Here is a 70,586-nt window from a genome sequence, read left to right on the forward strand (position 1 = left end):
ATTGAAATCTCCACATAGCATCCAGGGGCCCTGGCAATCCGCTCTGATGTCATGCAGTTCTTGCAAGAAGCTGATCTTTGTCTTCGTTATCTTGCGGCCCGTAGACTACCGTTAGCCACCATGGCGTGTTTGGTCCCATAGCTACTTTGGCGGTGATCGCATTTGTGGTGAACATTGGGTCGGTGATGGATACGACCCTGCTCTTCCAAGCGAGGAGGATGCCTCCCCGAGTACCTATGGCAGGGAGGTAGGTGTAGTCGTCAAAGTCTGGGCCGAGGGTCTCGAGGACAACGGACGAGTAGATCAAAGCTTCTTTGTTTCTTGCAGGAAAACAATGGATCCTCCAGCAGTATCAATCAACGACTTGACAGCGAGACGTCGAGCGCGGGCATTAAGACCTCTAACGTTCGAGATTACAACTCTTAGGCCGTGATCCATAAAGGAGGAGATCGACGGTCGGGCGAGCGGGTGCACTGGCTCATGTCTTGCAGGCAACATCGACGCTAGCCATAGTCGCCGGGGCGACAGCAGCAGGTATCTGCCTATCAACCAGCGCAGCGATGGCGGTGAGGACGGCGAGGGAGATCGGCGCGGCGAAGACGCGGTCGTAAGCGGCCATCTCGGCGGCAGTGATGACTTGGTCGACCTCGATGATCCCCAATGTACGAAGGACCTGGACCTGGGCTCTGCGTTGCACCGTCGGAGGCGCGCCGGCAGGGGTTTTCGTGGCTGATCGCCCACGCCGTGGAGTGAAGTTCAGCGGATGTGGACGTGTTCTTCTTCCCGGAGGTGGCAGCGCCGCGTCCAGGTCCTTGGTGGCTGCTTTGAGGAAGTCACCAAGGGTGCAAGGCTGAGGGATGGTCTGACGGCTCCTCCGGCGTAGCGTGATCGGCGGCGATGCGAATCGTCCTAGTGCAAAGCGTAGGGTATCGTCAGCAGTAGCAGATTGAGGCGTTGGCGTGTTAGCCTGTTGAGTGCTGGGATCAGGCAAAGTGGACTGGGCCGTGGGCCGCTGCAAGATGCGGACTGGATGCTATGGATGGGCCTCTTGGGGTGGGTTGGGCTGGACGGGCCCAAGGTCGACCGTCAAACTCACGTGGCTAGGAGCAGGAGACTGGGTGGCCAACGGCTCATCCTCGCCCTCGTCCTGGTCGGCAGAAGGATCCAAATCGTGCGCAGGCGCAGCAGCGGTGGAAGCTTTGCTTTGCCCCGACAGGGGATCTGCATCGACGGTCGGGCCTGCCAGTTGGCTGTCTGGTACCTCGCTGCCAGGGGAGTGAGGATCCCTAGGCGAACAGCTGCTGGGCACGTCAGGCTGGAGCTCTGCAGAGTTGTCTTGTAGCGCAGAAGACGACGCCGAAAAAGGAGAAGTGGGCGACTCGGTCTCATGCAGGACCTGATGGTCTCCACTGCATGGCGTGTCAGGCAGCGTAGAACCGGTGGTGGCGGGGTCCATCGTTGGCGTGGTTGGGGGAGGAGCGAATGGGAGCCCGCCAGCTGGCTCATTGGGACCGTCCAAGTGCCTGGGATCCGGAGCCACGTCGCTGGCTGTTGCTGCGACAGTGGTGGGCTCCAGCTGCTGGCCCTTTTTGCGCCAAAAGTGCTTCCTTCATTGGGCATGGGCGCGGTGGTGATGACGTTGCCGGCGAGGACCACGGTGGACTGGCCATGGCTCCATGGAGCGATCACCGGTGGCGGCGCGGTGGTGGCGCGGCGGCGCGGTAGGCCTCAGCGGGTCCGGCCATTGGCGATCAACAGCAACTCCGTCGGCGCGTCGCCGCGCGCCATCGATGGCCCAGGTTGGCGTGTCCAGGGCCATACCGTCGGCACGTCCGGCAGGTGGGTCATCGTTGCAGTCCTGGCAGCGGCGCTTGCGACATCGCCGGCGAGGGCCTCGCCGCCCAGCATGGTCGGCGCCGCCGGCATCGTTGCCGTTGCCGGTGCCATCGTTGTCCCCTGGCGCAGCGGCGGCGGTGGTTGGAGCATGGTCGATGGGCTCAGTGTGCATGATGTCGATCGACACAGGGTATGTGAGCGTCCTTATGGTTGGCGGGTCGGAGGCGGTGCGCGCCGGGATGATCTCGACGATCTCAAGGACAGCGCGTGGGCGAATGGCGGCGGCGTCGTTGGTGCGAGCTGTGAGCCGAAAGGTGGCCATGTCTGCCCTGGAACGTGTGTCGGGGTGAATGCGCTCGACCCAGGATCCATGCCCGAGAAGGGACTCCACCGTGGACACCTGCCAGGCTTGCGCAGGGATGCCGCGGAGCTCAAGCTCGACACGCTTCTCCAACCTGGCGCTGCCAGCGTGGGCAAGTTTGCACCATGGACGAACACTGAGGGAGAAGCTCGCGTCGCCGATGAAGTGGTCACCCGAAAGCCTGTCCTTGAGCTCTTGCGTGGCAAAGATGATGAGGAGGTCCTCAGGCCGGTGTAGATGGACGGTGAAGTCGCCGGGCCGGAGGTTGAAGCTGGCGTGGAGGACGCGTTCGACTTGCGCTGCGGAGACGGCCGGCCTCGTTCCGGTGACGGAGGCGACCATGGCGCGCCGCAAGACCTGCTCAGCCTCGTCCATGTCCGTGCTGCGGGAGACGATGACGCGCACCGGACTCGAAGAATCAACGGTGCGTGTCGTCCGCGGCGCAGCGGGAGCGTGCACTGGACCCAGGGGATCGACGGTGCGCGCCGCCGCTGCAGCAGGGGCACGGTGCGGGGGAGGGGGTGGCGGCGGTGGCGGCGGCGCAGCCGCGTCGGGGGCGCGCGGGGGAGGCGGTGGCGGGGGGTTGCGGCCGCGGCGCGGCGGCGTTGGGGAGGCGCATCGTCCTGGAGTCGTTGGCGGGCGCGAGCGTGGTCGTAGGCGCGCTGCTCCGGCGTGCAGTCCCTGCTGCCGTGGCCAGAGAGGAGGCAACGACGGCACCGGACCTCATTGGTGCGGTCGCGGACGGCATGTCCGGGCTCGAGGCACCTGAAACAGAGGCCTCCCTCCATCTCAGGGGACGGGCTGCGGCGGCGCTGCGGGTGTGCTCTGGCTCCTTGGGGACGGCGGCGTTGGTGGTGCCGGCGCCGTGGGTGCTGCCAGCCATCGGCGTCAGACCGGCGCGTCTCCTCTACACGGGTGCGGTGGATCTCGGAGCGCGGGCCTATGCGGGTGGCTGCCGGCGCGCGACGGGCTGCGGGAGGGGCATCCGCCGGCGGGGGAGGGGGCGGGGGCGACGCAGGCGCGGCGCGAGGCAGAGAGCGAGCTACCTCGCTGTAGCTGCGCGAGCTGCTGCCGGAGAAGCCATCGTCGGACATCCAGCGGTCGTGGCGGCGGGGGTCGCGGCTGTCGCAGCTGCCGCCGGACGACATGACGCCGGGGAGGGGCTTGGGCTTGGGCTAGGGGTTGGGGAGGGGAGGGTGGAGGGCTACCGGACGGGGCTCGTCGGCGGCGGAGGGGCTACAGGTGGGGAGGCGGAGCTACCGGAGGAGCGGGTGCGGGAGCCATCTCTTTTCGGTGTCACAATTTTGGATGCACAATACCGTGGCATCTCTTCTTCAGTTCGTTACTGACAGTACTAGGATCCATATTGATCCGTTGGTTGGTTGATTGATTTTACAGGTCCACAGTACTAGGATCAAATTAATAGCCTCACTATTATTTTTTACAGGTATTCTTTTTCACATAATGAAGTGCTCTAGGTTCCCTGAGATTTTATTCCGAGGTGCATTTGCCACCTGCTCAATGTACTTAACTATGCATCAAGCTGGATTTCAAAATTTTGACTCCAGAATTGAATTTCAAAGTCAACGGAAAAATGAGTGTGGTATGCTTCTTTGGTTTCATTGGAATGTGGAGGCGTGGATGGTCCATATCCACTTTACTCATGCAGTTGGTTGTATTACTGAAGTTACTTTGTGGACCAAGTAGAATATGAAGTATTCAATTTGTACATGATGTAAGTCTAATCCTTGCCAAGGTATCTTCTATCTCTAAATAGGAATCCCCCACTACCTTATTTCTCTTAACATGCAGGCTACCCATATCAGCATATCTCTAATTGGTCCACGTCTTATAGCTGATGCCATGTCATCTTCTGACGCCATTAAAAAAAATTGGGCGCGCCGTTCAGTCCGTGTCTGTTCGTTTCATATTCCCCACATGGAGGAGTTATCACCAAACGCAGCCACGCTCTACTCTCTCAAATTACTTTCCCAATTATTAATTTCCATCCCCCTATTCATCTTCTACACCACCAGATCCCGTTTCTCTGGTGCGGAAGAAACTGATGATGTTCCCATCTCCTTCATCTTCCACGTCTAAGAGCTGCAGCACTAATTAATGGAGGTGGCTCTCCAATATAAATTCTGCAGTTGCTCCGTTTCCATCCTCCCCACACCTCCTGCTCGCCTCTTGCTCAAGAGCTGCTCAGTATCCGTCCTCCGCTATTCGAGATTTTACAGATTCAGCAGATTTCTCTCTTTGGGAAACCACCGCTTTGAATAGACGAAATTGAAGTTCTGTCATCTCTCCCCACGGCAGATGGGTGTTTGGTCCTCTGTTTGGTTCAGCTAAGTATCAAGGGAAATGGGATAGCACCCTGCAAGGCTCCAAAACGGTACCAGCTTACAGATGTGTTTCGCACTTTTCTTTCTTCTGTATGTTGTGCGATCCAATATTTAGTTTCTCCTTTCTTTCTGTGTTGTGACTCATTCATGTCATATGATTACTGATCGTCCTTCTGCACTGTAGGTATTTGACAAATGCCGCTTACAAATCTAATCGAAGTTGTTTTTTTATATCAGGCAATTTTATCTTTCACATGTCATAATTTTTCTTGAATTGAAGATTTATCAGTGTTCCCTGACATTAGCTCCTTTGTTGTCCCCTTACAGGAATCCTCAGTTCTGTCATAGTTTGGCTGCTTAACCCTTTCCAAGTTCTTATTGACTATCTTACGTGTAACGATGTCAAGTTTCTTATTAAGAACCATACATGATGTGTCCCGGCCTGCATTTCAGAAACTATTTGCAGAAACTACTTTAGTGGTCTGAATCTGTGTAATTCTGCTTTATTCCGGGACAGGAGAAATTTACTGTTACATGCAAACTGGTTGCATTTAATTCATCTACTATTGTATCAAATAAAATTTCAAGTATTTTTCAGTCTCTCAGGGTGATGTGTATTGTATTAATGGAAGGTAAACTACATTGTGTTGTTCTTGCCTTTGTAGAAGAGATTTTTTTTTTTTAGATGTGTAGAAGAGATTGTTGAATATACCAATTGCATGGAGCTTGATACCTTATAAGAACAAAATCATACTAGCAGTTTATGTGTATTACTTTAAAATAGCACTGATGCTTTATTCTCACTGGCTGACTACTGTAAACGCTTATTTGTAAGTTAAACAGTATACCCAACACACTTTCTATTTAGCATAGTAGTCTATTACAAATAGATTGTGTTTGACACATTTCCTGCCGACTTTTCAATTGACTATGCTTTAACCAAATAGTTTATTCAAAATAATTTATATTATTTGGATTAATTTCCGCAGCAATCGCGCGGGGTGTTATCTAGTTTCTAATAACTACAGGCTGCCCAAGATATGTAACGTATTTTGTACTAGAAGAATAGTAAAGTTAAGTTTCAAATGTTAAGTTACTGCTATTGTCGATGGTACTCCCCGGTAATGCCCTCCGTTTGGGGTTTAGGGTAGATGGAATCACGTAGACTGACACGAGACATCGGTTATCAAACAAGCGGAGAAAGCGATTTACCCAGGTTCGGGGCCCTCGATGAGGTAAAACCCTTACGTCCTGCCTGTCTGATCTTGATTATGAAAATATCGGGTTACAATGGGGTGTTGAAGGTTTCAACTATGATCTCGTCGAGAGACTAAGTTCTACGATGATCTAGCTCTAGATTTGCGGTGGCTATGATTACTATGATTGTGTGTCCCTCGGCAGATCCTCTCCTGGCCCTTATATAGTGAGCCGGGTCTCGAGAGATCTGTCCGGGTATGACTAGGTTACAAAGAGTCCTATGTCTAAACTTTCCTTATTTCTTCGTCTTCTTGCCTTGCTTGTCAAGACTCCTCCCTTGGAACTGACATAGCGGCCCACCTTGGTCGATGGATATTCTTCATGGGCCCCTGGTTGGGCTGCAAGAGGTAGCGCAATACTAGTTACCCGAAGAGTAATGCCCACATCAGTAGCCCCCGAGTGACTGGCCCAAGAAGTTTCGGGCAGGGACTAAAACTGTCTTCTGTCGAATGTTTACCATTCCCAAAAAATCTTGACTCCTTTGCAGTAGCAACACCTTCTATATCGGGTGCGCGTTCAGGCTCCCGATGGGAGTAGCCCCTGAGTCTAGGCACGGATGATTGCAACCGTGTGTAGACTCAAGTTGTACTACTCGAATCTTTTTTCTTCTGCCGATGTTTTCTGCAAGCTGTCATGATCATCCAACATATCATCCTATATCGGGTCTTGAATACTTCCAAGTAAGGTTTGTACTTGTTGGTGGTACGTAAAGGATATTGAGTAACGTGCCCAGTTTTACTCGATATATCGATGCTGGTAAACTACCGATGGCAAAACAACATTACCCTACTCAGAATCAAGTCCCCGGGCATGATCCTGGGCCGTGCAAAAAAAGTCTTCGAATCCATAAATTTTATCGGGTGCGCATTCAGCGCTCCCGATGGGAGTAGCCCCCGAGTCTAGGCGCGGATATGCTTGCAACCGTGTGTAGACTCAGACCAAACCACTCGAATGTTTCAGTTTTCTTCGGATGCTTTAGGTGGAGTCAATATCACTTATGACATCATTGATGACGTAACCACTAATGCGGCCCGATTAACAGGACGACGCCCCCCCTACTTCTGCGTGGTCAGTTTAGGAAATGACCAACGTTTGTGCAGTAACCAAGACGCCTCCTCGATTTCCACGCATAGTGGTGGAAAATATTCCTTGGTAAAACAGAGATAACGATACGTGCTAACCTAATTCCAAGTCTCCTTTAGTTTATAATCGCATAGGACAAATTTTATCCTTTCCATTCTCTCTTTTCACAGCCCTTCTTTCTTGCTCATCCTTCTTCCTCAAAACCGTTGCGCCACCACCGCCGCTGTTCTTAGCTCTTCCTCCGATTCTCTTGACGATGGTGAAGAAGAGGAACCTCACCCTCGCCGCCAGCGCCGCAACCAGTGGCGCCGCCGCTAAAGCCACATCCAGCGCGCCGAAAAAGAATGCATTGGAAGCTTCCGCTCGAGCTCCTGCGCCGCCAGTGCCGGAGGTTTCTGTGGCTGGACCTGCGCCTGGTGATTGGCCAACTTCCACGGTGACCAAGCGCGACGAGAAGAAAGCTCAGAGCCTTGGCATAATTTTAGCCGACGAGGGGAACATCATTCTCCCAGTTGCGACTTCACGCCCCAATCCCCCTGCCGGTTTTACTGTGATGTTCATGTCTTTTCTATATCGCGGACTTTCTCTCCCTGCTCATGAGTTCCTCCGGCGTCTCCTTCATGTGTATGAGATCCAGTTGTGGCAATTAACTACCAACTCGATTCTTCATCTTGCTATTTTCATCACCCTATGTGAGGCTTTTCTGGGCATCGAGCCTCACATTGGTTTATGGAAAAAGATTTTCTTCTTGAAGCGCTACAACTGTAGTAGTGGGTCTTTTGTCACCGGCGGAGTTGGATTTCTTGTCCGCAAAGGAAGTTAACTACTTCAATTTCCCAATGAGAGAGTCTGTTCAAGGGTGGAGGTTGAAGTGGTTCTATATCAAAGAATCATCAGCAGCTAACATGCAACTGCCACGATTTGCCGATGTCCTCGAGGCCGTGCCCAAAAGATCTTGGAAAAACATTCTGTCACCCGAAGAAAAACCAGCAGTCGATAGGTTATTTGATAGAGTTCTTCGAATCAAGGAATCAGATGTCCAAACTATGATGGGTACTGATATAGCTGTCGTTTTCCTGAAACGTCGAATCCAACCAGTTATGTCCAGAGCCCACCCGATGTGGTTATATTCAGGCTCCATGGATGAGACCAGAGTGAACATCGCCGAACTGTCCGAAAAAGAATTGCTTGATGAAGTCGGGCACTTGACTCATTTTAGTCAAGAAGATTCGATTCCACTTCTGTCTCCTCAATCACCCTTTGATGCTGACCATCCGCCGAACGAGGTAATTTCTCCTTTACATCTACACTAGATGTCGCACCCGAACTATAATTGCATTTCCCCTTTTAATTTTTTTAATTATTCCTTTCAAATCCTTCGACAGGTCTTATTATCTCCCGAGCATTTCCAAGATATGTCGCGTGACAATCTTGAAGAAAGAAGTTCTTCTATTCCCGTAAAGTCCCGTATCAAAGAAAATGTAGACCCGGAAGACGAAGATAATGACCCTGCGAATCCTGAAGCTTTTTCTATAGATCCTAGATCTTTTGCTGATGATACAAGTGATACGGCGGAGTCAAATCACGACGATGATGCTGATCGTGTTGTCTTTGTTGATGCAGCTGCGGAGAAGGTCAACGTGTTGCTCTCAAAGAGATCGTCTGGCGGGTTCGCCGACGAAGATGATCTATTTGATTTGTAAGTCTTTTCTACTGCTCCAAGATTCTTTCTTGTATCTGGTTCTTACTTTGTCTGGTTTACATGCTTATAGTGATGAGGGCTTCATAGAACCTCCTCCAAAGAAGGCCAAGACAAGTTCTAGCAAGCTAGCTCCGGCAGCTTCCGAAGCTTCGGCCCCAGCATCAACCCCAGCAGCTCAAGTTTCGACAGCTTCTTCCCTTTCTAAAGGGAAGGAGATTCCTTCCACTGTTGCTACTACAGCTTCTCCTCCTCCTGGAAAACCTGTAAGCTTTTCTTGTTTTGATAATACATCTGCTTCTAACAGCCCCCGAGTCTTTCTTGGCGAGAGTTCTACAGCTGTTAATAGTTACTTCTTTTTGCTTCTTTAGGATTTTCGAACGGTCATTTCTACTTTGGAGGCCTTTGTCTCTCAATTCACTTCGCTCGAGGCTGAGAAGGTTCGGCTTCAAAAAGGAGTTGAATCTACTTCCTCGAAGCTTGATAATGCAGTAAAGATGGCTGCCGAAGCTTGCCAGAATGCCGATTCTCTGAGGAAGAGCTCGAGCGGCTGAAGAACAAGCTGAAGGATGAAGAATCTTTGAAGACCGCTGCCGAGGCTCAGAGGAATGAAAAGGACAATCTTCTTCGCCAATCCATTTTGGCGCTGCTCAGTAATTCTCATCGATTTAACTTTTAGTTTCCTCTTCCTTGGTTTAACTGGCAACTAATTCTTCTTTTCGTTCTTCGCAGAATCCGCCGATATTCCTGCTGATGCCTTAGACAAGCTTCCAGATAATTCTCTTGTCGATGCTTTGTCTTTGACTCTTGAATCTAGCAAGCTCATCCAAAGCTCTTCTCCAGAAGAATAAAGGAGTTATGTCAAAGATGCACTCGATGATTTTCCCCAAGGCTGACCAAGACAAGACTCTGGAACAACTAACAAATGTTTTTGTTGTCGACACAAAGGAAACTATCGAGGTATTCAAACGCACCTCGCGCACCTACGACGCTCTTCTAGCTTTCCAACTTATGATGGTTCATGGTTTCAAAGCCGATATGGAGCAAATGTCTAGAGAACTGCCGAAGGAGCAAGATGGGCAATGTTGTGGGTATACTTCATGGGTGTACCATCGACAGTGCCTAGATCCGGCAAGCCCGGGTGGCCCACAGACGGTGATGAGGCATGTGGCCCATCGGGCGGCCCAGTTGTTGTTGATCATGAAGGAAGAAGTCCAGCCCAGGATCAGCAGGCCGGATCCGTACCGACCTTAGGAGTAACCCGGATCCAGGGAGGCCCATACGGAACCCGGATCCAGGACCAAGTGTATGGAAGGCGGATCCGTGACGTGCACGGCAAGATACTGTACCGTAGCTAGGTTATCTGTAATCCGGCTAGGACTCTCCATGTAAACCCTAGATCCGTGCGCCTTTATAAGCCGGATCCCGGGAGCCCTAGAGGCACAACCACAACTCATTGTAACAACGCGAAAGCGCCGGATAATTCCGGCATAAGCAGCGGTAGAGGCCCCGGCCATCGTGCAGGTGTTCCGAAGCTGGGTAACTCGCGTACCACCGTCCCGTGTGCACTCCGCCCTATGGCCCCTACTTCTTCTCCCCCTCGTGAGGATCCCTCCTCCAAGGTACCGTCGATTAGGCAACGACAGTTGGCGCCCACCGTGGGGCCTGTGGCGTCTGGAGGCCGGAACCGGGAGGGTTCCGCCATGGGAAGCTACGACGACACCATCGCTGTGGGGCGCGTCCTTTACGCCGGAAATCTGCCGATCGTCCCTCCGGATGAGTGCTGGATTCCGGCTAGGACAAACCCCGTCAAGCTCTCCATCGTCCCAATTGGCGGCATTCACATCTTCATCGGGGAAACCGTCGATTCCGACGGAAACCCACTGGTAAGTAACGCAGACGCGACCGCCGCAGAGCTGGACGCTGTCGCGAAGATCCGATCTGAGATGCAGGAGCTTCCCAAGGAAGATTCCGCCTTGGATCTGGAAATTTCAAAGCCCACCCAATCCGCCCCTGAGCAGGAAACAAAGGTGGAAGACCAATGCAGATCCGCCTGGGTCTCCCATGTGTTAGAAAAGCAGAGGTGCCACTTCGTACACTTCTTGGCCCACACCGCCGGAACCGCCCCTCAAGAAGTCGGAGCTGGTCCTGAGCAGGTAGAGGCACCGGAGCACAACGCGGATCCGGATCAGGCTGAGCTTGTCGGAGAAAGCGAAACTCCGGTTGAAGAATCGATTTTAGGCAATCTAAGCCCAATTTCGGGAGATGCCCCCTCCACGGAATCTGATGACTTTGTTCGCAAGATAAGAGAATACGGATACAGTGATCAGCCTGAAGTCGACTCCGCCCAGCCTAAGCAGGTTCTCGCAACGATAGCAGCGCAGGGACAAACTGGATCCGGAGACCAAGTCAGCCAATCTGACCCCCAACCATCCCATCAAGGATCTCCAATGTCTCGTGTGCGACCCCAAAGGGATTCTTCCTCGGAGGAAATCTTGTCAGCAGAGGAGGTGGCCGCGCGAGCAGTTCTTAACACACCTATAACCCCGGGCGACGCCGCAGATCTGGAGGCCCTAGAGACCGCCAGAAAGGAAATGCTGGCCACAGCCAAGAGGCTCGCCGATACCGAAGCTGCGTTAAGGATAGGAAGGGCAGATCATGCAGCCTGGACGGAAAACTTCGAGAGACAGGACCGCGAGATTGCTGCCACACTCGAGCAGGTCAAGAACATGAGGGCTGAGTGGGAGGTAAAGATGACCTATGCGCAGGCGGAGGCCGATCGAATTGTTAGAGAAGCAATTCCGCCTCGCAGAATACCCTTCAACACGCCCGCAGATCACCAGCCGCTGGAAACTCCAAAGGACAACATGCAGAAAGCAGCGGAATTGCTGAAGAAGAAGGACGAAGAAGTTGACATCAACTATCTCCGCACACTTGTCGCTTCAGCAATGCAGCAGCAGAGCAAGGCAGATATTTCGCGCAGGTTGGAATCCAATCCGGATAACTGTGTATCTACCGCGCAGAAGGACGATGAATCGCACACCGGATCCTCGGAGCGCAGAAGAAGGGCCAGGGAGCACCCAAATCCGATCCCCGTTCCGTCACAGACGCCTCCGTCGGATCCAAGGAAGGGAAAGGACGCGATGTACTCCGGAAGAGACAAATACCGCAACCCTTCACCTCCACCCAACGGTTACCCGCGACCCCCTCGCCGCCGTAGTCCAGCCGGAAACACCAGGCCCATAGGGCATGGTGTGCTTGTTATCCGCGACAACGTGCTGCCAAGAAACAGAAATAGGGAGCGCTCGCCGGAACCTCGCCGGAATCAGAACAATGTTCATGAGCCCGAGCCCAGGAGGAGTCGGAATGAAGACCGCGGTCCAGAGTCTCGCCGGAACCGCGATCCAGAACCTCGTCGGAGCCGGGACCCGGAGCCTCGTCGAAGCCGTGACCCGGAGCCCCGCCGAAACGACCAGGGTAGCCAGCGCCAAGGCGAAGGCAGCCACAGGAGCCGGAATCAGCACCAGGAAGGCAGAGGAGATTCAGATGGCGGAAGCAAGAAGTCAGACCGCCCACCTCGCAGGTCTCCCTCACCACCACCTAGCGGTGGCGGCGGAGGTGGAGGCGGAGGCAATGGCCGGAGATCTCGCTCTCGCTCAAAGTCTCCTCGCCACGGCTCGCGCGACGCGCGGGACCGCCTTAACGAGTACAGAACCGACTACATTGGCCCGAAGTGCTTTGGAAGGATGATTCGAGAGGAACCAAAGCCAAGGATGAACCTCAAGCTACCCGGAAATCTGAAGCATTATGATGGCACCGAAAGGCCGGATACCTGGATTGAGGATTACTACAATGCTGTAACCTTCGCCGGAGGAACCCCTAACATCGCCTGCCGCATGCTCCAGTTGTACCTTGTAGGTCCAGCCCGGATCTGGCTCAGCGACCTCGAGAAGAACTCCATCTTTTGCTGGTTCGACCTGAAGAACGCTTTTGAGAAACACTTCAGGGGCACCTACAAGAGACCTGCCACAACAAGCGACCTACAGGCTTGCATCCAGAAGAAGGGCGAAACATCGAGGAATTTCCTCACCCGATGGTTGGCATGCAGAAACGAGTGCGAGAACGTTGACAACCGCACAGCAATGCACGCCTTCATTGGGGGCTTGCAGCGAGGAGGATTGCTGCGACACAAGCTAACCTGCATGGTCAATGCAAATCAACTGACGTTGGATGACATGATCACCATCGCTAGCGATCACACTGCCGCCGATGACGACGCAGGCGGTGATCTCGCAGCTACAGCAATCCCCCTGCACCAACAAAAGAAGAACCGTGACAACGGCAGCAGCAGCCATAAGCGCAAGAACCCTGATGACCAGAAGAGTGGTGGATCCGAAATGGTCGCCATGGCGTTTCAACGCGGAGGTCCAGGAGGCGGAAGAGGACGCGGACGCGGAGGCGGAGCCGGCAGGGGTCAGCAGCATACCTCCGAGGTCACTGCTGCCGGATCCCGCGCACCGCAAACCTATGAGGAGTACAGAGACATGCCCTGCCTGGCCCATCTGGATCCGGTTACAGGGAAGTCCACTCATACCAACCGCAACTGCAAGTGGGTCAATGACCTAAAGAATGACCCGGAGGCCGGATACAAGCGCGCCCGGAAGCACCGCCCACGCGGAAAAGGTGGCAAGGGCAAGAACAAAGACAAGGAGGATGATAGTTCCGAGGCGATGGATGAGGATGATAACTCGCCGGATCCCAAGGCAGGAGCCGCAGGTAAATCCAATCCATTCGACAAAAAGAGCGTGGGGGCTTACCACACTTTCCTCGGAACCCCAACAGTACGCGCCTCCAAGTCAGCTACCCGGATCCTGAACGCCATAGTTCCGGCTGTGCCGCAGTACGTCAGGTGGTCGGAAATACCGTGCACATTTGATCGAAAGGACCATCCCGCAATTGTGCCAAAGGAATGCTACGCCTTGGTTGTAAGTCCCCGCATAGACGGGTATGACTTCTCCAAGTGCCTCATGGATGGCGGAGCCAGCTTGAACATCATGTACCTGGAGACTCTAGAGCGGATGAACCTCACCAAGGAACAGCTCAAACACAGCAACACTGAGTTTCATGGCGTGGTTCCGGGTAAGAAGGCAAACTCCCTCGGCAGCATCACACTTCCCGTGGCTTTTGGCGATGTTCATAATTTCCGCGAAGAGAAGATCACGTTTGAAGTTGTGCCCTTCAAGAGCTCCTACCACGTCATCTTCGGCAGGCCCACCTACCACAAGTTCCACGCAAGAGCGTGCTACATCTACAACAAGCTCAAGATTCCGGGTCCTAAAGGTATGATTACCGTATCCGGAGACTACAAAAAGGCTCATGAGTGCGAGTTAGGCGAAGCCGCCTTCGCAGTGTGCGTGATATCCGGAGAAGAGCTGAAAGGCTACAGAGCCGCGGTGGATCCGACTGAGATGCAGACCACCAAGAAGCAAATCTCCGAGCAGAAAACCTCCTTCAAGCCCGCGATAGAAACCAAGAAGCATGACCTCATCCCAGGTGACTCTTCCAAGCAGGTTTCAGTCGGAGCCAACATGGACCCCAAATAGGAAAGCGCGCTCGTCGAGTTCCTCCGCGCTAACATGGATATCTTCGCATGGCAACCTTCTGACATGTCCGGAGTACCTAGGGAACTCGCCGAGCACTACCTCAACATAAATCCGGGGGCCAAACCAGTAAAGCAAGCTATGCGACGCTTTGGAGATAAGAAGCGCCGCGCCATAGGGATGGAACTAGCAAAGTTATTAGAAGCAGGTTTTGTAATAGAAGTTATCCACACCGATTGGGTCGCGAATCCCGTCCTTGTACCCAAAAAGAACACTGAAATACTAAGAATGTGCATCGATTACTCTGGCTTGAACAAACATTGCCCGAAGGATCCGTTCCCCTTGCCGCGCATTGACCAAGTCATTGATTCGACGGCGGGGGCGGAACTTCTGTGTTTTCTTGATGCGTATTCCGGGTATCATCAGATCCGGATGAAGGAATCCGACCAAAAGGCGACTTCATTCATTACTCCGTTCGGTACTTACTGCTATGTTACTATGCCCTTTGGTTTGAAAAATGCAGGTGCTACCTACCAACGTACGATGCAGCGGTGCCTGAAGGATCAAATTGGCCGGAACGTGCACGCTTACGTCGACGACATCGCGGTCATGACCCGGAAAGGATCCGACTTGATCAGCGACCTCACAGAAACCTTCGACAACCTCCGCAGGTACAAGATGATGTTGAATCCGCTGAAGTGCGTCTTTGGCGTGCCAGCCGGAAAACTCCTTGGCTTCATAGTCTCTCACAGAGGCATTGAGGTTAACCCGGAAAAGATCAAGGCAATCCTGTGTATCAAAAGGCCAACTTGTCTCAAAGATGTGCAACGACTAACTGGTTGTGTTGCAGCAATCAGTAGGTTTGTTAGCCGTCTTGGCGAGAAGGCACTACCTCTGTACAAGCTGCTGAAGAAAACAGACAAATTTGTCTGGGATGACGCAGCCGATGCAGCTCTTCGAGGGTTGAAGGAAATACTTACCTCCCCTCCTATCTTGGCAGCTCCAGTAGAGTCAGAGCCAATGCTCCTTTATCTGGCAGCTACCAACAAAGTCATCAGCCTCGTCATCGTGGTGGAGCGAAAGGAAGAAGGTCATGAATATGACGTCCAAAGACCTGTCTACTACATTAGCGAGGTGCTGACGGAGTCAAAACAGAGATATCCTCACTTTCAGAAGCTAGCTTATGGCGTGTTCCTAGGTAGCCGGAAGCTGAGGCATTATTTCCAAGAGCATCCACTAACAGTTGTGAGCAAGGCTCCGCTGTCAACAATTCTCAACAACGCTGACGCAACAGGACGTACGGCTAAATGGGGCATCGAATTATCCGCCTTCGACATCGCTTACAAGCCAAGGACTGCGGTAAAATCCCAGGTTCTGGCAGATTTCGTTGCAGATTGGACAGAAGCTCCGGATGCAAGTCTGGAGCCGGAACCAGAAACATGGGTCATGCACTTCGACGGATCCAAGCAGCATCAAGGCTCAGGAGCCGGAGTCACCCTGAAATCCCCTACCGGAGAAGAGCTGCAGTATGTTCTGCAGATCCACTTCGAAGCTACCAACAACATGGCGGAATATGAGGCTCTACTACACGGTCTGCGCATCGCTAAGGAAATTGGGATCAAGCACATCATATGCTGTGGAGATTCCGACCTGGTGGCACAACAAGTAGCCGGAACCTGGAACGCAGAAATTCCGTCATGGCGGCCTACAGAGACGAAGTTGACGAGATCGCCAAGAGCTTCCTCGGATACGAAGTCAAGTACGTCAGGAGAGACGACAACACAGCGGCAGACATGCTATCCAAGCTCGGATCCGGCAGGAAACCAATTCCGCCTGGCATTTTCCTGGAGCATCTCCGGATACCCTCAGTTAAGGGCGCTAACCCGGAAAACCCAGAGGTGGCAGTATCTCCGGCTAAGGAAGTGATGGCCGTCACTCCGGCTTGGACACAGCCTTTCCTGGACTACCTCGTCGATCAGAAGTTGCCAGAGGACGAGGTCCTCGCACGACAGATCGTCAGACGAGCAAGAACCTACACAATAGTTGATGGACAGCTCTACAAACGAAGTGCAGCAGGGGTATTTCTTAAATGCGTCTCCAATCAAGATGGCATTGAAATCCTCAGAGAGATCCACGCAGGGGACTGCGGGCATCACGCCGCTCCCAGATCACTCGTTGCAAAAGCTTTTCGGTTAGGTTTCTATTGGCTTACAGCTAAAGAAGACGCTGACAAGATAGTCAAGACCTGCCGAGGTTGTCAGTACTACGCTACTCAACCAAACGCTCCAGCCCAAGAGCTGAAGACCATACCTATCACCTGGCCATTTGCGGTCTGGGGGCTCGATATGGTTGGTAAGTTAAAAGATCATCTCCTGGCGGTTTTGAGTACCTCCTGGTCGCTGTTGACAAGTTCAGCAAATGGATCGAGGCTAAGCCAGTGAGAAAAGCCGACGGTGCTACGGCACTAAAATTCGTCTGCAACCTCGTGATGAGATTCGGCATCCCACACAGCATAATCACAGATAATGGCACGAACTTCGCTCAAGGAGAATTGAGGGATTATTGTGAAACAATGGGGATACGACTGGACCTCGCATCTGTGGCTCATCCACAGTCCAATGGTCAGGTTGAAAGGGCTAACGGCCTAATATTATCAGGAATTAAACCACGCCTTGAAGGACCGCTGCGACGAGCAGCTGGAGCTTGGGCTGATGAGTTGGAGGCTGTTCTGTGGAGTTTACGAACTACCCCTAACAGATCAACAGGGTTTACCCCTTTTTTCCTGGTATACGGATCCGAAGCCGTGCTTCCCTCCGACATCATCCACGATTCACCGCGAGTTTCCACCTACAATGAAGAAACAGCTGACGAGGCCAGACAGCTATCTGTGGACCTGATCGAGGAAGCTCGGAACTTAGTAGACCAGAGATCCGCCATCTACCAGCAAAAGCTCCGACGTTATCACAGTCGTCGAGTTCGAAAACGCTCCTTCATGGCAGGAGACCTGGTCCTCCGCCTTCGACAGGTGAAAGACCATAAGCTGCAATCTCCATGGGAAGGACCCTTCGTCGTTAGCAAAGTGCTTCATAACGGGTCGTACTACCTTGTTGATTTCCGCGAGCTAAGGGATAGACCTGCTAACTGGCACCGGAAACGCAAGCGTGAGGATCCGGATGACATCTACGATGAAACAGATCGCCCCTGGAATATCGCACAGCTACGTCCTTTCTACACTTAGCATATATTTTCCGAGTTATAAACTCTGTAATAGTTATACATGATCAATGAAATAAAGCTTCTGGTTCACTCTTTGAGTCTTTTACCTCCTTTACTTGTTCATTTTAGATAGTGTATGTTTTTTCCGACTAAAACCGCAGAGCTGGATATTTCCGCCTAGGCGTGTATGAAAGTTGTGATTTTCAAAATCGTCCTTTAGGACGTAAGCTTAAGTTTTCTGATTAAGTTGTTATCTGTTGCGAACTCGTGGATTCCTAGTAGCGATTTCCGGCACCTATGCCTGGGGGCTTGTTTCCGCGGTTATGGACGGACTGCCATTGGGCTTCGTCGCCGGCGCGAGCGTTTCCGGCTAAGGTTTTCCGGCTCGTGGAAGGTCAAGCGGGCAAGCCAGAAAATAACGAAGTCAGCACTTGCTTTCCGACATAAAACGAAACATGCACATAATATTTAACGGATAGCAGGATAAGTGTTTCCGCCCCATGCATAATCGTTTCGTTCCTAGCTACTTAAGAATTTAAAGTCTTATTACAAACCCTCGCTGGGGCCAAAATGATGCATCGTTTTTCCCGCAGGAATAAAAGTTTTCACTCCCCCTTAGCCGGAGAAGTCTTGCCCTCTGGATCCTGTTCCTTGGCGCCTTCGGCCGGAGAAGACACGTCTTCCTCACTTTCTTTTTCTTCAGAGGCAGCAGTGCTGGTCTTGGGTTCCTCTTGGGGAGCATCCTTGGAGCTGGTCCAGGTAAACTGGGCTCCGGATTCCGCAGGTCGCGCCTTGGCGTCGAGTTCCTTCTGAAGTTCCGCTTCTAAGGGCTCGTCAGCAGCGAGGACGACCTTGTCGTAGAATTCCTCGTGCCGGATCCTGCGCGCGATACGGGTGTCGTAGCCGCTCACTGCATCCAGCAGCGCGCCGACATCCACATCCGGAGGAACGCCCGTGGTCACTTCATCAAGATCAAGACCCGGAGTATGTGCTAGGCACATGGTCAAGGCCATTGCAGCTGCGCCTCGGGCTGAAGATGCTTGCAGATCCGTCACCAGCTCCGGCAAAACATCCATCTTACCAATAAGCTTGCGCACGTCGCAAGTGCGGCTCCTCTTGATGTTCAAGTTATAGCATATTTTGCGGGAGGCGGAGATGAGATCCTTGCAGTCATCGCCCGCGAGTTGCAGAAGGTCGTCCCGTGGGAACAAATTCCGGCGCTGTTCCGGGTACCCAAGCGGCTCTGCATACAAAGATAATCAGGATGTAAGCACGCAATTTGAGCGCAAAGTAAAAAACAATCGGAGCAAATATCTTGACAAGGTTCCGATATCATACCCAAGATATTCTCGTTGAGCAAGTCCCAGTGCTGCTCCGCCGTCTCCATAAATTTCCGGAGTCCATTGAGCTCTTTTTGCTGCCTCCTGATGGTCTCGCTGTCAGCATTCTTTTTCAGTTCCAGCTCGCCCTTCTCCCTGATATGCTCGGAGTTTTTCTCCGCCAGTTGCTTTTCAACCTGCTCCCTCTTAAGTTCCGCTTCCTTTAGCTTCGTCTCCAACTCTTGGTACGAGGAGCGCAGGTTCTCAAGTTCAGTCGAAGCTGTTGCAAGGGAGGAGGATGCGCCTATAATAACATAAGTTAACAGCAAATTTGAAGTCGGAATTTGGTTAATGACGAAGAAGGCGGAAACCAACCTTGGGCGTCCGCCAGTTGTTTAGCCAGTTCCGCATTCTCATCCTTCAGGGTCCGGATATTTTCCGCCTGGCTCAGAGTAACGCGGCGCTGCAGGGCAATGTTCTTGTGCAGCTCGTAGTGCAGCGCCTGCTGTTCCTGTAAAAGTTTAAACAGTGCAGGAGTAAAAATTCCGCCTGTAGCAGTGGTTTCTTTAAAAGCATCATTGCCGGAACTTTTCCGCCATAATGCTTGGGGGCTACTGGTCCATTCTAAAAAACTTTCCCGGAAGTAATTTTTCTCTAAGCATTTAAGCGCTAACTACTTTTTGAGTTTCCGCCTACATGCTTGGGGGCTACTGGGGAGTACCTTTTGCTTGCAGATAAGTTGATCGCAGAACTGGCCAATGTTTTTCTTGAAGTCCTGGATTTCCAATGTCCTGGAATCCGGCTTCCCCCAGGCGTTGTTCAGCATGGCGTTGAGCAGGTCTTGTTCAAGCTCCCACTTCTCCGCCTCAGTCAGCTTGTTAAAAAACTTTGTGGCATACGCCTTGGGGGTGGAAGTGGTGTCAGCTGGATCTCCGAAGTTCTTCGGAAAAACGACCATGTCGCCAGCGCCCTCTCCAGCCTTCTCGGAAGTGACTTCCGCCTCTCCCTGGCCTTGTGTTTCCGCCTCTTCTTGGGCAGGACCTTTGGCCTTAGGATCTTCTTCTTGCGCATGCCCGCTGCTAACCGGAATTATTTCCGGTGGAGTGTTTGCGGCAGGTGGGGGAGATGGATCAGCCGGAGGGGGCGACGGTTGAGGAGTTGGGTGGGAAGCGCTTGGTGGAACTGGAGTAGAGGGACCAACAGCCGGAGATTTCTTCATGTACTTCGTGATGGGCTCCTGGCTGGTGGTCCGCGTGGCAACGGTTTTCGGATTCCTGCAAACAAGTGAAAGGGTTTAGACAAGAAATAATTTCGCTAAGTTAAAGTCGCATCGTGTTCGGAAACTTACGGGGCGCCGGGGATGATGGGGCGTGTGCCTTGGCCAGCCGTCGAGAGCATCCTTAGACGCGCACGCTCCGCTTTCCTTGAGTCAAGCGGAGGTGGTTTCGTCGTCTTCGGCTTCTTGGCGGAGGCCTCGCCGCTGGCTCCGGCTTCAGAGCCGGAAGCTTTGGCGCGGGGACGCTTTGTAGGTCGAGGGGCCGCCTTGCGGGGTGCCTGGTCCTCTTCCTCCTCGTCGTCTTCCGGAGCCTCCTCCGCCGTGTCGCCGGTGACGGGGACGCGAATGATGGTGCGGAAGTTTTCCTCCGCCAAAGTGTTGAGCTGGAAGGAAAATGAACAAAAGTTAGAGTTAAACGTCAAAAAACTTGTGAAGTTTGAAGTAACGAAAAGAACGAAGCTTACCGGAGGACACTGATCGTTCGTGTAAATATCCTTAAACAGTTCCGGGACCTGTTGGCCCCTCGGAATCTTCACCAGCGTCTTGATCCTTCTCTTCAGAGAATCGGCCGGAAGATCATGGCGGGTAACCCGGAGAAGATCATCCGCCCCGGTATAAGCGCACATCAGCCGCGCATTGTAGCGAAGAGGCTGGATTCTCCGGGAGAACCAGCTAAGCGTGAGCTGGGCTCCGGTCAGTCCGTCGTGGACTAACCAGGAGATTCTCCGCGCAGCCTTCTCCAAGGTTGGGGTCAAGGCGAGTGGAGGCACGAAGCTCCAGCTTGCAAGTTCTTCTGGAGGTTCGTTGACGAATTGGGGGAGGCCTTCGTGGACATCCGGAACGGAAACATTCTTCTCGTAGAACCATCCGGCATTCCAGTACCGGACGGATTCGTGTGAATCATGGGGAGGATACATGCGGTTAGGGCGGAGCATAAACGTCATGCTTCCGCAGTTCACCATTGCTTTGTCCTTGGTTTCTTTCTTCACCCGGAAAAAGAATTGCCACAACTTGACATCTGGCCGGATCCCAAGATGTCCTTCGCAGAGAGTCACGAAGTTGGACAAGAGAAGGTATGAATTTGGGCAAATGTTGTGGGGCTGGAGCCCGTAGGTGTTGAGGATGGAGAGAAAAAATTCCGAACAAGGGAGTGAAAGTCCGCGTTCCACCCAAGCCTTGGTCATGACAACTTCTCCGGGTTCTGGCTTGGGGACGTCGGAGTCACGAGTGAAACTCCAGTGTGTGGAGATCATGCCCTCGTTCTGGAGCTCTCTAAGCTCCACGTCGGTGGTTGCGCAAGGCCACCATTGACCCCGTTCTCCTTCGCGGATCCGGGCCTTGGACGCCTTCTTGTTTTCCGCCTCCTGCACCTTCGCTGCCATCCGAGCTTGCCCCTCGAGTTCTTCTTGGAGCTCTTGGAGGGTAGGGATCCGGCCTGGAGCGGTGCTGGAAGATGCGGAAAAAGGTTGAGCTAGTCTGATGTCGGAAACATACGGTGGCAGGAATGATATGGGATCCGGGCATATGGGTTCTATTTGGTTGGGATCCGGGCTACTCGAAGAGCTACCAGTGCAAAGTGACGATTCGAGTGGCATGCTTCCGGCTGCACCCATACGAAGTGTTTGAGTACCCGGATCGCTAAGCCTATCTTCTACACTAGGTTGTCTTCTACAAGGCCGGCGTACTTACCGCTAATGGCGCGGTGGCTCGACGGAGCTCCGGCGAAGATGAGGTCGCCGAACTTGAAGGAAATCGACCCGCGTGACCACGAATCGGCGGCGGAGCGAGTTTCGCGTTCAAACGTGAGAATCTTGGTGCGAGGGGAGCCTTGGTTCGGCGGCGCGCGAAGTTCACCGGGGCGAAGCTCGCCGGAATCAAGATCTGGCGGGCGGCGCGGCGCGAGGAGGAAGACGATGTGGTGAGAGGGGTGAAAGAATGAATTTTTACCGGGCCGCGGGGTATTTATAGGCCGCGCTCGGAGATTCGGGATCCGGATCCAACGGTGGAAACTGAACGGTCGCGCCGTTGGATGGATGACACGTGTTTAGGTCAACTGCGGTAAAACGACGTGGAGGTAACTTAACTGTGCACTCCCGAAAATTCCGGCTGAAGATTTGCATCTGCGAAAATTTAGCGCGGGAAATGAGGAAGTTGTGCGCGGGGAATGTGGAACTTCCGTTGTTAAGTATGATCTAAAGGTGAAGGATTTCCGAAACCGTTTGAGTCTTTTAAGATTCCGGGTAACTTTGTGAAGATAAGTTTGGCTCTCGTTAGAGCAGGGAGTAACCCGGAGATGTTCTTTAGAACGTCGATGGATGAAGTCCCGCGGGATGGGAGCATTTTTCCGGCTATAAGTTGGAAAGAGAAGAAAATGCAAAGTTGGAGCTCTTCAAGTTTCTCCGCGTTACCAACGTTTGCCGGAGATCATGATGGACCAGCAAGGCGGAAACTGCAGGGGAAACTCGGAGAACTCTGGGGCTACTGTTGTGGGTATACTTCATGGGTGTACCATCGACAGTGCCTAGATCCGGCAAGCCCGGGTGGCCCACAGACGGTGATGAGGCATGTGGCCCATCGGGCGGCCCAGTTGTTGTTGATCATGAAGGAAGAAGTCCAGCCCAGGATCAGCAGGCCGGATCCGTACCGACCTTAGGAGTAACCCGGATCCAGGGAGGCCCATACGGAACCCGGATCCAGGACCAAGTGTATGGAAGGCGGATCCGTGACGTGCACGGCAAGATACTGTACCGTAGCTAGGTTATCTGTAATCCGGCTAGGACTCTCCATGTAAACCCTAGATCCGTGCGCCTTTATAAGCCGGATCCCGGGAGTCCTAGAGGCACAACCACAACTCATTGTAACAACGCGAAAGCGCCCAGATAATTCCAGACAAGCAGCAGTAGGCCCTGTCATCGTGCAGGTGTTCCGAAGCTGGGTAACTCGCGTACCACCGTCCCGTGTGCACTCCGCCCTATGGCCCCTACTTCTTCTCCCCCTCGTGAGGATCCCTCCTCCGAGGTACCGTCGATTAGGCAACGACAGGCAACTTATTGACTTGAGCGTCTATAAATCTTCTTCACGCAAGTGTGCGCTTCAGCTTCTCGAGTTAGTTTTAGCAAACAAGTCGGCTGCTGGCCCAAGCTTATCGACTCAGACCCAGGCTCCTTGATCTCTTTTCGTTGGATTGTAATCTTGTCCATTTAAAACAATTCCTTGTCGTAAAACCTTTTTATTGTAACGAATCATGTGCCAATACCCTCTTGCTGTAATATTTTCAACGTTTTTGATTGCACGCTCCCGATGGGAGTGATTCCAACTGATAGGTTCACATATTCCATCACATTCTTAATGGTATATCTTTGCAGGTGGTTCCCGTGCCCTCCTTTACCGAAGGTCCTTCGGATGGCTGTTCCGAGAATGATCGCATCCAACGCATGAAGTCTTGAATAGCTCAGATGGAAAAAGATATGCGTGGTATTCATGCTATGGCCGCCATTATAAAGAAGAAAGGTGAGCTAGTCACTGATGCAGAACGATACGCCCTTACAGAGTTGCAGAAAGCAACAGAAAGTTTAAACTGTAAGTATCTTCTTACTCCTTAGTTTCTTGGGCACGACCAAGTATATTCTTCTGATGCCACTTCTCATATTATTTCTCGTAGTCATAGCCTTGAACTTGTCAGAAGAAAACCAACGTGTTCATGAAAGCGTAAATGCCTTGACTCATCTTTCATCCTTTGATGAAGTTTTTTGGAGAAACCAATCGAAAGCTGCCACTGTCGCAAAGTTTCAAGCTCGGGTGCAACAGGTGCACCGATTTTTTAACAAGTGCTATACTGGTTTGAGGGTGATATGGAAGATAATGTTTCCTTTGAATGAAGTCCCTCCTACTTTGCTGACTTTGATGTCAAAGTTCAGTAATACCAAGAAAATCCGGGGCTTGATTCGTGCACAACTTATTGCTGGAGCTAAATCTGCTTTTGCCCTTGTCTTGTCAAAGCATCCTTCTGCATATTTGATGGCCATCGCAAATGCCGATGGTAATATAGGACATCTTTTTGCGAAAACACAGATTCCTGCTGCCATCGTAATTGACAGGCTTGAAGATAGTTCAAGGGTAATCGAAGAAGCGAGGATTCTAGAAGAAGAGTCCTGAAAAATGTTTATGCTCCTGCTGTAAAGTAAGTACTTCAATGCGTGCTGCAGCCAATTGTTTGGATGCCTTGATTAAGCGGATTCATCGGAAGGTGTATATATGTACCTCCCTTTTGCTTTTAATTGCGTCGAATGCCGTTGGCAAGATTTAGTATGAATAGAGCAAATCTTAATTACTCGTTTTACATATGTATTATGATATATATGTAAATTTGTCGGCAGCAAATTTCTTGAGTGATCAGCTCATGTTGCGGGTTTGTGAAACCCGTTGTAAGTGCAACTTTGCTTTCAACCGACGATGTATGTTTCGGCGGCAGCCCCCGAGCGAGTCGATGGAACTAAGCATGCCGATGACTCCGTCGCTCTTGAGTACTTATGTAGTTTAAAGTACCGGTCATGGGTCTTTTTGTAAGTGTGTAATTGTTTACCCTTGCTGTCTGTAGCACTCGCATAATCTTGGGGCTTTTCTAGCAAAGGATAAAAGTAAGTTTTCCGTTGATTTTGCCTCGTAGCACTCGTAATTTCAGAGGCTTTAGATGATAATCTCGGGTAAAATTTCGAGTAAACCAATGTTCGCTATAGTATACGAAAGAGGTTTTTGATGAACTTTGTTCGGGTGACCCGAATTACTGCAATACTTCAGATAAACGAAACTTGAGTCTTTATTAATAAAGTAAACTAAGAACGAAGTGGCTAAAAAAGCCTTACAGAAAGAAAACTTCTAAGAAATAAAAATAGGTATGCATAATGCTGCCCATCCTCTTTAAACAAGAGGAGGGTTCTTCTTATCTTCAATTTTGTTTAAGGAGCCGGTGACTTTGGAGGCGTCGATGATTTCATCAGAAGCACTTGCAGCAAGTGCTAGAGCTTTAATGTCTTCGGCAGAGGCCTTGCTATCAGTTGCCGAAGGCTCAACTGCTGAAACTTCCAGTAGAAGGGTCATCCGGTTTCTTTTTCAATTTCTTGATGCTCTCATCCTCTTTATCTTTGAGTGCCAATGGTTTAGGAGGGAAGTCGACAACTTCTTGCTTTATTCCGAACTTGGCAGCAATCCTCTGAAACTCGCGATCACAATTATCTGAGCGCGAAAAACTTTCGTAGACTGTGATGTTGGTTCCATTGTTTCCTGGCATCTTGAGCTTGAGATACGCATAATGTGGCACATCCATGAACTTGGCAAAAGCTGGTCTCCCGAGTATAGCATGGTACTGTGATTTCTAATTTACTACCTCGAACACTATCTTTTCCTTCCTGAAGTTATCAGGTTTCCCAAAGATAACATTTAAGTAAACTTTGCCAAGAGAGTACGCTGGTAAAGTAGGGAGGATGCCATGAAAACATGTATCAGATTCTTCTAACATCCTCATTGTAATCCCCATATTTTTGACTGTGTTCGCGAATATCAGATTTAATCCACTTCCACCATCCATAAAGACTTTGCCCATATTGTATCCTCCTATTTGCGCCTCAACTACCAAGGCAGCATGCCCTGGCTTTGGGATTGTCATCGGGTGATCCGCCCTGCTGAACAAGATACTCTGAGATGACCAATCGATATATTCTGGAATATTTGCCATAGTACTTTCTGCCAAGTTGATTTCTTGAGTAAGCTTCTTCATCTCCCTTCTCGAAACACCAGTTTTGTGAATCATACTCATCTGTCCCCTCGGTGGAGGGAAGGATTCATTAGGATTTTGAGGTTGTATTTGCTGAACTTGGTGCTGAGGTGGTGGTGGTGGTGGTGGTGGTGGAGGATTCGGCTGCTGCTGCTGGATAAACTTCTGCATCACCATAAACTGTCGACAATCCCTGAGTAGATGACTCGACTTTTTCTTGTCATCCTTAGGATCAATGTATGCATGTAGGTAACAAGGAGAGTTTATCTGCCCAGCAAAAGGCAGTTCTGGGATCCTTGAGGGTCGTGGTTTGTAGTTGTCACGATTCCCTGAATTACTGCGATTGTTGTCCTGTCGATCATCTCGCCTATCATCGTACCAATCATCTCGGTGATCAGAATATCCTGCAGCTACCATGTTGGTATCATCGTATCCACGCTCCTTTCTTTTCTTACGGCGATATCTTTGACTGCCTGAGTCATGTCTTGGTTGGTCATCGTCTTCATCGTCGCTGCGTGGTCGAGGCCTTTGTACGTTATCCTCGCCATCATACCAACTATTGGCAATTTCCATTAACTTGGTTATGGTCTTCGGCTTCTTCCTCCCAAGTTCCTCTATGTAAGATTCTCGTCGAATACCATCACTGAAGGCGTCGATTGCTCTATGGACAGAGACATCTTCAGCAGCGTTCAAGAGTTTAGTGAACCTCCCGATGTACGTGCGCATCGACTCCTTCGACTTTTGCTGACAATGACGTAATTCCTCGATTCCAACAGGCCTTTTATACGTTGCCTGGAATTTTTTTACGAAGGCATCAACCAGATCCTCCCATGACTTGACGGAGCCCTTCGGCAGACCTCTCAACCAAGCTCTTGCCGAATCCTTTAAGTAAAGCTGCAAACATTGCATTGCCGCTATCTGGTTTCCTTTATGCAGGATCACGGTCTGTAGATAATCGTCTAACCAGGACCTCGACTCTTGCTGCCAATCGTATTTTGCAGCATCAGTGGGGGTAGGTTTGAACTTTTTGGGCGGCATCGTCTCCCGGATTTTGTAGCTTTAACAATCGGCTCCTCTTAATTCGCCATCGTATTCCTGGCTCTCTTCAAAATCATCACTATCATATTCTTCCCTCGTTGCTCGCCGTCGCCAAGCTTTGTCAATCCTGCTCTGGGTAATATCATCTCGAGCATCTCTCGAACGATGCCTGGAGCCACTAGCTTGGTGTGTAGGTTTCTCCTTCCGTGGAACAAGTTTGTCTCCGAGGATCGCGAGGCTTTCCAGAGCACCTCTATGAGCTTGTGCCATAGGACCTTCGGGTGCTGGTTGCTGATTGATCAAGTAAGCCGCGAGGTTAGCGGTTGCCCCTTCAACTGTCTTTGGTCTCAACATACCCGCAGTGTCCATAGTCATAAAAGATTTGGACAAGTTTGATGTTATTTCTCTTGCATCATCCTCCGAAAGTCGAGATAACCTTGAACGATGCCTCCCTGCACCTTGACTGCTTCAAGATGCCCTTGCATGTGAACCCATGCGACGCTCGCTAGATTGTTCGGCTGCCAGTAATCGCCGATTGAGATTGGCCTGCTCATTCAACAACCGTTCTCGATTCTTCTCCAAAATAGAACGATATGCATTAAGAGTTCCAACCGAAGTTCCGACAGGGAGCGGTGTATTGTCGGTTATGGCGGCCCGAGCTGCTTCCCACTCTTCCTCCGCGATAGTGTAATCGCTATCGTCATTACTGGCGCTGTTTTCTGAGTTAAGCCGTCTGCTGGCGCGTGGAGTGCGATCTCCTTCTTCTCTTCCTCCGTTCGTCGCGTTCCCTACGTTGAGTGTAGCATACACCTGGTGACACGCCATCCCCCAAGTGGCTATCCTGGCGGCGCTGTCGTTGCTTTCCTCTCCCGACGAATATCTGGCGCCGCAGACGAACGGTGTATCGCTTGATCCCAATCCATGTCTGGTGTCGCAGTTTAAGCAGTAGTACGAAGTCATATCGGATAACATAGAGTCATCGGATCCGACTGACATAGATGATATCGACTGAGGGGTTGATGGTGAGGAAGAATTCGTTGAGGCCGTCAAACCAGCTGATAGATCACTGATGAGGACGCGGTCGATCCTGCAATTGACGAAGATAGCTTCCTCGCTGATCTGGAGGCGAACGGCTCAGGCAGCCGAAGAATCCCTTCCGTGTTGATGTTGTAGTGAACACTTCCAAACGTCATGCCCAGGCCTCCTTGCAGATCCGAAAAGGCCGGGCGGGACGAGTCTCTATGCGGAGTAAACTCGAAGGACCCGAATCCAATCGAGTTCCCCGAGCTTGGTGACGAAGAAGTCGGCAAAGACATCGGCGGTGTTGACGAAGCTGCCGATGACATGATCGAAGCTGCCGATGCTGGGTCTTTTGCCAACAGGGTTCCCACAGACGGCGCCAATTGTCGAGGGTACTCCCCGGCAATGCCCTTCGTTTGGGGCTTAGGGTAGATGGAATCATGTAGGCTGACACGAGGCATCGGTTATCAAACAAGCGGGGAGAGCGATTTACCCAGGTTCGGGGCCCTCGATGAGGTAAAACCCTTACGTCCTGCCTGTCTTATCTTGATTATTGAAATATCGGGTTACAATGGGGTGCCGAAGGTTTCGACTATGATCTCGTCGAGAGACTAAGTTCTACGTTGACCTAGCTCTAGACTTGCGGTGGCTATGATTACTATGATTGTGTGTCCCTCGGCATATCCTCTCCTGTCCCTTATATAGTGAGCTAGGTCTCGAGAGATCTGTCCGGGTATGACTAGGTTACAAAGAGTCCTATGTCTAAACTTTCCTTGTTTCTTCGTCTTCTTGCCTTGCTTGTCAAGACTCCTCCCTTGGAACCGACATAGCGGCCCACCTTGGTCGATGGATATTCTTCATGGGCCCCTGGTTGGGCTGCAAGAGGTAGCGCAATACTAGTTACCCGAAGGGTAATGCCCACATCAGCTATGGTAGACATAATAGAAATGGATGGACAATATATAATGTTGTTTTCTATTCAATTTATTGTAAATGGTAAAGATCAGAGTTTATGCACTTCTTTGCGAAGTTTGTACTCAAATCGGTGCATTATTCTTGTAGATCTGATCACCATTACAAGAGACCAATTATGTCGTCTGTGATCAATTAAAATATGGAGTGTTGGTGTTGATTTGTCCTATGTTGCTTGGAAGTTAGAAACATCACAACACAAAATCACTACTATTTTGAGTTGTTTGGCATACTCTCGTGTACCAATAACAAAAGTTAGTAAAAAATGTAGATAATCTGCAAGTTAATCAATGAGATGCTACTTTGTCCAAATTGAAAATTGTCCTTTCCAATTGTGCAAGATAAAAACCCATTTATTCTGTGATAGGATAAAATAAGCATAATATTTCCAAAAGAAACGGTGTACTGACCTCTGTAACAATCAATTAGTTTTGAGATATTATCAACTTACATATTCAAGTGCGCAGTAAATACTAGCTTGAGCATTTTTGCATGTGTTACCTGTCATAAATTTAACATCTGCATTCATGCCCTATGGCGCCAATAATTTACATAAGATATGCAAGAGTTTAAATCTATGGTTGACATTATATGAAGCTTCTAGCAGCAACTTCAAGAATATTTTTTCTACTTATACTAAGATGTTATCTGATTTTATGTTGGTCGGTCTGTATATTTAAAGGATGCTCCATGTTGCTAGAGAACTAGAAAACAAAGCTATGCTAATCTGCTTATTTCACATTATCAGTTTGCCAATAGATACTATACTATCTACACCTTTTGTGTAATAATATGTTAATTTGGATGGAGATGGCTACCTAAAATCAACTGCTTAGTATCATCTATTTTGTTGAATCTTCATTTTCAGATTCCAAAATATTTTATGCATTGGTTTTGCCAAATTGCTCTGGATAGAATGATCTGTCTACATGCCCATGGCTTATACCGGTATAAGCAATTACGCTATGATATACTATTCATAATATCGCCGCCGCTGCCCATGCGATGTCGCCGCCCTTGCCCACGCGACGCCGGCCTCCGCCGCTCCTGCCCACGCGACGCCGGCCTCCGCCGCTGCCCACGCTTCCCCCAATTTGCTTGGTCATCAGCGCATCAAGGATTCCATCATCTTCATCCGTGCTGCAACCAAGGGCCCACCTGGCAGTGTCCAATGATGCTTGGCTCGCGAGCCAGCCCGAGCCAACCCGAGTTTTGGTAAAGCTCGAGCTGAGCTCACTTTTCCAGCTCGTGGGAGAAACGAGCCAGCCCGAGCCGAGCTGTTTTGCAGCGAGCTAAAGACTGGCTCGGCTCGAGCCCAGCCCGAGCTGGCTCGTGTCCAGCCTTAGTTGGAGGTGACGGCTATGGTTTTCTGCGAGGGTTGAATAGGGGAGGGGATGAATGGTGAGACGGGCGCGCGGAGGAGGCCAGCATGCTTATTGAAGCCGCGTGAGAAGAACCATGAATTCTAGTGCACTGGGTGAAGGATGTGGGATTCCACTGAAACATCTCTCGGATCTCTCTTCGCATGAATTTAGCCAAAACACAATTGAAAGAAAAAGTTGGTGTGCATTTTCTGGTTGGCAGCAAAGGGCATACAACCCATTTGCTGGCCCATGTCATTTTTGGATCTGTTCGACCGAGAGGAGCCTGTCCTTTTATTTTCAAGAATGATGGGGTGGAGGGGGGAGGGGGGAAACGTTCCCGCCTTGGCAGTCAGCCCATATGTACAAGGTGACAGGAGAAGGGATACAAGGGTTTTTGGGAATTACAACAGATCACGAGATGCAAGCAACGATTAGGGATTGAGCGTGTCGAGGGGCTCTAATCCGACAACCTTGAAATGCCAATGCCAAAGAGCAAGGTCATCACACACCCTTCTCAACACCGAGCTTATCGAGGGGGTTTTACCGTTGAAGACCATATCATTGCCGGCTTTCTACACAGACCAAAATAGCACCCCCAAACCCGTTGAGGAGGCGAGCTCAGTCACCCTCGTCACCGCTGATGCCGATGTTACCGTTTTATGGTTGTGTGGCATTGTTGCGGTCAGAAACCCACCGGCGAGCAACGACGGGCAACACAGTAGAGCCGGGAACAACTTAGGGCTGCGGCTGGCCCTGGTCCCTCCGAGCGACGGCCCGCAAAGCCTCTGGTACGCACGTCCGATGCTGGTGCAAGGGCGTGCCACCTGACCTATACCTGGTCAGGAAGGTGATGGAGATGCCTCGCTTAGTTTCCTGCATGGCATACACGTAAACATTAAATACGAGCCTCGATCGGCTCTCAGGTTGTCCTGTGAATCGGCTCAAGGAGCCGATCCACCCATGATTCGTACGAGGTGCACGAATATACGGTGGTCATGCTTGATCAGAATAAAGCTAAAACGATCTACGACGATTTAGGATTTTCACCGCATAATCGGATCATCCTACTCACGATTGGGCCTCGCGGTCACGTACGGTGATCGTAAGCCGATCCTAGACAAGGCCTAAAAACCAACACGAGGTTGATCCCCGGAACATCCTGTCTAGGGCTAGCAAACGACACCCTACGCGTCGCTGGATCCTCCAACCCTTTGTAAGGCCTAACTATTGCAGATATTAAACTAATCCTTGAAGAACAAGGAGCAACCGTAACGGATCGGATCTACTAAATAATGATCAAGCGGGGTGCCGCCCCTACACCTAAGATAGGTGTAAGGGCGGCTAGATGTATAAGGGTTGCACTACGACAGCATATGATACGAAGAACAATGCTAACCCTAACACATCTAAGATAACTACGTTGCTCGCCATCAAAAAGGCTTCAGTACGAGCAACGCATGAACAACGAAATAAGCTTGTGCTGCCTAGATCGCAAGCATGATGCTTACCGGAAGAAACCCTCGAGACGAAGGAGTTGGCGATGCGCCGAGATTGATTTGTGGTGAACGTTGGTTGTTGTTTATTTCATAAACCCTAGATACATATTTATAGTCCAGGGGACTTTCTAACGTGGGAATAATCCCCTCCGTGCACGAGACAAACTCTACCTAACCGACACGTATCCTACTATATTACAGATACACGGGCCAACTAGCCCAAACTTTGCATAACAGGCCGATTCACGTATTTCTTCCATGTATATTCTTCAAATCCATCTTGATTGCGGCCCACCTCTGACTCGGTCAAATCCTGGTGACAACACATGCCCCCCTGGTTTTGGAATTGATAATTCCAAAATCACTCTGCTTTTTCTTCGTCGGGTCATGTCGTGGCAGAGCAGAACCGCCGCAGTATCCTTCATCATGATGCCTTGTCTTCCCAGCCTCTCTGTAAAACTTAATAGCTTTAGCATCACCTCCTCGGAAACTGCAATGGCATTAAATCTCCACTAGGCTCCTCCTTATTTAACTGTACCGATTGATTAGCCCTCTTCATCCCCTTCCTCTGTTCTAGCTATCGGCACCAAAAAACCCTCTCCTTCCATAGCCATGTCGTCCTCTTCCTCCTCTTCCGTTTCTCTCCAATCCTCTTCCTCAAGCGAGTCGATTCCAGGGCACAACCAGATGGAGGCGTACAACCGGCGCGCTCCCAAGCATTGGGACGAGCGGGAGTGGGACTTCGATTTCGTGCCAGAGGGCGAGGACCTCGTCTGGTCAGATGGGGCCATGCCCCTAACTGACGGGGAGGATGACCTCCGGTTCCTGATTGACGGAGCGCTGGAGGCGGAGAGCGATGACAACGACCCTCCCTTCCGGGGCAAATTCACCTCCATCACCAAAGAAGAAGAAGAGGATGACGAAGATGAAGACATCTCCTCCGACACGAAGAAGGAACAGGAGGACGACACCTCCTCCGACGAACCGCCGCCAAAGCGCATCCGTGGCTGGGCTTGGTCAGATGAGGACGATGACGATGACGAAGAAGAAGCCTCCGCTGAAGGTTACAGTAGCAGCAACGAGGAACTCGTCGACAGCAGCAATGACGGCAGCTACCCCAGCGACGGCGAAGACAGCAACAGCCTTTAGAGTAGGGACCTACTAGCATAGGATTAGCAGTAGTAATTTGTTCCTTTTTGTTGAACAATCGGCTTCTCTTTGTAAGAAATCTTATTATCAATGAAAAACTTCCTTTGATTTTGCCGATGTCCTCTATGCTGATTTAGCCGATTTCTCCTCATCTGACTTTGTCGACTGTTGGCCTAATCAATGCTCAATGACTGATGGCAACGCATCGGTCTCTCACGATAATCTGCGAGACAGGCCAGTTCAGTCATCCCTCCAAGTTAGCCAGCTCCGCCGATGATGATAGCACTTGGTACAGCCGATCGCAGCAGGCCGGCTGTTTGGTCTTGAGCAGGTGTTTTTAAGAGAACCCTAGAACTGTCGCTGAATCAGCTTGGATGCTGAAACTGATAACTCTGTAACAAAAGCACCACTCTTCAGAACAGTTGCGATGTAGAGCCAGCCGATTCTAACCAAATTGGCTCTCCAGAGCCAAGAACCTTTCGGGCGAGTTGCCCCCCAAGCCTCATCCAAGGCGAGAACAGTGATGAATCAGCCAAATGCGTTACCATCGGCTTCCAAGTTATAATGCAGAACCAGCCGATTCCAACAAAATCGGCTCTCCAGAGCAAAGATTTTTCAGGGCGAGCTGCCCCCCGAGCTTCTTCAGCTCCCATCAAAATGCGGCAGGAAAGCTTACGCCCAAAGAACCGACACACTGAAAGGGTTCGGAAGATCAGCAAATCCGTTCCTTGAACTAAGAAACCTCAACTATAATGGCCTTCCGACTCCTCCTAGTTCAATCATCTTTGGCAGACTGATGCAACTTCCGGTGAGGATGTTTTGAATTTCCTGTGCCCTCCAAGACTCTGGACTTGTGAATTTCCTGTGCCCTCCAAGACTCTGGACGTAACAACCTCTGAAAGTGACATCGACCAAGCCGCCACCCTGGTCCACGCCAGACAAAAACGCTATAGCCGCTTGATTTGTCATCGGCTGTGCTCATGCTCCTAGGATAGGTATGCTCCCCTTGTTGGACTCACCCTTAACCTGATCTGCATGCTTACACTGGCACGGCTGAACTTGAAGACCTGCAGAAGGAGTTGGAGGTCTTGAGAAGGAATTCATCCAGTAGCCTCTCCTTGTAACTCAACAACTGCTCCATCGGGCTTCTGCTTATATCAGCTGTACCTCTTGAGTCGATGGCCATGCATCGGCTTTCTATTCTAAAGTCGATGTCTGTGCGTCGGCTGTATACCCGCTATGAGTATATTTTTTTTTACTGGCCGATTTTTCTAATCGGCCCCCAATGTTTCACTGCACACATGTTTGCACACATGTTCTTCTGCACATGTTCATCTGATTAGGTGCCCCCCGAGCCGAATCTGTCAGGGAACTGCAGATATCGGCTCTGTAATTTAGCCAAGGCACCGTATTTGCACGTCGGCTTCGGTAGGACCAATGTTGATTTTCCCTGACTCATCAGCCGACGTAAACCGCTGCCCAGTAGATCGACGTTGCATACAAGCAGAACATGTGGTGAGGATAATTTTGGCCGATTGCTGGAATCGGCCTCCATATTAATCGAAGCGCTCAATGAAGGTTTTGTAATGTTCCTTCATAGATCTTTGGGGCCGATCCCAAGGATCGGCCTCGCCACGTTTGCTCATCGGTTTGTTCTTGCTACATGGTCAGGCCAGTGGATAAGACCAGCTTAACCCTGCCCTTCGTCACGTCGATGTGATCGCAGTCGTCCAAATTGGGTGCCTCGCGTAATCCTGGAGCACTAAGCTCCGTCGGAAGGACGAGCACCATGTTTGTGCCAGCCGATGTCTCATCATCGGCTTTCCTTTGCTTGGGGCGCCACTCCATTTTCCGTGGTCGACCCTCTTTATCTAGGGTTCGCTGAATTTTCGCGGCCAGATCAGGCCGAGCCTTTCTTAGCGTGTGCAGGTATAACCTTTTGGCTTCCTCCAAGCCGCGCAATCGCTGAACCCTACGCTTTTGGGAACGGCTGAGTCCATCAGGGCACCACCTTGGTCGGTGGTACCTGTCTTCTTCTTCTTCTTCTCCCTCGTCTTCCAAATCCTCGAGATCTTCCATCCGAGGGGACTCAGCGCGTTTGCTTTGTGGTGGGAGAGGCCCTAGACGTTTGAACACGGACACATTAGCTGCATCCTTCCTCTTCTGTCTACATTTTGGGCAATTGCCGATTGTAGGCAATCGGCTCATTCCTGAATCCCAGCAGTGTCTGAAGAAGGGACAGTCCCAGTGCCTAGCCTCGTCATCTGGTTCCCTTGACTTTTCCTTGGCACGGCGCTCGTACTCCTCCTCATCGCGATCATGCCGACGATGTCTTCTGGCTTCTCCATCCAGACGATCTCTTTCATCATCGTCGCTGGATCATCGGCGTTGGCTATATTGACTCACATATTTGTTGAGGAGGTGATCAGAGAGAGGTCGCTAATATCTTATGTTCCTCACTTCTCCCTCTGTGACGTAGCGCTTGCCGTCGTGACGGAGCCGATCGCGTGGAGCGGCCTCCTCTGTGTCCTTGCTACGAGAGCAGCTGCCCTCATCTCCATCCTTGCCAGAGTGGTGCCCAGGTCCTACCATGTTGATACTGAACGAGGATCCTGGCTGGCAACCTTCAGGGTAAGTGCACTCCACCATGTTAACGGCGGGGAAGGGGTGAGTGTCAACCTTCATGGCGTACTGGTTGAAAATCAGGCGTCCTTGTTCTATTGCCATTTGGATCTGCTGACGCCACACCCTGCAGTCGTTGGTGGCATGTGAGACCGAGTTATGCCATTTGCAGTATGGCTTTCCGTTCAGCTCCTGAACCGTGGGGATTTTGAGGCCTTCGGGTATCTTCAACTGCTTTTCCTTGAGTAGGAGGTCGAAGATTTGCTCCGTTTTAGTCACGTCAAAATCGAACCCTCTGGGCGGACCTGGTGGCTTTACCCATTTGCAGGACACGGGGGTTGCCCCCCGAGTCCATTCAGCCACTGCTACCTCTTGATCTCCCGCAGAGCCTTCGTCTTCATCTGCCTCAACCAGGACTACAGCACGCTTGAATTTGTCCTGGTACAAGTCCGGATGGCGCTGTTCATATGCTGACAGTTTCTGAACCATGTGCGCCAGTGAAGGGTAGTCTGCTTGGAAGGCCATATCCTTGATTTGTGAGGCAAGGCCTACCACCGCCAACTCGATCGCTTCTTTTTCAGTCACACGAGCCGAATAACATCGGTTCCTCGATTTCGAAGCGCTGGATGTATTCTCGCCACGGTTTCTCCACGCTTCGACGTATCTAAGCTAGATCGGCAATGCCGGCCTCGAAGCTTCGAGTGAAACCGCATATGGAACTGTTCTTCCAATCGCTTCCAAGTCCGGATCGAGTCCGGTGGCAACGAAGTGTACCACCCGAAAGCCGATCCCGTGAGGGACTGTGCGAAGAACCTCACGCGTAGTGGATCCGACGCTGAGGCCGTTCCTAGTTGTGCCAAATATCGGCTCACATGCTCGATGGAGCTGGAACCATCTGATCCACTGAACTTGGAGAAGTCAGGGAGCCGATACTTGGGTGATAGCGGGACCAACTCGTATTCATCGGGGTACGGCTTGGAATAGCCGATTGTCCTCCTTTTCGGCACCATGCCGAACTGGTCCCTCAGGATCGTGCTGATCTGATCCGCGGTGCTGGCTGCAGGAGTCGAACTCGAAGATTCGCCGGGGTGGCGTACTTAGCCAGCCATGCTTGCTTTTCCAGCTCGAGCCAACTGCAGGAGCTGAGCTCCGGAGGTTCGTCGGGGTGGCATATTTAGCTAGCCACGTCTCGCTTCTCAAGATCTGTTGCCGACGTTCCTCCCCGCTTTTCTAGAAGTCCTCGCCGTCGCGGCTTTGGTTTGTGAGCGCCCAGTTACCGCAGTCTGGCACATATGTGCACATGTACCCGTGAGGGATCTACTTAGGCGCCTCATGCAAGAACTGGCAGTCACTAGGGTCACCACCGATCTTGTAGACGACGAATGCCGGTGAATTCGGCACTTCTGGTGCTGCCAACGCAAATGGCAGCGGTGGACGGGACTGGAGTGGCATCTCTCCTTGGTGTGTCTCGAGAGCTGGTCCTGACGGAGAGTATCGGTGCCTCATGATCTCCTGGATCACCCGAAGAGCGACACGCTCCAAAGTGTTCACCAGGTTCTCGAGTGGCGGTGCAGCGAGTGAGCCACCATGTAGTTAATCTCCCGACGGGGACCTGGTGCGCTCTTCGACGGGGCGACATGTGTCTATTCCATCGAGCGCACCATCAGCGAGAACCCCTTCCACCCGATGCCATGTGAACGGGTTCGTGAAAAGAGCCGATGAGGTCGGCATCGAGGATTGCTTTGACCTCGTCATACTTCTTCTTGAGCTCGTCTGGCCGATCCTCGTACGTGATCGGGTGCCGTCCGCCATCTCAGATGTAGATGGCGATGTGGTTGATGTCGAAGCTTGTCCCACCGGCGTGCTGAATGTGTTGCGGTCGAAACCCACCGGCGAGCAACGACGGGCAACACAAGAGAGCCGGGAACAACTTAGGGCTGCGGGCTGGCCCTGGTCCCTCCGAGCGACGGCCCGCAAAGCCTCCGGTACGCACGTCCGATGCTGGTGCAGTATGCGTGCCACCCGACCTATACCCGGTCAGAAGGTGATGGAGATGCCTCGCTTAGTTTCCTGCATGGCATACACGTAAACATTAAATACGAGCCTCGATCGGCTCTCAGGTTGTCCTGTGAATCGGCTCAAGGAGCCGATCCACCCATGATTCGTACGAGGTGCACGAATATATGGTGGTCCTGCTTGATCAGAATAAAGCTAAAACGATCTACGACGATTTAGGGTTTTCACCGCATAATCGGATCATCCTACTCACGATTGGGCCTCGCGGTCACGTACGGTGATCGTAAGCCGATCCTAGACAAGGCCTAAAAACCAACACGAGGTTGATCCCCGGAACATCCTGTCTAGGGCTAGCAAACGACACCCTACGCGTCGCTGGATCCTCCAACCCTTTGTAAGGCCTAACTATTGCAGATATTAAACTAATCCTTGAAGAACAAGGAGCAACCGTAACGGATCGGATCTATTAAATAATGATCAAGCGGGGTGCCGCCCCTACACCTAAGATAGGTGTAAGGGCGGCTAGATGTATAAGGGTTGCACTACGACAGCATATGATACGAAGAACAATGCTAACCCTAACACATCTAAGATAACTACGTTGCTCGCCATCAAAAAGGCTTCAGTACGAGCAACGCATGAACAACGAAATAAGCTTGTGCTGCCTAGATCGCAAGATGCGATCTAGGCAGCATGATGCTTACCGGAAGAAACCCTCGAGACGAAGGAGTTGGCGATGCGCCGAGATTGATTTGTGGTGAACGTTGGTTGTTGTTTATTTCATAAACCCTAGATACATATTTATAGTCCAGGGGACTTTCTAACGTGGGAATAATCCCCTCCGTGCACGAGACAAACTCTACCTAACCGACACGTATCCTACTATATTACAGATACACGGGCCAACTAGCCCAAACTTTGTATAACAGGCCGATTCACGTATTTCTTCCATGTATATTCTTCAAATCCATCTTGATTGCGGCCCACCTCTGACTCGGTCAAATCCTGGTGACAACAGGCATCACCGGGAAGTTTGAGGCGACGACTATGGTTTTTCAACGAAGGGTGAATAGGCGAGGGGCGAATGGTGAGACCATGCGCCCAAGAGAGCTTTGGAATGGGTGGATGATTCGGGAAATTCAGAAGTTAGAACACGGATAAGAAGGAAACATTGATCTCGACAACGATTTCTCCAAATGCATGAGTGATAATAAGAACACATGATAGGCAGACCCCCGCGTCGTCTCCCTGTGAGGCGGCTCGGGTGGATCCTCAGATCCACCGCCGCCGCACCCCTCCTCCACCACGCCCCCTCGCCGCCGCCGGCACGCGTCGACGGGCAAAGCCCGCCGGCGGCTGGTGGCGGCGGGACTCGTCCCCTGGCGCGCTGCAGCTCCCGTCCCCCCCCCCCCCGCCCACCCCGCTTCGCCCCTCCACCTCGGCCGTTGGCCGGCGACCGCGCTATGGTCCGTCGCTGCCCTCACGGAGCTCGCGCCGAGATGAGCTCCCCGCTCCAGTCCGGCCGCACGGCTGAAGCCCTCGCTCGTGCCGCCATGGGTCTTTTCTGCGCCCCGCATCCGACCCTCTCCGATGCGCAGGGACTAGGTCTCGGCCGGCGGCCATCCCTGCGGCCTCTCGGCTTGGCAGGTGGTGGAGCTTGCCGATCCTGCAGTGCACGGCAGCGCGGCTTCCCATTGAGGTGCGTCTCACGGGAGAAATCCTGCTCTGGTTTGTGCCATAGCCGTCCACGACGACGCTGTTTGGCGCCATTCAACCTCGTTGGGCGTGGTTGTGGAGATGCATTATGTCACCGCTTGCTACGGTTCCGAGCGAAAGCTCCGCGGCGACGGCGCCCACAGGCGCCGTTTTCCTTGTTGAAGGCGTCGCAAATGAACCAGGTGTTGCTTGTCCGGTGGCTGCATTTTGGGCTTGGTTGGTGCCCTCGACTTCAGCTCTTGTTGGTCGTGCAAAGCTTGGCTAAATCCGATGGTGATGGTTGTGGTTTTGTCGCGAGCTTCGTGTTCTGGTGCGGTCTCGGCTGATCGGCCCCCTTCGATGGCGCAGGTCGTCTCCCCACCTCGCAAAAGTGCTTGGGGCTGTCCCTTTGGCCGAGTTCACGATCAAGGTTCGTGGCGTTGGTGGAATCTCGGTCTTGCGATGCCCTTCGATTGCGTTGCAGAAACTCCTCGCAGTTCTAGCACTCAATCAGCCGCGCGAGCTTCTTGTTTGCATCGTTCTCTCGGCGGAGTAAGGCCCTTCGACTATGCCAGCTTCACTCGTTGATCCTCATATGCTCCTGGTTTGCCACCTTGTGGGATAGTCGTCATGCAAGCAGGTGGTGGTGCTGCAATCTGTAAAGTCTCGGGATTGTGATGCCCTTCGATAGCGCAGTGACACTCCTCGATGCATTTGCCTATGCCTGTCTTCCTGGTGATGGTCGTCGTGCGAGCACGCCCGGTTGTGCTTCTCAAGTGCACCTATTCCCCCACCCCCCTCCTCCTTGTTGTGTGTGTTGGTGTGTGTTTTTGTTTTGTCTTCCCTCAAGTTCCCCTATGTAAAATTCTGGTTCACTTGAACCCATCTTGTAATAGGCTGCAAAGCCTTATAGGCAAATGAATACAAATTCAGGTGGAGGGTCTTCTCCCTCCCCCGGTGACTATTCAAAAAAAATAAAAAAAAATAATAAGAACACATAAATTCAGGAGTATGCAGCGTCTCAGGTAAACCCAACGCAAATCTTACAACAAGAACCAGGAGAGCTTGAGATTCCGTAATTTTTTCTACACATTTCTCGCAGCTCTCAACAAATCTTACAACAAAACAAAGTAACAAACCCAACAAGATTTTGTGTAAATTTCGCTACAGGTTCAGGAACCTGGAGATGACCTCATCCTGCCTGACGGCGTCGTCGCAGCCGAAGTTGCCGAGATGGAAGCAGTGGCCCTGCCCGGCCACCTCCAGCACCTCCACCTCGCCGGCCCACCCGCTGGCCCTGAGCCCGTCGCAGTACGCGCGGCCGCGGTCGCGGCACACGTCCGTCTCCGCCAGGCACATGAGCACGCGCCCGCACGCCAGCGCCTCCATCGGCGGCGCGCCCGCCGCCAGCGGGTTGATCCAGGGGTCGTCGACGCCGCTCGTCCCGGGCCGCACCGCGCGCCACATCTTCACCACGTTCTCCGCCATCCCGGGGTCGCTGTCCTCCGACGGCACCTTGCCGTGGCCCAGGAAGTAGGGGTGGACCAGGAGGATGCCGCCGCTGATGCGCGCGCCGTGGGGCAGCACGCCCTCCTCCGCGCCGGCGCGCATCGCCAGGTGGTGCGCGATGTTGGCGCCCGCGCTCTCCCCGCCCAGCGACAGGCGGGAGAAGTCGCCGTGGTCGGTGAGCCAGGGCTCCTCGCCGGCGCCACCGCCGGGCGCGTGGGATGCCACCCAGGATAGCGCCTGCCACGAGTCGTCGTAGGCAGCCGGGAGCGGGTGCTCGGGCGCGATGCGGTAGTCGACGGAGACGACGATGGCCCCGGCGCGCGCGGCCAGGGAGGTGAGGTACCCGTGGAAGACGAAGTTGAAGGCGGTGTGGAGGACGAAGCCGCCGCCGTGGAAGTAGACGAGGATCGGGAGCTTCTTTCCGTCTGTGGCGGCGACGGGCGGGAGGTAGAGGCGGACGGCGACCTCGGGGGAGATGGTGTGGTCTTTCGAGGCGACGCCGGTGCCGGCGTCGGTGCAGGGCGGCACGGGGTCGGAGCCGAAGTAGCGCTCGACGCGGCCGCTCTTGAATATGCGGATGCAGTGCTCGATCTCGAGGACGACCTCCTCGTCGCTGGCGCCGGAGCCGGCCATGGGCGCGATTCTGGCTGGATGCGCGGTGGTTTGGTGGGGAATGAGTTGGCGGGTGAGTGGTTGTGCACTTCTTCTGTTTGGTTGGGCTTGGCCCACGTTGATGCCTGGTTGTTGGATCTCAACTCCTTCATTCGTTGACATTTTGTGGACAAGATTTGGACTTCAAAATAAAACAAGATCATTCCTGAATGATGATCACTATGCAAACTGTTGCGGAAATTTGATGAAATTACTCACATGTACAAAAGTAGATACTCTAGAATATACCATGGTTTAATTCGAACATCCGTTTTCTTTTGGTATTTCCTCTGGTTTTGAATATAAGGTCACTACTGTGCTAGAAATATAATTTGCACCTATATTAGGCCACTATCTCTTCCCAAAAATAGTTAATTAGATTCCTACATGGTATGATGTGGCTTAATGGAATAAATTGCATGCAACCATAAAGAAAGTGACTTCACATGCATTGTTTTAATTTGGCCGAGATTTTTCACATAATTATTAGTGCTATTTATTAATTGTCTTTTTATTGGTAGCTGAAAAATAAGGAAAACCAAAGGAATTCTAGTATATTCAAAGCTCATATTTTACTTTCATATTCTCAAAGAATGGGAAAAGGCCATAAATTGCCTACTAATACCCTAATTGCACCTTTACATTTGTTTCAACCTTGATGATTATGCTTTTTTAGGCTTCCATGTTTTTTTTTTCATGCGAATACATGCATTATACCCTATATAAAAGCTAATCAATTTAGGGCATTCCATATTAATTTGAGCACTGTAGATGAGCTAATTTCGCTCACTTTTCTTTGCTGCGTTGGGCGACACGTATATTGCCGCACGGTTATTTCCTTATTTACATCCGTAACTGCAAATACTTGATTTTTTTTGCTACTTATTACCTCCGGTGGTTTCCCGGTTGCCGGTCACCCTGAACCCATAAGAAAGAGGAAAAATATCCTCACCCGATTCCCCCACCGCTTTGATTAATATTATTCTCTAGAAAAGTCTCCTGCCGCTTTGTCCCTCTAGGATCTTCTCGATCTCCACCGCAGCTGGCCGGAGAGGACACGGCGGCGGCATGGGCTCCACTGCCGCAAGAGTCGAGGACTCGAGAATGGCATCAAGCGGCGGACGTCGGCGACGGCACCGTCGATCGACTCCGCCTCCAACGTCCCGCGCCAGGACTCGGAGAATAGCATCGAGCAGCAAACGTCGGCGACGGCTGTGCCGGTCGGATCCTTCTCCCACATCCCAATCATCGACGAGCCTTCCCTCATGCTGATTTGGCCGTCACGCGCCATCAGGAGGGACTTGGGGTAGGTATGGAGGTGGAGGACGAAGAGGTTCACCATGGCTGGAGTGGCAGGGAGCCCTTAGCTGGGGCGGACGCCGCCTACGAATTCCACAGCCGGGGAGCACGCAATGCCTTCTTTTCTCATCTCTTTCATCCAATCGCTTGCTTTTTTTATGATCTTTCGATCTGTTTTGGTCCAACAATGTTTCTCTCCAATTTCGTTTCCATTGATTCTGGTTTTCCTAAGTTTTTTTGTAGGTCCATCCCGGCAGCTGAATAAAACTTGCAGACAAAACTTTGGGATAGTGGACGGCAAGGCTGGTTGCGCAAACATGAACGACCAGGTGAGGTTGTTCGTTCCTTTTTTTTCCTTGCCTCCTGATCTCTTTCCCTCTCATTCCCCTCTATATTCTCCTCACCTATCTCATTTTTATTTACCTCTCTCTGGATCCGTCTAATTTTTGCGTTCCAAGCATGGCATAGAGCATCACCTCTAAATTATTATACGTGATGGATGAGAGAAGAGTAATTGTTCTCTTAATTTGCGAATAGCAAAGCAGGGAATTTTTTTCTTTTGTAAAAGTTACTTCTTGGAAAATTTGGGAGAAATGAGCTCATATTTATTTAAGGTAATACTAAAACAGTGGTAAAGGCATGTATATTTTTGTACTATTAATAGTGAATTCATGGAATGCGAATAAGCATGTGCAGAGAACTCCATTCAAACCATGTGCGTTACAGGAAAAGACATAGACTGAAGAGAAGTCATATGAATATATTGCTTTCTCTTACTACTTAATGGTCTCCTAATATATGAGAATGCTACCTCTAAATTATTATACGTGATGGATGAGAGAAGAGTAATTGTTCCCTTAATTTGTGAATAGCAAAGCAAGGAATTTTCTTTTGTAAAAGTTACTTCTTGGAAAATTTGGGAGAAATGAGCTCATATTTAAGGTAATACTAAAACAGTGGTAAAGGCATGTATATTTTGTACATCAATAGTGAATTCACGGATACGAATAAGCATGTGCAGAGAACTCAGTTCAAACTGTGTGAAGGAAAAGACATAAACTGAAGAGGAGTCATATGAATATATTGCTTTCTCTTACTACTTAATGGTCTCCTGATACATGAGAATGCTATAGAAATACTTCTTGGGAAGGTGAGTACAAAATGATAGATTATGTTTTAATTTTCTAATCTGTTAGCTTTCCCCAGTCTCATATTGAGTACAGATTGGATTCATTAGTTCTTCCTCCTTTCCTAAATGATTTATATCCATAAATTTTTATTTGAGTAGGAAGTTAGCCCCTTTGGTGACCATTTGGGTTACTTGATAGACCATGGTGACCTTACTACTCTCAGGAAAATGGATGATAGAAAAGGCAAGAAAATGTTCTGATTTTCATAAGAAATCATGAGAATATAAAATACCATGATTTTCATAAGAAATCATGAGAATATGTTGTATGTAATTGGCAGAAGAATATAGAAGTAAATCAAGTATTAATTTTTATTAAAGTTTGTGATATGTTACCAATGTTTGCAGTAGCTTCATCAATTTCGATATTCTATTTAGTTTTTCTCTATGGGTGACCTTCGGGTTTTTCTTGAGCGCATAGAAACAATAATGGTTGGAAGAATCATGAGTTAAGTTTTTTTTGCAACGTGTGTTTCGCATATAGTTCAGGGTTTCCGCAGGCTTTTTGGAGTATAGGTGAAATATCTCTGCAAGTGGGTGCTCCAGGTCCTGGTTCAATTCTGATGTTAGTTAATAAATAGAAATTCTTTGATGTCAGCAATTGTTATGCAGCATTCAGCCAGTAAAATGAAGCATCTGGTTTCCAATATCAGGTGTCTGAAGACGGCGAGTATTTTTCAGGTGCCGAAATTACTATGACCAATGTGTCGACTAGCATAATGTACAAAATCACTCTCATCTTTCTCTCAAGGGTTTTTAATTTGTCTGCATCTAAGCATTTAGTTCCATCCATGCAAGTTTTGGGTGGCACAAATAGTCTCTGTTATATCTGCTTAATAGAAGAGACATCTAGCTTAGTTGTGCACTTCACATCTTGTGATGTTCATAAAAGTGCAAGGGCATGTGTTTCCTTTTTCAGTACAGGTTAATCTTCACAGTTACATATTTTCACAGTAATCGATATTTACAAAAATAGTGTCTCATTCTGAGGTTGAAAAGCTATGGCAACCAGTCCATAACCATTATTTATCATGAAATTGCCTTATCCCGAAGTTACACTCATCAACTGGGTAACAAGCTATTCCGTAGTTGATGTTTTCAAATATTGGCTTATCTTTTATTTTATTTTCCCAGCTTACCAGTGCAAATCTGAAGGAATGGTATTCTTTTTGTCACTTCAGGACGAAGTCAAGACCCTTACTTTTGGTTGTGTACACAAATTGAAGATGAAGCTCTCGGCAAGTCTTAGTTCAGCTACATGATGTTCTTTCTTACATCTAAAAGGAGAGAACTTGAAGCTATTATGGTATGGCGCCATTGGTGCAAACTAAGAAAAACATCCTTTGTTCACATTGAAAGTTCAGATAATCTAACCTCACTTAAACCATGGCAGCGCCCCCGTGATGTGCTGCCAATTATTCACCTAGGAAAGCCTAGCACCACAAAACTACTCAGACACGTAAATCTCAGGGTTGATTTGATTATGTTTGGTGTTGGTTTTGGCTGCTCCGAATTGTTCTCTTTTCATTTTCCTTATGAACCATATTTCTTTCTTCTGCAGGTCCATGTAAGTGTGTGCCTTTGCCGGCGAGACCGGCCTCCTTCTTTCTCGCCTCCTCCAGTTCCACGCCGGCGTCGTGGTCTTCAAGATGTACTGGTGTACTGTATCCTCGACGCGCTGGCTCTTCTGCTGATACACGTCCAAGGCTAGATTTCATGGGCATTTTTTACGTGTTGCTGGGCCCATTGGGTTTTCAGGTCTCCTCTAGCACACACATGACACATGTATCAATTCACTCATAATTTATAAGTACAAAATTACAGCCTATGCTACGACATCAAACCCCCAGAGACGAAAAGATATCAGCTGCTGAATTCTCCTTCTTTGGTCCCTAGATAGCCCTACTTTTAGGCAAAGATGAACTTAGTTGTTGTTATGTCCGTGGTCCACTATTTTGTTTCCCTTTTCTCTATCCTATTTCAGTTTGATCAATGCAGGCAAAGATGAATCAGTTTGATCAATGCAACTTTCTATTCCTATGTCAGTGTTAATGTACATCGGGTGATGCAGAATTCCTATGTGTACAGCTTCCTACTTGCTTTTACCTCTTAATTCTTTTTACATATCTTGACAAGATACTGGGTACTCAAAAACAGTAGGACTGATAGTTACTGGGTTTTTCAAATCAATGCTATTGTACGGACAAGAGCAGTAGTTCTGGACTTTTGGCATCGAGAAACAGAAAATGTCAGTTCCTAGCAGATCTTGCTGTTTTAAACTAATCTCATAATCTGAACAGAGAATTTTCTAAATTGTTCAGCTACTGCCAGTGAGGAGAATGGGTACCAAAATCATTCATCACTGGACTAACATGTCACAAGGTTTTGAAGGCAATGCCGTTATACATATATGATGATCTACACAGTTCTAGGCATATCATTGCTACACAAAGAATGATACTACAACATAAAATCTTCAATTCTAGACTTGCTATTGGCAAATAGAGAGCGTTGATTATGTGATAAGTAAAAAGAGAAGTATATAAACCATACACCAAGAGCATGTAGTTACAGTCAGTTAACCATGACATAATATTTAGAAAATGGGAAGTAATTGGTAGCACATGAACACATACATTCAGGACCAACAGATTGCCCATCAAACACATCAAATCGGTAAGGGGAGCTAGCCATCTGAGAAAACGTGAAGTTGTGCAAGAGGGATGTGTACCTGCAAGTACAAGCCTTCTGCGCCTACAGAGTCAGCCTCGGCTCCTCTGAATCTGTGGCGGCCTTCTTGCGAAAGGCAGTGGGATAGATGGCATCGTGGTTATCGTCGCCGAGAATGCCGTTGTGGCAGATTAAGCTCCAGTACCGGCTCCGCTGCCCTGATGGTGAGTGACGGGACAGACCCTCAGCTTCTGGTGCTTCATGTCGCCGCCGATGTGTGGCCGCTTTCTCTTAGCAATGGCTGCAGGCATACAGGGGCACATAAGCTAGGTTTTAACTGCTAGATGCCAATAAAACTATAAAGACAATGAATCTGCAGTGCAGGCCATAGCGAGCATGACTCGCCTGTATCAATTGGCAGCTCCGGCGAACGGAATCGAGGAGCAGACTCGGCGGAAGTAGGCTCACGAGAGAGCAAGGAGAAAGGGGAACATAAGTGACATTTTTTTTTTGCAAACAGGTGTCCGCACCAGGAGTGCTGGGTATGCGCGTGTGTGTGTGAGATATACTGTGATGCTGCGTCCTTGCGGGTCAGCATGTGTGAAAAAAGTGAATAGGGTTGTGCTCTCAGCATGTGATTTCTGTAAATTAGCTAATGTATGTGTTTCAAACATTGAAAATCAAAATTATAATTTAAGATTACCTAAACAATTCTAGAAAATATAGAAATCTATTGATAAATTGCTTCCGCTAATTCTTGAATTCTGTTGACAAACCTAAAATATTTGTTTTTGTGATGCATGTCAAGTTTCTAAAACAATTACTCGATATATCTTCTAACAAATGTATCTTTTATGTATGTGAAAAGTAAGAATACTTATTCATTGCTTCTGCCATGGCTATCATATTCCTCAAATAGTTCTATTCCTGATAAATATATTGTTTTTCTTGCGTGAAAAATAAGAATGCTTATTTCAATCTAACAAACAAAGTTTCAGAAGCACACAACAATTTTCATAGAAAAATAAGTCTTATTGTGATACATTTCATTGGAAAACATGATCCATTTACAAGAGCAATGAATAGTCAGCAATAAAATGGATGTGCCTCATGTATGATAATTTGGTTTTTTACGGAAATTCTTGAATGCTTCACAGCGACGAACCCAGACGGCCGGACTCCGATGAACATGTAGAGTTCACCCCAGCTCTCGACTTTCATGCCTTACCATATGCAATATTGCCATGGCTTTCTGGTGCTGCCTCTTCTACTGTGTGCTTGAACCAGTCTACACTCACATCGATCAATGGCTTGATAGAAAGAAAGGAAACTTTTCTACCACAAATATCCACCGGCATTCTTCTAATGAAACGCTCTACACCTACAATCATACTTCAAACTGAAATAGATACCATTGTACACTCACGTAAAATATTTTAATGCAACGGGCGCGGCGTGCCGCCGCGCCAATGCTTCCTAGTAGTTCAATAAATTTTCTATGTTTTCACATGCAATCCTAGTCCCACTCTAGTGTTTCTCTATCCCTATACTTTTGGAATCTGCAATAAAGAGGCAGGTTGTCGTGGATGTTCTGATTCTAATGAATTGAGTAACAAGAGCTCAATTCATATGAATTTGGGTTATACCATTCCTTTGATCTAAAGACAGTCCACATGAGAAAATCTTAAGAGTGAAATCCTACAAAAATCAACCGTATATTCCAAATGGCATCAATAGGAAAAGAAAATCTACGGGGTTCCATTTCTATGAGATTTCTCTTTTTCAAAGGGGGTACTCTACGTATTTTCCTCCGAATCAAAGAGAAGTCGGTGATCTTACATTCGAACCCTTCAACTGATGTGTATCACGACTTCCATCCCTTGCAAGCTCACTAATGTGTCGGTGCTGTGCCGATGCCGCCGCGGCGCTGGGTCACTGCTCCACCGTTGCGTAGTCACATTCTTCGAGATCCAAGTTCTAAAACTGGCAAATATTTCATCCGTTAAGTAATATAAGATGTTTAAAATTTTAGTATTAGATTTATCTATTTTGATATGTATCTATTCTAATTTTAATGCGTAGATTCACATTCACTCATTTTAAAATATCTAAAATTTCTTAAATTTCGTGAATGGAGGGAGTACAACACAACACCAGCAATTCCTGGTTTCCTCCCCATCGTGTAGCGTTTGTACGACTTAAATTTATTTCAGTGTCTTTTTCATACTGTTCTAGAGGTTGTAATAAATTGACACATGAACTAGCGGCCATTGGTGTGCGTCGGCAGTCGTTGTGGCTGGAAGCTTTGCCAAACCTGTTTGTTAATGGAATCGTCGGTTCCAATTAAAAAAAAAAACTTGCATCCCCTCCCTGATCTCTCCCCTCCAGCTCCATGTCAGAGACGGATGCCGCCGGCGACGAGCTCATCCTCGACGCCCCCAACTTCATTCGCGTCTACAAGAGCGGCCGCGTCGAGCGCTTCCTGCCGGTCGACTTCGCCCCACCCGGCACCGACGCCGCCACCGGCGTCTCCTCCAAGGACGTCCCCATCCTTCCGGGACCCGGCATGTCGGCAAGAATCTACCTCCCGGTCACTGCCACCGCCGGCGGCCAACAGGGCAAAGTCCCCGTCCTCGTATTCTTCCACGGCGGCGGCTTCTGCCTCGGCTCCGCGTTCGACGCCGCCGTGCACGGCCACGCCAACCAGCTCGCCGCGCGGGCCGGCGCGATGGTCGTGTCCGTGGAGTACCGCCTCGCGCCGGAGCGCCCCGTCCCGGCGCTCTACGGGGACGCCTGGGCTGCGCTCCAGTGGGTGGCCGCGCACGCCGCCGGCAACGGGCCCGAGTCCTGGCTCACCGCCCACGCGGACCTCGCGCGCGTCCACGTCGGCGGCGAGAGCGCCGGCGCCAACATCGCGCACCACGCCGCGATGCGCGCCGGCGCGGAGGAGCTAGGCCACGGCGTGAGGGTGGGCGCGCTCCTGCTCATCCACCCCTACTTCCTGGGCGGCGACGGCGCCTCCGAGTCGGACGAGATGGGCATGGCCATGCTCCGCGAGCTGGTGCGGCTCTGGCCGGTGGTCTGCCCGGGGACCAGCGGGTGGGAGGACCCGTGGATCAACCCCATGGCGGAGGGCGCGCCCAGCCTGGCCCGGCTGGGGTGTCGGCGCGCGCTGGTGTGCGTTGGTGGCAGAGACCCCATGAGGGGCCGGGGAAGGCTGTATGCTGAGAAGTTGATGGCCAGCGGCTGGCATGGCGAGGTGGGGGTCTGGGAGGCAGATGGGCAGGGCCATGGCTTCCACCTCGTCCGGCCGACATGGTTGGAGGCGGAAGCGCAGGTCCGCGTCATTGCTCAATTTCTGGGCCGCCCATGAGGTCTCCTGTTCCCCCATTCGTTCTCATGAGCAATTGCAACATATTTCATTATGGAATTCGAGTTCTGTGTAATTTTTAAATTGTTCTTATCCTGCTTCTTCAGTAGTTTTATGTTTTAGACTATAAGAATGAGAGTTGTTAATTCCTACTATCATAAATGGACCAATTAAGACCAGTTAGTCCGTCAATTGTAAATTTCTATCTTGAAAGGATTTAAGAGTGCTAAGATATGAATACAAAGATCTCATTCATATTTCTATAGAAGAAAATTGCTTTTCACAAGAAATGAAAGGAACTTACTCACTTATTCAGCTATTCCATCCCATATCGTCACACCTTATCAGATGTATCATATAGCCCTTTCTTACATATGTTTACTCCGAAAATATCTGAGTGGGAATGCTATGTACAATGTACTATTTATATATCCATTTTGGGATTTACTTAACGACAATCAATTACATTTCTATTGCGGACATTCCTTATGATGTTGCATTGCATGACATGACAAACTAAGAGGCTTCTGGTACAAGTGCAAGTCTATCGAGCAATAAGGAAAATGTTAGCGATGCAGTGGTGTTGGTCACCTGCAGCAACCGGTGCAAGGCACACTGAAGCACTTCTCAAATACCTTCGTGTTCGACGGTGCTCCTTACAGAGATCCCCCCCCCCAAATGACAGAATGTCTCGGATAACCTTTTCTTTTCATTTGCCCTGGCATCAGGGCTTTGCACAGTGCTTCCTTTACTTCCTATTGCCTTATTGCTGTACCATTGACCAAATGCACTTTCCTCTGTCAAATGCACTTGCTTGAGTAAACTATGTGCAATATGCAAGAAATATTAAGTTGCATAATCATAGCATATTATAGAAATCGCAGACTAATGTTCCAGTAGCTTAGATTTTTGCAGGGTCGGACTTATTGGTGTGGCATCAATACGTCTTGTTTTCGTGAGGCGGGTAAGCTTCTTGTGTAAAGAACTGCATCAGAAGAGGATGTCTTAAGTGGTATCAGCAGCCAGATGACAGACCAAATTTAAAGAGTCAGCATCTGCATATCTGGTAACTACCAATTAAACTCCTTTCATTTGGCCCAGTTCTTTTGGATTATGAGTTCTTGACATATATATTGGGACTGCGTGGAAGCAACCACTCGCCTCATTACATAACCAAGAATTTACTGCTGAGATAATGACTTCTCCTGATGTGCAACATTGGCATGCCATTTTTTTATTGAAACAGCACAGGCATAAGCTTTGCCTTTTTTATATAAAAAAAGTGTATGTCGAGAAGTTGGTGGCGAGTGGCTGGCATGGCGAGGTGGGGGTCTGGGAGGCAGATGAGCAGGGGCATGGCTTCCACCTAGTCCGACCAACATGCTTGGAGGAGGAAGCGCAGGTCTGTGTCATTGCTGAATTTCTGGGCCGCCCATGAGATCTCCTGTTCTCCATTCATTCACATGACCAAGACAATTGCCATTATCATATTTCATCAGGGAATTCCAGTTTTGTGTAATTTTTTTTAATGGTCCTTATGCTACTTCTTAGCATTCTTAAATGGAGTTGAAACTAAGATCAGCTAGTCCGCCAATTTTAAATTTCTACTTCCTCTGTCCCATGAAACATGTCTTAACTTTGTCTAAATTTGGATGTATGTACACACTAAATAGTATCTAGATGCACCCAAATTTGGACAAACTTAAGACAAGTTTCATGGGATGGAGGGAGTATTTTGAAAGGATTTAAAATGCTAAGATATGAATACAAAGATCTCATTCATATTTCAATAGAAGAAACTTGCTTTCACAAGAAAAGAAAGCAACTTAATCACTTATTCCGTTATTCCAGCCCATTTCGTCACACCTTATCAGATGTACCTTAGAGCCTTTTCTTACATATGTTTACTATAAAAGTATCTGAGTGGGAATGCTATGCAGTATTTATATTTCCATTTCGGGCGATAACCTTTATATTCCGGACATTCCTTGTGATGTTGCACTGCATGACATGGCAGACTAAGAGGCTTCTGTCAAAACTGCAAGTCTATCGAGCAATTATGAAAATGTTACTGATGCAGCGGTGCTGGATGCCTGCAAGAGCCGGTGCAAGGCACACTGAAGCACTTCTCAAATACCTACATGTTTGATGGTACTTCTTAGAGAGATCCCCACCAAATGACCGCATATTGTAGAAATCGCAGACTAATGTTCCAGCAGCTTAGTTTTTTGCAGGGTAGGGCTTATTGGTGTGGCACCAATACGTCGTGTATTCGTGAGGCGGGGGAGGTTTTTGTGTACTGTCTTAAGTGGTACCAGCAGCCAGACGGCAGACCAAGTTTAAAGAGTCAGCATCTGCATATCTGGTAACTACAAATTAAATTCCTTTCATGTGGGCCAGATCTTTTGGATTATGTAAGGATGTATGGTTGTCTGGACATATATATTGGGACTACGTGGAAGCAATCACTCGGCTCATTACATTACCAACTACTTACTGCTGAGATAATGACTTCTCTTGATGTGCAACATTAGCTTGCGGCATGCCACTTTTTATTGAAACACCTTAGTCATAAGCTTTGCCTTTTTTTATATCAAAGTAAGTGTTTGAGTTACAATATGTAGTTATGTACAAGGGCCTTGACACAGACGGCAATGGCTGGTAACAAACCATTTTATTGGTATTGAAAAGCCTCTCCTCTGTTCGATCCTTGTTGGCAATGGAACATCATTGTCTGGTATTGCACACACTTCGCTCATTAGCATAATTACAATCCTTAACAGGGTGCCATAATGAATTGTTTTTAACTTTTGATGTTTACCATCCATGTATATAGCAGAACTACAAACTATACCATTTGATGATGAAAAGTTAAGCAAGTTTTAATTTGAATTTGGTACACAGTTTATTGCTTTGAATTTCGTACAAGACACAGAATATTATTTACCTATTGCAAAAGTTTGCTCTTAAATTAAATACTCGTATTTTTTTTGTCCTGAGGGTTCTGAACCGTTAGCTAGTTTCACAATCACTATTTGGTCTTATCACATGATCTCTTACTTGACGTGCCAGATAACCTTTCCTTATAACGGGTTAATTGGATTCATGCCACTACAAATTTCCCAAGTTGGAAAAAATGCCATTACAAAATTCAAAGTTGAAAATATGCCACTACAACTTTTCTTAATTATGCAACCTAGAGAAAGTTGGAATGTTACACCATTTCTCCTAAATCACGTGTGCAAAATAAAGAACATCTATTGTTGTCTAGATTCAATGAACTTAAAGCATCAGAGGTGCAGGTAAGGGCTTTACGTGCCCAACTCTTGTAGTTTCTTATCCCATTTTGTTGAATTAACTAAAAGTATTACACACCCACCCTATTCTAGGATCATATTGAGATAAGAGCACAAAACTAAGATTTATTACCTCCATGCAAAAGTAAGTCAACTTTCTAACATGACTAATATTTGGATCACTGAAATTTCCTTTTTTCTGACAGCACCTCCAGGGCACAAGAAAAGCCCTTAGTCTGAGGACAACTGAGAAAGTGACATTCATCCTTTATTAAATGAAAAGATATGTGCTGCATCTCAAACGTCATAGGCAGATACAAGCCTCTCAATCATCACAACAAAGAGAACCACATTTTCCACTTTGAGAAGTTCTCTTTTTTTGTATGTTTGATAACAAAAAATGGGACATTTCAACACATTATTAGGTCTATAGGGCTAGAAGTTTCCTCGAAAGCACCTAACAGCTTGTATTTTATTAACTTGAGTTCTACATCCTTATGAAGGAAGGATGTAAAAGATCTTATTGCACGTTTAAGTTAGGCGTAATGACTTCTCCTGATTGCTAGAGACCTGCTCGACCTGCATTGCCACGAAAGTTCTCATCCAGAGTCTATTAATACTTGTTCTCTACATTAACTTGAGCACTCAAAAATATCGACCTCAGATGAAATACAATTGTGTGCAACCTACCCTTGATGAGAGAAGAAATATGGAGAGTGGAAAACATATCTTGTGTAGACACCCACCAACTTATGGCAACCTCGTCACAGTTCTCTCTATTGATGGTGGAGGGATTCGAGGAATCATTCCAGCTGTTGCTCTTGCTTTTCTAGAAACAGAGTTGCAGGTATAACTATAGTTATGTAGATATTGCCATGACAACGCTAACCTGGTAAGAAATATGATAGATTAAGAGTCCATGTTCAGTATATCGTGTTAGATGAAATTATCCCAACTTTATTATTTGGTGCTAATTTAAAGATTAACTGAATCCACCATCTCTTGTTAACTTAAACTGCTACTCTTTCCTGTCACCTTGTCTTTTATTTTTATATTATTATGTATGGAGATGTACATGTTGAAACGTTGCAGTCCTGCAGAACATTTTCAGATTCCTGGCAAATTGTTTTTCCCTACTTATAGTCCATTAGTTCAATCTTCTGCTAGTTTCAGATATACCTTTTTAACTTCAGTTCTACATTCTCATGAAGGAATGATGAACTGAATATACTCCCCTTGTAACTCTGGCTTTTTGTTCTTCCACACCATTTATGCTCCTTTCCTTAGAAACACAATAATTCTCAATTGATGCCCTTGGTTGCATCTCACTGAAACTGTGGTGTTAATTTCTGAAGAAACTTGATGGAGAGGAAGCCCGATTAGCAGACTACTTCGATGTCATTGCTGGAACTAGCACAGGGGGGCTTGTGACTTCGATGCTCACTGCACCTAACAAGAAGAGAAGACCACTTTTTGCTGCCAAGGATATTCAAGCATTTTATATGGACCATGCTCCCAAAATTTTCCCACAGCTCAGGTGAACACATATATTATGTTTTTTGTTGATTGGATTGGGAATTTGTCTGTAAACAGTTTGACAGTTTGTTTTCATAGGGGTGCATTCGGTCGGATAATGAGGATGCTCCGATCATTGTCAGGACCTTCCTATGATGGCAAGTACCTTCATGAAGTTGTGAGACAGAAATTAGGAAACACCAGGCTGCATCAGACTTTAACAAATGTTGTAATACCAACTTTCGATATCAAGCGGCTACAACCAACCATTTTTTCGTCCTTTGAGGTTTCCCTCTCTCTCACAATCTTTTGGGCTTTGGAATTTGAGTAAATGTTTTGTTTTAGAACCAGTTACAAGTCAGAACAAATTCATTTTAATGGCATGGGAAACACCTGCTATTCCATCAATTCTTCTTAATTGAGATCTTGCACAAAATTGAACTTTCTATTATCATGTGACAGGTTAAGAAGAAGAACACCATGGATGCTTTGCTATCAGATATTTGCATCAGCACATCTGCTGCTCCAACATATCTACCTGCACATTACTTCAAGACGGAAGACTATCATGGAAACATCAAGGAGTTTAATCTTATTGATGGGGGAGTAGCTGCCAATAATCCGGTACCATAGTCCATAGTTATCTGTTGTTAACTAGTTATGCATAACATAATACCACAATTTTCACTTCAATCTTTGTGTATGGTTTATAAGTTCAGTTTCTTTACTTCTCATACATGCTGTGCAATATACATCCACTATGTCTTATAATTTACTCGATTCAGTAATTCAAGGCATTTTTTAAAAGAGACATAATATCCATCTCTGTCATGTTTAGGCTTTAGTTGCCATTGGAGAAGTAACCAAGCAGATTTTCAAGGCAAATCCAGATTTCTTCCCAATAAAGCCTATGGACTATGGCCGTTTCTTGGTCATTTCACTTGGCACCGGCTCATCAAAGTTTGAAGAAAAGTACAATTCACAAAAGGCTAAATCATGGGGAGTGTTGGGTTGGTTACTTAGCAGTGGATCCACACCATTGATAGATATTTTCACACGAGCAAGTGCAGATATGGTTGATATTCACATTGCTGCTGTTTTTAAAGCTTTACATTCTGAGCAGAACTATCTGAGGATCCAGGTAATTAAGATGAAGCAGTTTATTTGTACTAATTTTACTAAGAAAACAGCATCCTTTTCTCTCACGCTTCCGTTTCTAATTACAGGATGATACCCTACGCGGAACACTCTCCTCGGTTGATGTTGCCACCAAGGATAACTTGGAGAAACTTGTCAGTATTGGAGAGATGTTGCTAAAGAAACCTGTCTCACGGGCAAATTTAGAGACTGGTCAGATGGTTGCTGCTTGTAGTGACACAGATGTGACCAACGAGGAAGCTCTCAAGAGGTGAGCTTGCCACCACCTATTAGGTTATTATAATTGCATTATGCATCTACAGATGATCTAATTACTACCTTCTTTGCAGATTTGCAAAGCTGTTGTCTGATGAAAGGAGAATTCGCCAAGCAAGGTCACCGAAATGAACCCGGGTCTCTTTTACGTCAATACTCTGCCAGAGAGAAACTTTCTCCGCATGTCATGCACCAGCGACCAATTAATTGATCTGTCTCTTGAAGTTCAATTGTAACATAGTTAAATAAATGTGTAGTGTGGCATTCCCTAAAAAAAGTGTAGTGTGGCATACTGACTGCTACGGCTTGATAAGTTTCATTGTAACATAGTTAAATAAGTGTGTAGGTTGGCATACTGCCATGCTACTGTTAAGCATTGATGGCTTTATTCTTGTGTAAATACAGATAAACTTTTTTAATAAACTGAACATTTTTATTGCTCTGTTGTGTTGTCAATTTCGCTGATTTTATTTCAGCCGACTAGTTCTGAAGGATTCCAGGTTGGCCATGCAGCGAGACATTTCGAATAAAGAGATAGCTGGTGCTGCTGCATGGAACAAGTACCTGGTACGATTTCCCTTCACTTTGTACGTAGAAATTGTAAAACCTATCTCTGCTTTGAGTATCAAGCAAGATGAGATGCCTTTTCATGTAGATAGCTTTGCCCTTTGGTACTTCTGTAAGATTCTGCTGTTGGAGATGGTCAGAGAGACATCCAATTCTTGTTGAGTTTGGAGCGTGGACAGACATTAGACAAATGTCTGCAAGGCGCTTCACTAACTCAAAGTAGTTCACTTATAATGAAAACTTTCCAGGGCAAGAGGCCCATCCGTGAGTACCTTTTAGCTTGCAATGAAGGTTCCAACTCGCTACTTTCTTGCAACATGCATTTTTTTGGTGAACATTGAAAATGGCCCTATTCCATGATAATGGTATTTACTCTGCCAAGTTGGATTTGTTTAACATTGCAGTAACCAAGTAGCAGGGCATAGGCTGAAGGATGACTAGAACTGAATATGTTGATTTGGATACTACAGTGCTTAGCCTTTCAGAACGAGTCTAACCATGTGCTGTCCACAGCACTACGTCCCTACAAGGAAAGGCCATCTTGTAACCATCACCTATCAAATTTGGGGCACCGAAAGATCCGATCAGCGCTCAACCTTGCCAGCGAAGTAGGTATGTCTGCCAACTTTAAGAAACGCAAATTGTCCATCAACACATAAGTATAGCTAGTTGAAAGCAGAGACAATTGTGATTTTGGAATCCAAGTGCTTCTTTTTCTGAATGGCAGCCAAATATGTTGGAATTAAGTACCAATGTTAGACCTTCTGTCAGCCAGTCATGTGGGTTCACACTGGTAGTGCCACAATGCTATGTTTGATGGACCATAGGTTTTGGAAATAAAAAAAAGGCAAGTCTGACAAGTATTTATTCAAATATGATAATGCTGAAACCTTGGGACCTTTTGCTCAAGTTAGTGGCCTGCACCGGTTGAGTGCTCTAAACCGTTGGTCGTGAGCAACTTTGCCCAGCCGTCGCCCGTGCATGAACTATATTTCTCCTCAAGTCATAAGCTATGAACTTAATGATTTCAAAAGGTGATCTCCTAGGTTCAGGGAGCCAACTAATGTGCTTGGCCGGTCAAAAGCTGGCTTCTTGATTGACGGAGCACAACGCCAATGCAATTTGGGCCTCCTATGCCAGTCCAAGTAAGGAAGATTCCCCGATTCTGCCACCTTTTCTGAGATCTTTGGACCCCCGACAGTAAAAAAACGAGTGAACAGACTGCATGCTCTCTATGCTCTTCTTACTTTCGTGAAAAACATATTTCTCATAGTCAAATGTGCACGTTTAGAAATGTAATTACGCTCGTGTTTATGAAAAGTTTTTGACCATGGTGTGAAGAAATTAGACTTTGGCAAAAATGACAGCGCATGGTGGGTGTTTCTTCATGTCACCCTCTGAAGTTCTGATGCACTTCTATGTTGCACAGAGCTCCCTTGCTACGTAGTTTGTACTACATAGCTCCCATTTGGCACTTACAATATTGCATCCCGGGGCACTTTATCTACCCTATATAAATTGTCGCTGGAGACACCCTTCAAATCAAACTTAAAAACTGAAGCAAGAAGAGCAGTAGCATACCAGTGTGTACTGCCCTGTGCTTAAGAGTTTTAGACCACCGCACTTTGGTTCTTAACTTCTTACATGGCAGGTTCCAAGCAGGTCTCGTCGTGCACTTGCATTTTTCTCATCTTGATCGTGTCGAGCCACCTGGTGCCGTGCTGCGAGGCGAGGAGGCTGATGGCGGCGATAACGAGCAACGGCGAGGAGGCATGCACATCAGCAGGGTGCCCCGGCGTGCAAGGCAGTGCAAGCCTCATTGCGTCGGCGAAGATATCAACCACCGACGGTCGTGGAACGGCTCCTGGGCACAGCCCGGGGATCGGCAACAAGCTGCACGCTTCAGGGAACGACCGTCGTTGAGCAAGTTAAGTGTGGAATGCTGGATGGTACAGAGCTCTTGGTCACCTGTTTATATGAACTGTTTGTTCTCTTGATTTGTATTCCTCGGCTGGATGCAGATGTACATGGTTTTAGAAAGTAGAAAAAACGTGTGATGTGTATTTTATTTCCTGTTCATTGGAATAAAAGCTGTGCATTAATTCTCTTCTTTCATCTAACGAGGAGTATTAGCTAGTGTCTGAGCAAGATAGACGTCATATACGAATTCATCTAGGTCTAGACGACGGCGAAGAAACGAATAATGTAACAAAAATTCTAAGAATCAAAACCAAGCTCCGTATAGTAAAATGGCGGAAGGAATCTGAGGGCACTTGCAGTGCAGAGCCGCCCAAAGGATGCTGGTTGCGCGAGATTCTCCCAACTAGTGAGATCTACCGTAAAATACTTTCTCCCGGTAAAATACAAGGAAGATTCCATACCATTTGACAGAGACCGGCTGGCCCCAGTGCATGGCACCGTGCACATAGGTATATTTGCCCCTTTCCTGAGGGTTCACCGGACCACCGTTTCCTAGCGGAAACCGTCAAACTGCACGAAAAGAGATAATTCTTGGGGCCTCTTTGATTTAAAATATTTGTGTACACTCTATATGTCTAGATACATACATTTAATTTTGGAGGATTCAAAATTTTAAGAATATTTCTATGGTGATTGGTTTATTTCTATGAATAAATTGCACATGCACTTTATCTACAGATTCCGTTGCACTATAGTATATAGAAAATCTAGCATCACTTAACCTCTTGGTAATAATTATTTGTTTTTCTTTGTGAAGAAATCGAATAAATTTTGGTGCATCCGGAATCTTGTAGAGTTGGAATGGCATGAATTGGAATTTGTTGCCACCTGGGTTTTTGAATCCTCCAAATCAAAGATGTCCTTACAATGCACATTTGGTTGCCATCATAATGGTCAACCAGGCCCGCACGTTACAACTCTTCATGTTAGATTTTCTGCATGAGGGGTCAAGCCAGACCGCACGCTGCTTAAAGCACCCATTGCCACGCCAGCTAGAAATACTTGATTGTGGTGTTTGTAGTAAGCATGAAAATCAGCAGGATGTTGTGTCGTGCAATATATTGCTAGTATAACGTCAACAGATGGGAACACACCGGGAATGAGCACAAGTTTTGCATGTTGAAAGAGAACAATTGTCGTTGATCGCTTGTAATCAATCGCACAATGTTGGCCGGTGCACATATTTTGATGAAGGAAAACTTATTAACTCAAACATTAGGTCAAGTTGTATAAAACAATTAAGAGTTTACACCTTCTTTTAGAAACGATAAGAATTTACACGTGCCACACTTCGTAACTATGTCACTATGAATTAAGCTAGATCTATAGGGAAGATATTTTATTTAATTGCGTGTTGGCCAAGTCTTAAATTTTACTAGTTCATTTGATTTTGATACCAAATTTAACTGATGCACTAGCTAACTTAACCAAAAGTCCAAATCGGTGGAGATGGACAACAATTTCATAACCGAACGGTCCTCCCAAAACATCACAAGTGTTCTCCTTTTACCTCGGCCAGAATATACATTCTATTTGAATAGAAAGTTTAGGAGAAACAACAAGTGAGATACAAAAAAAAGTATGCCCTCCGTTCTAAAATAAGTTACCGATTTGTCCAGATGGATATGTATCTAGATTTGTTTTAATGATAGATATATAAAAACTTAAGAGTGAATTTCATTTTTTACCCTGTAATTTTACATTTGTGACACATATCACCCCATTTAGTGATTTTTTTATATAAAAACATCATACATAGGACACTATAAACATGGTTTTTCCGACTTTAGCATTTTACTTGTTTTTGTTAGATAGGACATGCTTGTTTCGTCGATGTGTCGTGATTTTTTTTGTAAAGTTCGGAGGACGTCGTCGACGATTATGTCTAGATTTTTCTTATCCAGTTGTTCCATTCCTCATCCTCATATCGATATTTTTGGGCGCCGGTTGTCATCTCACACCTTGCAAAATGCATACACCCCAAAAAAACGAGGATCCAAATATTCTAGAATACGTAATCTAAACAATATTTTACTCAATGGGGTAATTAGTGTCACAAATGCATAAGTATGGGGTAAAAAGTGGAATTCTCACTCAAAATCTAAATAAACATACGGCATTTATTTTTAAACGGGGGGAGTAATCAACAGATGATTATCACAAGCTAGTATATTGTGCACGCATGGCTGTCAAGTGTCAACCAAAGAACAGAAGAAAAGCTATGATTCTCCCATGGTATTATTCGCAAAAAAAAATTCTCTCATGGTACGTGACGTGCATCAGTTAAGTAACGATAACCTTCTCACAGAAGCTAATCAATCGAAGACTTCCACTAGCAGTAGCCGCCGAAAAGGATGCTGCGTGCATGAGATCCCCCGGAACTCCGGCTGCACATAACCGAACTGAAACCGAAAACCGAACCGAAAAAAAACCTAACCGCAACCGAATTTCAGTTTTTATGGTTTTATGGTTAGGTTTCAGTTAGCAAAAGTGCTAACCATACACAACTCGGTTAATTCAGTTAAAAACCGAAAAACCGTGGTTAACCGAAGCAAAACCGAAGCATGGGGCAACGCCAAATATTTTGCTTTCCAGACCCATCCCTAATTCACGTAAACATTTTTATTTGTTTAGAAGTGCATGATAGACAGGAAAGGAACTACAGCGTGGTGGTTTGGGTGTAGTAGTTTACATAAAAGGCTAGATAGGCCGTGAGTTCAGTTTGATTTTTGCAGGAATTTTTAATTTGGTCGTATTTTCATTATTTGTCATTTTTGTCTCCCGTAAGATAATCAGTTTGGTCGTTAAAAATATGGAAACGAAATATATGTCCATAAAAAATAAGTGTTATTCAAAAATTCGCGTCAACTTTGGTTAATTTGGTTATTACCGAAACCGAACCGAATTAATATGGTTATTACCGAAACCGAACCGTATTTTTATACGAAACCGTATTTACCGAAGTATTGAAATCGTATTTACCGAAAAACCGTATTTACCGAACCGAATTAACCATATTAACCGAACGCGCAGCCGGACCCGGAACTAGAGATCTAGCAAGTTGTACTAAGATTCCGAACCATTTGACAGCAACCGTCCCGGCGTTGTGAATCCATGCTGCAAGCAGTATATTCCTCCTGTCTTGGCCGTCGCAGCCTTACGGTCAAACCGTACGAAAAGGAGAGATTTTCCAGCCGTCGGAGTCGGTATCGCGGATGCTTTTGTGGCACAATTGGGCGTATAATAAAATTAATGAACAGAGTTTTTACCTAGTAAAATAACATGGAACTCACACGCACTCACGATCAACAAGATTATCTTGTGTTGAGAAAGCGATGGTGCCATGGTGCACGCAAATCTAGCCGTTTCTCCACCCTGAACTACGTACTGGAAAGCTAAATGGTTTCTAAGGAGAGAACTAACACATGGAAACGTAGATGTAGAGGAACGGTTGGATGCATGGTTTGACATGCGTGTTAGGGTCTACCACTTAATTAAGCTAGTCATAGTGAGGAGGAGTAACATAGAGTAGCAACATGAATATGTTAATCATCTATGTTACTACATTTATATTGGAAGTAACACATGTGTGGTATCATATAAACTCATGCATGTTTGTTGTGTTGTAGACTTATCTTATCTTGGAAAGTGTGATGTTGTGGTAACATAGCAAGTTGCCACCTCACTTTATTTATTTATTTATTTATTTATTTATTGACATGCCATGTCATCAAAATGTATTACGGTGTGTGATTTTACTATCTATGTTACTCCCACTATAAGTAGCCTTATGATAACACATATACATCCCACAAAACAAAGAATATTACTGATGTGAAAAAGAGAGAAAAATGAGAGAATAAAGACTCTTAGTTGAAACTCATACTCACTCTATAAAAAGTTACCATGTATTATGGGTCTAGTTAAAGTCATATTTTTCAAAGTTTGACCATGTACATAGGGAAAAAATATCAACATCTATAATGCCAAATGTACATAATATATATAAAAAAATTCGAATTGTAATACTATTTTAAATATTGTTATTTTTTATGCATTTGGTCAATATTACAAAGTTTGACTTCGACTAAACCTAAAACATATGATAATAGAAAACAAAGGGAGGTACTAAGATTCAGATTTTATTGTCATTACCCGATATCATATTAAATGATAAATTTATGTGTTTTGTTAGCCTAAGATGCACCTCTTTTATGAGATATTCAACCCTCGACTCCAGATGATGATGAGCGACCAATAAGTCTTCGAGTGAGTTGTCGATCAAAACACGCTCATGTACCACTTTAGTGCAGATTGCCGGGATAAATACATGCACAATACTCACTCTTCAAATGCCATGGAGGTTTTCCTAAAGGTAAGTTGTTTACAAATCATTTGTTAGGTTGTCAAGAAAAAACAAGCGAGAAGAAGGAATAAACACGGACCGAGTTGTTGTTTTTTTTTTTTTTTTTTTTTTTTTGAGACCCCTCGATCTGTGTTACAGCTGTAGCATCTGAACTTATGCACTAACTCAACACCACACTCACACCACACACACGCACACCACTAGTGCACAAGCTAGACTCTAGAACTATACACACAGCACACATAATTTGGGTGTCCCTAGGAACTAGTAGTTGTGGCACATATGTGTGGAGTTTTATTCTCGGTGAGACACCAGAAAATCGTCCCTCATGGGAATCGATCTCGGGCGGGCAGGCTGGCCACTGCCAAGCCTAGCCACCGCGCTAGCCGCGCGTCCTCCACGGACCGAGTTGTTTGTTGCCACGCTCAACACTCCAGTGTGAGATGGACTGTTGGCGTACCCATGAATTCTGTTTTGGGCCTCCGTTACGGCCCACCTGTAGATTCAGCAATTAGGGCCAGAGCAAATTTTGCACCCATCCGTGCTCTTTTTTGTCACCTCCGTTCCCGATTGATAGAAGCATCAGACAACAATATGGGCGCTGCTGCGGCTGCTTTCCCTGGAGTTACTGGTCCTTCTGTTTTGGAAAAGCACTATCTTGGCTGAAGACTTGGGTGCGAGGGAGCTGAGCATTACTTCTGACTGCCAAGGTATCGTGAGTGAGTAGTGACATTGTTGAAAGATCCAGAGGCACTAAGGCCATCTCTACGTTTCGACGCCTAAATTGTTCGCGTGCGTCTATTTGGGCCGCTTCGCGGACACAAAAATGATCGGTTTTAACCGCGAGTCCGTTTACGTCTGAGGTGTCTCTAACGGGTCGACGCATTTGGGCCGTGGACATAAAAACAACAAAATAAACGGGTTCATAGTAGTCTTAGTTACTACATCCAAAATTTTCAAAATCTTTATGAAAATAAGCACTACGCAATTTCTTCATGGACATCCAGTGCTCATTGATGCTCAATCAGAGCCATCTGTTTGGATATATATGATCTCGTCAGCGACTTCGACAAAGATTGATGTCCCAGGGATTGACGCAACCAGCTTACATTGGAAATCTCATTGGTGCTCATTGCGGCCATCAAGACGCTCGTTCTCAACGATCATGTTGTGCATGATCACGCAACATGTCATCACCTCATGCATGGTCTTCAGCGACCATGTTCTTGCCGGGTGACGCACAATTGCCCACCGAGTTTGGAGCACACCAAATTCCCGCTCTACATCTTTCCTGCAAGCCTCTTGCATTTGGCGAACCTCCTTGTTTTTTCCGTGTTTGGATTACAGACAGTTTTCATATGTGTGGTCCAGTTAGGATAGATGCCATCAGAAAGATAATATGGCTTGTCATATTCATTTCCATTGATCTCGTAGCTCGAGGAGTTTTGCCTTGCATAAGCCTATTCAAAACGGGTGATCGGTGCAACACATTGATGTCATTGTTGAAACCGGACACGCCAAATAATGAATGCGAAATCCATAAATCTTGAGATATCACTGCTTCAAGAATGAAAGTGCATCCCTCCGCATGGCCGTTGTACTGATCTTGCCATCCAAATTGACAAATCTTCCACTCCCACTGCATGCAATCTATGCTAACAATCATGCCTGGGAACCCTCTAGAGTGTTGATAGACAACAACCGTCTTGTGTCCACAACTATTGGCTCCCTACAGTAATATTTTTCGAACACGACAATCATGGCTCGACAAAACTGGTACATGGACTCAAGGCAGGTGCTCTCACCCGTTCGAAAATACTCATCGAATATATCAACAGCCATTTCCTAGGTTAGCATGCGAATAGCTGCGGGACATTTTCGGTACGAGGTGAAGCCTAGCGCACCTGTTGCATCGGGCCTACATTGGAAGTACAACTCGTAGTCTCTGATGGATCGTAGTCTCTGATGCCCATAGAATGACCATGAACAGGTCCCTTGACATCATGTACCGCTGCCGGAACATTTTCTCCGTGAACACTGGAGTGGTGCGGTGTAAGTAGTCCTTGTGGAGCGGGAGGTGCCCTTGCACTCTGTTGTGCGACAGGTTTTCTGAGCGGCCCTTCACAGAGCCCTGGTGCACCAGCATCTGGGTGGTATTGTGCTCGTGTAGGATGGAGGCCATAGCATAAGCCATGTTCTGCGTCGTTTGATCGGACTCGTCGTCGGAAGAGAAGTCAATGACGTCAATGCGGAACTTGTCGAGCATCTTCCACATGTCCATCTGCGTTAGTAGCAACTGCGGATCAATGGTCGGCCAAAAAATGGGTAGGAAACCTACTGGCGCAATTGACCGAACAAGTCCTGAACGGCGAGGCCGGCCGACACAACCGGTAGATGTTTGCCCCCCAAAGATGCGGTAGACGCGGTACAGAACCTACCCCGAATCCGATCCTGTTCTCCGGCACGGTGAGGCCCTGGCAGACAACGTGCGCTTCAGTGGGGTGGGGTTGGGGTGGCGGCGTCGCATTAGGGAAGCAAAGAAGGGGAAGAGGAAGTGAATCTGTGCGGTCAATTTCGCTGTCCTGACGTGCGGGACCAGGTAAGAAAAGAAGGACGCTCGGCGCATCCGTGCAGCGTCCGCGGACAGCCTAGTCACTATGCGTCGGGCTGCTTGGGTGGGTCAAAAACCGCTATTCCACTCACGTTTGTTTGGCTAGTTCTGTTAGGGCGCGTTTGGTAGACTGGGCGTCCTCTGGCTTGCATCGGTCCAGAAGATTTCGATCAATTTGGTTGCCTGTAAGCTCTCCGCGTTGTGGACCAACCGGTTCTTAAAGCACCCTCGGGACATGTCCTGGAGGAACGCCTGAATCGGCAGTTTCCAGCGGGCCTGTCCCGTTGTCGTGCGATTTTGCACGCCCTCGTGCAACGGTTGCACGCATGGAGAAGCGCTGGAGACACCGCGTTGTCTTGGCCCTCGCTCCCCACTTCCAGTCACCGGTTCCTTCGTTGTCTCTCTCTCCATTCAACTCTCTCATTGACACACTAGGCGATGTCGCATCAACCGCCGCCCATGGCCTCCTCGCCTCCTCCACCACCTTCCGCTCCAACGCCAATGGATCCCGCCATCTGCCCGATGGTGACGAGGTCAAACGAGGCCCTCCTGCGCATCGTCCGGGAGTACGAGGCTAGGGGCCACGATTCGGCAACACAGATCGATGTCGATCGAGTACTGGTGTTGAATCGGCCGTCGCCGGTCGCGACCAGGCCCGCCGGCATGGGAATGAGCAGCGTGGCCGTCACCGCTCTTCAGGCTGCCAGGATTCCATCGGCGGATCCCTCGATGGGGTTTTTCACCCCTGCTTAAGGTTTCTGTCGGCGATGGCGGCGACAATGGCGGCATGTGCACCAGGCTCCAACAGGGAGATGGAGCCCCCGTCGGGGTTTGCATCCACCCCGATGCACACATCTATGCCATGGGGCCAGGCGCGCCCGGTTGCTCCGAATGGCTCGCCGCGCTTCGTGCCGCCATCGTTCGGCCGACCCCGTGCTCGTCGGCAGCCTTCAGTTCCGTACGCGTCCCGCTTTCCGACTGCGGCTCCGACGCCCTACCATCCGACCGCTGCTCCGGCTCCGCCTCAACTTGGATTTTGGGTGCGATCTCCTCGAGCACATGCCGGTGCCGATGCGTGGCCTCCTCCTCCATCGGACCCACTTGCTCTTCACACCATCATAAGCACTCTCCATCCGTTCCTCATCTGACTGATGTGATTGTAGACCGGTTGATGACATTGTAGATCCGAATGATGTCCTGCAGCTCCGATTGATGTCAAAGTAGATATGATTGATGTCAATGTGCGTTGCATGTTAGTCTTAAGCGCTGCATATTTGGCATAACCATGTCACCGATGAGTAGGGTCATCTTGCGCTTCACACTGGCATGATGGACTAGACAATGTCAACTCTGTCAAGCTCCATGATGGCCAGGACAATGTCAAGTCCATGATGGAGCTTGAGCTTGTCAAGCTTCATGATGGACTTGACATTGTCATGGCCATGATGGAGCTTGACATTGGCATGGCCATGATGATCTTGTGATTGTCATGGCCACCATGGAGGTTGAGCTTGTCATGGCCATCATGGACTTGATCTTATCATTGCCATTGGAGCTCACCAATGCAAGTATCGCTAACTCTTTTCATTTTGATTGCATCTGCATAATTGGCTCTTTCTAAAAACCTTCCCGAAAAGGCCCATAGGGGAGGCAAGGGACATAGCCGTACGGGTGCAGCTTCGTGGCCCCAATGAAGGTTCATGGAAGCCCACCGGCAGATCACCGCACCAAGAGTTCACGCCGGCCGTCCTGCTGACATGGGGCATAGCCCCAGGCAGCGGGTGCCGGCGTTCTTCATGCAGCTGGAGAGCCAGGACCTCCGTGCCCTCGCCATGCCGCCCTACATGGAGCAGCACCTGATCAGCAAGTACAAGCTGAAGAACAATGGAGCGCGCGGTGAAGGTGGCCTTATACATGGGCGAGCGCTGCGAGTGGAAGGTGCAGCTCCAGTGGAGGGCCGAGCGCGTCGGCTTCATCAAGTCCTGGAGCGAGTTCGTCACCAGGGCTAGCCTCCACTTCGACGACACGATCATATTCACCCCTAAGGATGACGGCTTCAAGGTCGACGTCTTCAGGAAGGAGCCTTCCAGCTCGAGCATCTTCAGCTGCAGGAAGCATCGCGAGGGCCCTTATGCCGATCCTCACCATTAAGGTTATGTTCTTGATACTTGTCTCTGTTGCTGTCAAGATGTTAGTTTTGTGCTAGCCTCCAGGAGGCTATTAAAAACTTGCTTTTGTATATATGTGCCTGTAATGTGGGCCTCTAGAGGCTATTGAATATTGCTTTTGGACCTGGGTTGTCTTCCCCCAGGTTTAAGTAGGCATCTTACCACTCTGACGCTAAGATTAGGTACTAAGTACTATGTTTCATGTCTATATAACTGTGTGTTGTGCTTATGATCGTCTTGTGTGCCGTTATGTGATGATAAGGCCACCATATTTGAATGTGGTGAGGAGAAACACAACTTGGAGGTCCAAAATGGAAACCAAAGATATGTGACGTGGCTGAACAAAGATGTAACACTTTTTCCGGGCATCCAAACAACTTGCACTTCTGTACGCACTGATGCAACACAGGAGACGAAGTACTAGGCTGAATCTGGCCCATGGCATGTTCGTGACTCGCAGACTGCCAACGATACATGTCTAAGGTCCACGTGAGATTTTAAAAAATGGTTCACCAGCCTAGACGTGAGGAAAGATGTTGAATATAATTATCTAGTCTCTTTCGTTAGATCGATCTCATGGTTGAACTGGCTAGAACATCCACAAGACCCTCTGATATTTTTCTCATATCCTCTAGATAAAAAAGAAGCTAGGTCGCACCATTTTAGATGGCTGGACTTAACTAAAATTGGCCAAACCAACTGACCCGCCATGTACAGTTAAGCCATCTAATACAACATGATCAAGATGGGCTATAGGAGTTTAAAAGTTTTCTAAGATACCACACAGGTGACCGAAAGTCTAGCAAAAAGCCATTTAGAGCAAATAAGTCATCCATCACCCTGATGTTTCCTACCGGTGCCCTGAAATTTCCTATCTACTCATCTTGCAATCATTTTTCAGCTTGCTCTCTCTGAACCATTTTGTTTGGAGGTGAACGAAGGAGGGGTGACACACCAGACCGCCACTTGCAGCCATGCTTGCTGCTCGCAACCACATGGTGTCCCCCTTTGTTTTTTGTATTGTAGGGTAACCTAAATAACAAGCACCCACACTCTCACACACATACACACACACTTACCTTTTCATCAGATTCTACTCGACAATGGGAGGGACCCAGGAGGCGAGGACACAGGGAGACGAAGGGTGTCAGCTCGGCCACTGCAGGTGCACGCGGCCGAGGCTTTAATTTGGCCGATTGCCGGCACGCCACACGGAGGCTGCAGGCAGAGGGTCGTGGAACGTCCTGACATGTGTTTTTTATCCTCTCAGGCTCAATTCGTGTGTAGGGTTTTGGGTGTGGCCTGCAATGCCGTTTTAATCGTGATAGGGTTTTTTGTCTGTGGCTCTGGGGTGGGCAGACTGGACAAGTGCTAGAATCTGAATCTGTGGGCACAACTTGCAGGTCCGTTGTTTTCTCTGATGGTGCTTGCGTGTGGTAGTGTTGTCTGGCTAGCATAGTAGCCATGACGCACATAAAGCAGGCGCCGATCGCCTACGATGCATACCCAGCAATGGGGTGTGTTTAGAGCATCTCCAATCTCCAGTAGGGTTTCTAAAATGTCTTCCAAAGAGATTTAGGTGCGTTCATAAAAAAATCATTCTCAGCAGCGCGTCCTAAAGCCTACTTCCGTTAGACGCGGTTCAATACGATATCCGACGCCCCGAGCCTGTCTCCGTTACACAAGGGACGCTTCGGACACGCCTGGCACAACGAAAAGCGTGACGGGCTCCCACCTATCGACGAGTATTTCCATAACCGTTGGTTCGCACCATTTATTTCTCGTCGCGCCTTCCCTCCCGCACCTTCCACCCCTTCGTCGCCGCTCGATTTGCCGGCCGTTTCGATGACTGATCTCTTCTGAGGTGGCACCGTCGTCGCAGCTGGCTCTCTCACCGGCCTTTTCGCCGCCGCGGCTTCGCCAGCGCGTCCCAGAACGCGGCGTCAAATCCGCCTCACCTCCACGCACACAAGGTGTTCGACGACTTGTCAGGTAGGCGCGATATGCGACTGTTCGTTGCCTCGTCTGCCGCGGCTAAATTTTAACCATTCATTTTGCTTCAGACATGGATAGCGACAACGAGATGCTTGTCCGACTGCTGGCGGACGAGCAAGCATTCGACGACGACATCCGGGAGCATTTGCTGATCATCGCGTCCCTCCAGGATATGGTTGATGCCGAGGCAGAGAAGCGGAAGAGGCCGCGCCGCGGAGGATCAAAACCGGGGAGAAAGAAGTCGAAGCCCCGACAGAGGATGGAGGGGCATACCATGCTGCACAACGACTACTTCGCAGATGACACAACACATGCCGACAATTTTTGGCGCCGGTATAGGATGAGCAAGGGTTTGTTCATGAATATCCTCCACGACGTTCGATAGTTCGACACCTACTTCAAGCTCAAGCACGACGATGTAGGCTTTGCCGGGTTCTCGTCGATTCAGAAGTGCACCGCCGTCATGAGGATGCTTGCATACAGAGCACCTACTGATACACAGGACGACTAACTTCGCATGAGTGAGTCTACTGCCATTTAGTGCATGCACAAGTTTTGCCAAGCTGTGGTGGGAAAGTTTGGCAAATACTACTTGAGAGGGCCACCTGAAGAAGAGACTGCAAGGATCATGGCACAAAATGCTGCCAGAGAATTTCCTGGAATGCTTGGAAGCATCGATTGCATGCAATGGTCATGAAAGAATTGCCCGTTTGCCTGGCAAGGTATATACAAAGGGCGTCATGGATATTGCAGTGTGGTGCTTGAAGCTGTGACAGATTATGACATGTGGATTTGACATTCTTTCTTTAGCATGGCGGGATCACACAATGACATCAACGTGTTGCAGCAGTCT

At 48.4% G+C, this 70,586-nt stretch overlaps 3 protein-coding genes and 2 long non-coding RNA genes across 18 annotated transcripts in view; 4 read left to right on the plus strand and 1 right to left on the minus strand.

Annotated features, from left to right (window-relative positions):
- Nucleotides 1–5,174, plus strand: part of LOC127304075 (uncharacterized) — a 10,659-nt gene extending 5,485 nt beyond the window's left edge. For 2 of the 4 annotated variants that reach the window (XR_011745490.1, XR_011745493.1), the window contains one exon: nt 3,645–5,174. This is a non-coding gene — a long non-coding RNA (uncharacterized lncRNA). The remainder of the gene's footprint in view (nt 1–3,644) is intronic. The other 2 variants (XR_011745491.1, XR_011745492.1) reach the window with 2 other exon arrangements.
- Nucleotides 5,175–40,109: 34,935 nt separating this feature from the next.
- Nucleotides 40,110–47,005, minus strand: LOC127301885 (tuliposide A-converting enzyme 1, chloroplastic). Of its 2 annotated transcripts, none has more exons than XM_051332169.2 (3): nt 46,858–47,005; nt 46,514–46,753; nt 40,110–41,380 (listed from the first exon to the last, which is right to left on the minus strand). In XM_051332169.2, exon 3 carries the CDS (start codon nt 41,274–41,276, stop codon nt 40,299–40,301), a length of 978 nt encoding a protein of 325 aa, XP_051188129.1. In that variant the 5' UTR covers nt 41,277–41,380; nt 46,514–46,753; nt 46,858–47,005; the 3' UTR covers nt 40,110–40,298. The 2 variants fall into 2 exon arrangements, with proteins under 2 accessions (XP_051188129.1, XP_051188128.1); XM_051332168.2 differs by having other exon boundaries at nt 40,110–41,436.
- On the plus strand, nt 42,229–45,855 carry LOC127301886 (uncharacterized). 5 transcript variants are annotated; one of them, XR_011745496.1, is made up of 4 exons: nt 42,229–44,463; nt 44,917–45,088; nt 45,176–45,241; nt 45,344–45,855. It is a non-coding gene; the product is annotated as an uncharacterized lncRNA (long non-coding RNA). The 5 variants fall into 5 exon arrangements; XR_007852502.2 differs by having other exon boundaries at nt 42,232–44,463; nt 44,964–45,088; XR_007852501.2 differs by having other exon boundaries at nt 42,233–44,503; nt 44,964–45,088.
- A 1,709-nt stretch (nt 47,006–48,714) lies between the features above and the next one.
- LOC127301889 (probable carboxylesterase 1) lies at nt 48,715–50,883 on the plus strand. 2 transcript variants are annotated; one of them, XM_051332181.2, is made up of 2 exons: nt 48,715–49,826; nt 50,738–50,883. In XM_051332181.2, the coding sequence occupies exon 1, from the start codon at nt 48,845–48,847 to the stop codon at nt 49,823–49,825; it is 981 nt and encodes a 326-aa protein (XP_051188141.1). In that variant the 5' UTR covers nt 48,715–48,844; the 3' UTR covers nt 49,826; nt 50,738–50,883. The 2 variants fall into 2 exon arrangements, with proteins under 2 accessions (XP_051188141.1, XP_051188142.1); XM_051332182.2 differs by having other exon boundaries at nt 50,728–50,871.
- Nucleotides 50,884–50,923: 40 nt separating this feature from the next.
- Nucleotides 50,924–56,488, plus strand: LOC127301887 (patatin-like protein 2). Of its 5 annotated transcripts, none has more exons than XM_071820299.1 (9): nt 50,924–51,973; nt 52,042–52,187; nt 53,783–53,965; nt 54,474–54,655; nt 54,733–54,919; nt 55,096–55,257; nt 55,472–55,774; nt 55,860–56,041; nt 56,121–56,488. In XM_071820299.1, the coding sequence occupies exons 3-9, from the start codon at nt 53,783–53,785 to the stop codon at nt 56,176–56,178; spliced, it is 1,257 nt and encodes a 418-aa protein (XP_071676400.1). In that variant the 5' UTR covers nt 50,924–51,973; nt 52,042–52,187; the 3' UTR covers nt 56,179–56,488. The 5 variants fall into 5 exon arrangements, with proteins under 5 accessions (XP_071676400.1, XP_071676402.1, XP_071676401.1 ...); XM_071820301.1 differs by having other exon boundaries at nt 52,047–52,187; XM_071820300.1 differs by having other exon boundaries at nt 52,057–52,187.
- Nucleotides 56,489–70,586: the final 14,098 nt, after the last annotated feature.

Source organism: Lolium perenne, chromosome 5, assembly GCF_019359855.2.
Source record: "Lolium perenne isolate Kyuss_39 chromosome 5, Kyuss_2.0, whole genome shotgun sequence".
NCBI classification, from domain to species: domain Eukaryota; kingdom Viridiplantae; phylum Streptophyta; class Magnoliopsida; order Poales; family Poaceae; genus Lolium; species Lolium perenne.

Excerpts from the sequence above, each read along its gene's own strand:
- LOC127301885 (XM_051332168.2), bottom strand. The coding sequence starts at position 41,417 with ATGTCAACGAATGAAGGAGTTGAGATCCAACAACCAGGCATCAACGTG.
- LOC127301889 (XM_051332181.2), top strand. The coding sequence starts at position 48,845 with ATGTCAGAGACGGATGCCGCCGGCGACGAGCTCATCCTCGACGCCCCC.
- LOC127301887 (XM_071820299.1), top strand. The coding sequence starts at position 53,783 with ATGAAATACAATTGTGTGCAACCTACCCTTGATGAGAGAAGAAATATG. Across the intron at positions 54,656-54,732 it reads AAAATTTTCCCACAGCTCAG|GGGTGCATTCGGTCGGATAA; the intron begins GTGAACACATAT and ends TTGTTTTCATAG. Across the intron at positions 55,258-55,471 it reads GAGTAGCTGCCAATAATCCG|GCTTTAGTTGCCATTGGAGA; the intron begins GTACCATAGTCC and ends TGTCATGTTTAG.